The sequence below is a fragment of the Euphorbia lathyris genome, chromosome 2 (genome assembly GCF_963576675.1).
Source record: "Euphorbia lathyris chromosome 2, ddEupLath1.1, whole genome shotgun sequence".
NCBI lineage: Eukaryota > Viridiplantae > Streptophyta > Magnoliopsida > Malpighiales > Euphorbiaceae > Euphorbia > Euphorbia lathyris.
Window position 1 is genome coordinate 119,962,382 of NC_088911.1, and position 72,089 is coordinate 120,034,470.

General features: G+C 39.7%; 1 protein-coding gene across 1 annotated transcript; it reads left to right on the forward strand.

The window, feature by feature from the left end:
• The first annotated feature begins 49,292 nt into the window (after nucleotides 1-49,292).
• LOC136219708 (proteasome subunit beta type-2-A) lies at nucleotides 49,293-52,233 on the forward strand. The gene is made up of 3 exons (XM_066007201.1): nucleotides 49,293-49,562; nucleotides 49,664-49,787; nucleotides 51,777-52,233. Exons 1-3 carry the CDS (start codon nucleotides 49,405-49,407, stop codon nucleotides 52,101-52,103), a joined length of 609 nt encoding a protein of 202 aa, XP_065863273.1. The 5' UTR covers nucleotides 49,293-49,404; the 3' UTR covers nucleotides 52,104-52,233.
• The last annotated feature ends 19,856 nt before the right edge of the window (nucleotides 52,234-72,089 follow it).

The window sequence follows — 72,089 nt, forward strand, 5'->3', positions numbered from 1 at the left end:
TTTTTTTTATATATTCTTTTATTTTTTTTATTTTTTGTAATAAAATTTGCACACAATACGCTTACATTAAAGAAAAAAAAATCTCCAACCCATTATAGATATGATTTCAACCACTAGATTAAAAGCTTCATCATAAAATATATTCTTTTATTTACTTAATTCAACTGTTTGAAATTGCTACGCGGTAGTCAAAAAGATGTATTTTTTATTATTCTTTCTAGACCCAACCAGTGGCGAATATAGGATTACTCAGTTGGAGGGGCCGATTTTACATGTGCATTCGGAAAAAAAAATTACTAAATCGAACTTGCTTTTTTTTGGTATATATGCATGTTATAATTTGAATGGTCAAGAACCAATTTTAAATATTAATGTACAATTTCTCAAAATTAGATTTAGGGAGAGCTGAACATGTAAAAAAATTAAAAAATTTGATTTCAGATGGCCTACTAGGCCAAAAAAAATTTAATAATTTAGATTTAAGAAGGTCTAAGAGGCAAAAAAAAAAATTAGAAATTTGGATTTATGGAGGCTTAACATACCAAAAAAAATTAGAAATTTGGATTTAGAGAGTACCTAATAGGTCCAAAATATTAAAATTTTGAATTTTGGACAAACCTAACACACAATGAGATATATTTAATTTTTTTATTAATTCAATGCTAGTTTCTAAAAAAATTATAATATTTTTTTATTTTTAGTTTTAAAATTTTAAAATTTAATTTAGAAATTAAGTTGTTTGAGTCTCAAAAATAAGAAATCATTAAAAGGAAAAAATATAATAAAAATGAGTTCAAAAGTGTTATGAAAATAAATTAATTTTTTTTTTGGTAAGAAGGGAAGAAAAAAAACAAACAAACAAAAACCTAACCCGGGATCAGTCTAGGAAGACTGACCTCAATCATATCCTCAAGAAGAGAAGGTAACAGAAAAGAAGGAGGAACGGAAAGGGTAGAAACACCTAACATCCCCCCATGCCCAGCAGCTGCCAAGCGATCCGCCACGCGGTTTTGCTCCCTATAAATATGGGAGAAGGTAAGAGAATCGAAGGCAGGACGAAGCCTCAAGATGGCTTTAATGAGATATAAATTAATTAATAATGGTAACATAGTTTTATAATTATTGAAATATAAAATTTACATAAATAAACACTTTCTAAAATAAATTAAGGTTGGGAGGAATTGAACCTATGACCTAAAAAAATAAGTATTTTAACCATCCCATCTACCTTTAGACAATGAAATATTACTACATAGACTCTATATAGACTATTACTAATATTAGGAGGGCCAAAACTGTACTTGTGGCCATCGAAGTTTCAGCGGCCGGAGGGGCCCGAGCCCCCCCGTATCCGCCTCTGGACTCAACCCTTGAGTTAAATTGCCCAGAACCCATGATCTTATGGGACCAAAAAAAAAAAAAATTTACCTATTATATATATAAATAAAAGGTCTAACATATATCTCTGTTTGCTCTCCCTCTCATGCGATTTTACAATTTTTCCCTTTTAATCTAATCTCTACAAATTGCCATCCATGTCAAGTCCGTGTCTAAATTTCTAAAATTTATATTTTGATATTAGTATATAATCTGGGAATGCGGAATAGTGATCCGGGGCTTCGTCGGGGAGATATTGCCTTCTCGTGGGCCGGCTCTGCGTGGGGATCGGTCCCTGCGGATACTCTGAAGATTAAGATAGTTAGTTATTCTTAGAGAGCTTTCTAGGCTAGTGTGAATGAAGTAGAGAAAATAAGAAAGAGTTACCCGCCCCTTCCTCCTTGAATGGGTTATTTATACCGGACAGTCCTGGGCCTGGGGGGCCATCTGCCACTTGGTCGCATGATGGGCCACCCTTGGGCCTTAGTGTGGTAATCCGAATCAAGTATTCCCCCCCCCCCGGCCAAATCAGCCGAGTATTGTATGCGAGGAGGTAGTAGTTCGAAAAGGACTTTGGCCCTCTTTGAACAAGTGGTGGACAGCTGGGTGTGAAGGTACCCGTTTATCTTCCTGAGACCGTTCAGAAAACCGCGCATGCGTTGTGGGTATTAGTGCATCATTAATTGCCTCCTCATTAAATGCCTCTGCATGCGCCGTAAAAGCTACCTTGGACATCGTGCCCTGCCGGCGCCTCCGTCTTTTGGCTGTCTAAAAAATGCAGGGGTGACCCCTCTTTTGTGGTTTACTTTGCCAGAAATTGTTTTGCTCTTTGCCTCTGTACCGTCCCTGTGCTACGGTTGAAGTCGGTGTTTCTCGTTCTAGTTGCTCGTCCTGGGTAGCGGATATATTAGTTGACGGAGCTTTGCTGACTTTTCCTTACGACGCTATTCGTACCCGCTTGCGAGGTCAGTTGTACCCCTAAACTCTCATTTCTTTCGCTCTTTTTCTTTGTTTTATTGTGGGGAGGGGAGTATGTCAGAGTGTTCTTCACGGGGAGCCCTAAAAAGACTGCCGCCCGTCACACCGGGTGACTTTACGCTGCGGGACGCTTCGCGAACTCGGGTCGTAAAATGGAAAAGGCGACCGAACGCAGGAGAGGAGAGTGCCTCTGCGGCGATAAAGAGGAAGAAAATCCTAACGCGCGTGCCGCCTAACGTTGAGCGGCCGTTAGGGGGAGTTGCCGCCGGAGTTCTTGAGGTAGTGGTGGTGGTACCAGAGGGCTTGATTACCGAAGAGCGCCCCCTGGCCTCGATCTACGAGGAAATGCATCAGAGGATATGGACTCGTGCCGCTGGGGTTACTAATATTGATGGTCGTCGATTCGAAGGAGTCGAGCGGCCAAAAAGGTCGGAATCTTTGTCGGTTGAAGATGCGCATAGTATTATTGTTGCCGAGGATTTGGCCGCTATTTCTGCGGTGTATCGATTGGGAAAGCCCTACGAACTGGTCGCGCTCGGGGAAGATATTTGTTAAGCCCAAAATATACCTAAAATATCATCATTAATTACATCAATATTGCTACGAATTTATGCTATTTATAACTGTTAGGAAGCTTTTACTCTCGAATATATTTCTTTCTTGTAAGGTACATAAATATTTGGTAAAATCCAAATAGGAACAAAAAGAGCTCAAAAACAGAAGAAAAACCTTACAAAAGGAGTCAAAAACAACAAAGATCAATTACACCAAATCGAGGACAAAGACGAAGTCAGAAACAGAGAAAAATGCAAATTCTCAGCAGAGAATCCAAAATTCTCGGTAGAGAATTTGGGGCCGCGATAGGGAATCTCAAATTCTCGGTCGCGACACGCCCTTTCGTCCGAAGGCTGAAAAATCACTTCCTCATTCTCGGCAGAGAATTTCCATTCTCGGTAAGAGCAGAAATTCTGCCAAGTACAATGAACACATGTTTAATTCCAAGAAACACGTTCGTTCAAGCGGACACGACTCTTCACAACAGACACAATCCTTCGCAACGGACATGATCCTTCACAATGGACACGACACTTCAATCATGACTCTTCAACATCTATAAATAAAGAGTTGATGGAGAGTTGAAAATATGATGAGAGAGTTAGATTTTAAGATTAGTGCAGAGTTATGCAGAAACTCTGACTCAGAAATGAGTCAGAGATTAGAAGTTCATTTCTGTTCAAAGCAATATGATGTACACACATTGTTTATTCAATAATAACAAGTTTAGTAGCGTTTAGACATTGTTCCAGTTTAGTTTTCATTTTGGTAGTAGACCGACCCAGTCTCTATTACGAAGATTCAACGAGAAGATTGAGTAGAGGATCCGCCCCTGAGCCTGACAAACTCTAACGAACCCCAAGGAAAGGATTGATCAACCCGTTCACTTGCAAGCCGTCGAATGTTTCCATGCTCCATGTTCTCTGTAAACTTGTATCAATTTATATTTCATCTAATAAAATCCGTTCTATTCGATAGATTTTTATGCAGCACTTATGGTAACCAATCCACTAAAGTGACTGCTGGTGTTTTCATTAAAACGTAGTTTAATTCAAAATCTTTACAAGGAAACTTTGTTGAACACTTAGGCAAATTATTATCTCGGTAGAGTTTTAATTTGGTTAAGGGCAATTATCCCGGATAAGGGTTTTGTCGCGTTCAAAGCCAATTAATTAGAGGTTCCGTCATTTATTTCATCTTTATAATTCGTACAAAGTTTAAAGTTGTTTTCTTTGCTTAATGCAAACGAATATACTTGTTTACTTTTCTAAAGTACTAAAACGTTCCTGATTTGCAAATTCATTCTTAAATCAGATATTTTCTAACATCTTCATACTCTAATCTAATTCTTATTCTAGCAATTTCAAAACCAAAACCGATTAAACGATTTTTCCATATTATAAACCTAAAAGTAAATTTAACCGATTCAGAATAAGTTTTTGTTGAAAAACGTTCCCTGTGGGATCGATATCTTTTATTACTACAAGCGTATACCGTGCACTTGCGGAAATCGCTCAACAACTTTTTGGCGCCGTTGCCGGGGAACGCCAAATTTTTAACAAAAATTTATGTTTTTCGTGTTTTATTTCGCACCTTGGTTTATAATATATGTATTTATTTATTTTTATAGTTTTTTTTATTTTGAGGATGGTCACTAGGACTAAATCCTCGTTGTTATTTAACGTTTGCAATTAAATGTTTGCAGATAAAAAATTCAAGTTTTTTTCAAAGATAACTTGGAGATTTGATTATTAATGAAATTCACAGAAGGAGTCTACAGAAAAGAAATTAAGCATGCAGTTACATCAGAAGGAAAAGAAAATTTTATGAAACAGGATGTCAGACGTGACAGATGATTTTTCCAGAAAATTTACCTCTTCCCAAACACATTTACCTCTTTTCTATAAACTTAGTCCTTCACCAAAACATCATATCTCTTTGTTAAGAAGATATCAATTCCTACACTTAACCAAAATAATTTCCTTTTATCATTTCCTTAAAACACCTACATTTATCTCTCTAAGAAATAGCCGATCAACTCTTCTCAGTCAGATATATCAAAAGTAGGATGAAATTATCTTATTCACCATGAAGGAATTGTATACTTTTAATATAGTTTTGAAAGTTTCGGTTCATGTGCGTAGTTTTTGTTCGAGGCCTGAACTAGAAGTTCGGACATTCAATCGAAATCACTAGATCCTTAAATTGAGAAAACGCTAAAAAAAAAGGTGCTAAAAAAAATGCTAGTAAAAAAAAAAGAATTATTGTTCCACGTAAGTTACATGGACAGGACCATTATTTAAAACCGGTCTAAGTAATTGATTCTGTCCATGATTTAGATTCTCCTTGGGAATTCTTAAGGATTATCACATTTTTAGTTTTTAGTTTTTCATATTTTAATTTCCTACATTTCGTTTTTGTTTAGTTTATATTTTAAAAGTTACACAAAATTTAAGTTTCTATTTATATAGAGTTCATTGAAATTTCTACTGTGACTTTTGTTTGATGTTTGAAAATTTCTGAACTTACTGAGAATGTGAATTCTCAGTAGAGAATTCAGGATTTTCAAAATTTCAAGGGAAAGGAAGAAATTTTTTTTTCTGAACTTACCGAGAATCGAAATTCTCTGCCGAGAATTTAAAATTCTCAGTAACTTCAGCGAGATTTAAAGAAAAAAAAACTTTGTCGCGACCGCGAATCGCCATTCACGGTCGCGACACGGGCGTCTATCAGACCTTTATCTTTTCTTTCTCCTTCAGTTCATGCACCATTTCGAAAAATTAAGCTTCTTCATGTTCAAATGGTGTGAATTTGTACCTTTTCATCACCAACAGACACATTAATTCATCCTAACATTATTATAAATAATTAGAGAAGATCAGATTTCCATACTCTTCATCTCTTTCGGACAAAATCTGATATTCTTCTCCAATTATTCAAACCTTTCAAAAAGTTCCAAAGACTTTTTCCTTTTCTCAAAACCATGATTTCCAAGCACAAATCTTCCATGAAGATTACTGCTGCCCGCAACAAGCGCCCTGATTTATCAGAATGCTATAATGCACCATTTCCCATTTACACACATAATGAAGAACGAAGATATTATAAAACCATTTGTTGTATATAATTTGTATATAGGTTTATTTTTGTGTTTGTTCTTTCTGTTCTTTGTATATATGTTCTACTTTTTATAAAACTGTCAAGTTTGATTCTTTAATTCTTTTTGCTTCAACCAGTTGCACCTTGTCCAAGAATCTGCAATTATTTTTCATAAATCTGAATTCATTTCAGAAATGTTTCTGCACATCTGACCTTTTCATTATATTACAAACTAATACGGAACAGTATATGTTAATTCATTTTATATGATAATTCTAACTATTGAACAAGTTCATGAACATTCATTCTATATGATAATTCTGAGTTTTGTTTTGTACATATGTTTTTCAATTTTGATAAACATATCCACTTTTGATTCTTTGGCTATTTTTTTTATTATTAGTATATATGCCAATTATTTGAATGCCTATATCTATATGTTAACATGAATCAGTATAACATTCAAACATGAATGAGTATGTATATAATGTTAAAATGACTCTGTATATCATTTCATTCATCTGCATAAGTTTCAAATGCTTCAGATTTAATATGCATAAGTGATTAATAATTTGTTTTGATTACTTTTAATCTCTTTGTTTGTTTCTGTATATAGGTTTGTTTTCTATCTTTCTTGTATATATGTTCTTGTTTGATTTATGTACATATGAGTTTCTGCAATACGAATTCATTTCATTTCATACTTTAATCTTCTATTCTGGTTTATGTCTGTTACAATTTATAGACTATTAGCAAATAAATCTATCCATATATCTTAAAAGCTAATAAGTTATAATCATTATTAACTATTGAACATAATAGTGAATTTTCATTTTAAATTAAATCATCACGTTTACTTTTTATTTGTTGATTCATTTATGTTAATCATGATAATTATTTAACATATATCCGTATGCACTTATCAAAATGAAACAGTATATCTTTTCAATGAATCTGTTTATCATGTTTAACTACTTCTGTGTTAATTTGATTATTTCACATACATTGCCAATACCTAAACTTTACTATGATTAAATGATTACTCGTATTTAAGAGTTGATATACATTCACTATTTATTTATTTACCTTTTAAAAGATTAATTTCCATTCAAATGCTTGTTCATTCAACTTATGTGAATTAATGAACATTGGTTCTACAAGAACTCTAATTAGGAATTTAATGTCTCATTACTAAAAATTTAATAAGGATAAACCCTTGGTTTTCCTTGCATTTAATGCTATTTATTTTAGTTTTTAAGTGCAGGTACAGTTTATATTAAGTTCAGGAGACAATTAATCAATTCAATCACACAAACCTAGTCAAAATGCACCTAAACAGACGTCTATGACCAATTCTCTACCGAGAATTTATTATTCTCGGTAAGTCCAGCGACAACAGGCCGAAATCAGAGTGAAAAATTCTCTGAATTTCGCGTGCCGCGACCTCGGCTAGGCAATTCTCGGTCGCGACACGCGACCTGTAGGCGGGGTTTGGCTCGAATTTGAACAAATTTTTACCTTTTTCTATTCTTAACCCCTAAATTCATACCTCTATTAGCCTATCCCTTATACACACATTCCATAGACTCTATTTCAAATACATTTTCTTTTTCACAACTCAATTCCACACCATATCACCTTTACTTTTTACCAATTTTTACTTCTCCAAAATACATCTTTCCCAAACACCACATCCATAACCTAACCCTTTTTACACACAATGCCTAAACATCAGCAGGTTACTAACCAGGTTTCCTCTACATCTAATAATTGTTTGCATGTTGAATATAGATCCATTCAGCATTATTTCAGATGGGGTTGGGCACATGGTACAAGCACTATTATGACATCGTGCATAGTGAAACAGACATTATTGTATTGGTTACTCTTTCCTATTCTAAAAAGGAATGAGAGGATTACATTTATGGTTTCGGTTAATTTTATGAAGATTGGGGATGACGAGATGAGTATTTGGTTTGGATATCTTACAACACAATTTATTGTTAAGCCCATCAATTTTCACAACAATCTGGTAAAGGATTTCAAGTCAGGATTTATTTGTTCATTTTGGATTACATCTTCAAGGATTTCGTGGTAGATTACATTGGATTACCTTTGACAGTTACGTTCATGTTTCCTGTGCGTACTTTGATTACGGATATTGTTTTGGATGCTACGAGTATTTTAGACTGGTTTTCCATCACCTACTCTTCATTATTTTCTGATGTTGGATTATGACACAACTTTTACACATTCACTTAGTGGTTAGCCAATGTTGGCTAGTTTTGCAAGTTCGATGTTGGTGCTTCAAGTTCACATGGTAATGGTATTAAAGAGGATGATAATGAGCACACACATTTTGGTGGGCATGAAGATGAAAAGGATGAAGAAGGTGTGGGGTGGAGCATGTTGATGCCTACACACAAGCACAAGGGCATGTTAGTAACGAGCACAATGATCAAGTTAATTTGCCAAGCATTTTGAACCGAATGACTGCACACAACCATCAAATGATTTTGCGGTTGGCTACTATTGATGAATGCAAATCAACATATTCGTAATTACCGCGGTGGTTGCAAATATGCATACTTTGAGGAACGAGCACGCGTCCAAATGACGCCAGTTATTATCAATGTTTCCGTCGTCACAACGTTATGCCACACCGTCTCCACCGGGTTCCCTTTCACAAGAATAGGTTTTATCTTATCTTTTCTCCACTCATTTATCTTAAATTGTTGTTTTTAATTAACGTTTGGTATAATTTCAGTTTCTATTTTGATAAAATCCATTTCATATTTATCTATTTTCTTTTCGTATGATTTATTTCGTACCATTTTTCGTGTTTTATTCATTTTTGCACCAATAAGGACATGGTCCAATTTAAGCGTGGGAGGAGATATTGCATATATCATTTTATTTTTAGTACGAATAAATGCAACGAATAATTTTTAAGCAACATTTATAAATGCAACACTTGTTTTATGCAAATGCAACATATATTGCGACACAATGTATTTAACACTATTTTTATTAACTTAACATTTTCATATGTTTATAAATTAATCATAAGTTAATATGATTATTTTTAGGTTATCATTATCGTTAGAAATAATATTTCTATACGGGCAATATTATTTTTCAAATTTTTCACAAATCTCCGATACGATTTTAAGTAAAATTGTCTCGAGTGAATGTATTTTAGTTAAAAAAATTCTTTATTTTCAATCTCTATTTTATATCATGCAATTCATGATACAATAAATCTTATTTTAAATTTTCAATTAGGTTTATAGGCATTAAATTGAACTAACAATTTTAGCTCGGTTTGATTTCGTCTTACATTAACACCAATTGAAATTTTTAAGGAAACTTTAGCCATAATACATGTTGAATTTTAAGTCAATATAGGATGAATGTGCTATCTTTCTTTTTCCCAATTTTAAATTTTAAATTCATATTAATTAATCAATTAGTTGAATTCTTAACTTTTGGCCACGATTGAGACCAACCTTATCACAATCGAGGTATGAAAGGGAAGGATAATTAAGTACCATTTACTTTTGGCCACGGTTGCGACCACCCTTATCACAATCGAGGTATGGAAGGAACGTTTAAAAATAAAAATAATAAGCGTGTTTAAGTTTAAAGTAACGATTGCGTCCACCCATGGCATGGTCGGTACCTCTTAAGCAAACACAAAGCAATAAAATAAAAATACGTATAAAGTTACGATCAAGACCACCCTTATCTCGGGCGTAACTAAACAAATAAATTAATCCTAAGTACTTATTTAAAATAATATATCTCATATATTAGTTTAGGTTTGGGAAAAGAAATTTTGTGCTTTGAAATGCCTTGAGACGAAAGACTCGATAACATGCGTGCTTATATCGTCCTGAATGCTTCAATTCAAAATTGGAAATACAAGACGAATGATATATCGTATATTATACTCAGTTAGTTTAATATTTTGCGTATAAATTTGCCATGCGAAGTAAGTCTTTTCGGCTTAACTAATTCAAAAGGTAATACAGAGATATATGTTTTATTTTTATAAAGAGATTAGTTAGAGAATAAATTCAGAGAAATTTTGCTCGGGACTAGCAAAAGATTAAGTGTGGAGATTTGTTAAGCCCAAAATATACCTAAAATATCATCATTAATTACATCAATATTGTTACGAATTTATGCTATTTATAACTGTTAGGAAGCTTTTACTCTCGAATATATTTCTTTCTTGTAAGGTACATAAATATTTGGTAAAATCCAAATAGGAACAAAAAGAGCTCAAAAACAGAAGAAAAACCTTACAAAAGGAGTCAAAAACAACAAAGATCAATTACACCAAATCGAGGACAAAGACGAAGTCAGAAACAGAGAAAAATGCAAATTCTCAGCAGAGAATCCAAAATTCTCGGTAGAGAATTTGGGGCCGCGACAGGGAATCTCAAATTCTCGGTCGCGACACGCCCTTTCGTCCGAAGGCTGAAAAATCACTTCCTCATTCTCGGCAGAGAATTTCCATTCTCGGTAAGAGCAGAAATTCTGCCAAGTACAATGAACACATGTTTAATTCCAAGAAACACGTTCGTTCAAGCGGACACGACTCTTCACAACAGACACAATCCTTCGCAACGGACATGATCCTTCACAATGGACACGACACTTCAATCATGACTCTTCAACATCTATAAATAAAGAGTTGATGGAGAGTTGAAAATATGATGAGAGAGTTAGATTTTAAGATTAGTGCAGAGTTATGCAGAAACTCTGACTCAGAAATGAGTCAGAGATTAGAAGTTCATTTCTGTTCAAAGCAATATGATGTACACACATTGTTTATTCAATAATAACAAGTTTAGTAGCGTTTAGACATTGTTCCAGTTTAGTTTTCATTTTGGTAGTAGACCGACCCAGTCTCTATTACGAAGATTCAACGAGAAGATTGAGTAGAGGATCCGCCCCTGAGCCTGACAAACTCTAACGAACCCCAAGGAAAGGATTGATCAACCCGTTCACTTGCAAGCCGTCGAATGTTTCCATGCTCCATGTTCTCTGTAAACTTGTATCAATTTATATTTCATCTAATAAAGTCTGTTCTATTCGATAGATTTTTATGCAGCACTTATGGTAACCAATCCACTAAAGTGACTGCTGGTGTTTTCATTAAAACGTAGTTTAATTCAAAATCTTTACAAGGAAACTTTGTTGAACACTTAGGCAAATTATTATCTCGGTAGAGTTTTAATTTGGTTAAGGGCAATTATTCCGGATAAGGGTTTTGTCGCGTTCAAAGCCAATTAATTAGAGGTTCCGTCATTTATTTCATCTTTATAATTCGTACAAAGTTTAAAGTTGTTTTCTTTGCTTAATGCAAACGAATATACTTGTTTACTTTTCTAAAGTACTAAAACGTTCCTGATTTGCAAATTCATTCTTAAATCAGATATTTTCTAACATCTCCATACTCTAATCTAATTCTTATTCTAGCAATTTCAAAACCAAAACCGATTAAACGAGTTTTCCATATTATAAACCTAAAAGTAAATTTAACCGATTCAGAATAAGTTTTTGTTGAAAAACGTTCCCTGTGGGATCGATATCTTTTATTACTACAAGCGTATACCGTGCACTTGCGGAAATCGCTCAACAATATTCGTGCTCATCATGCGGGGATGCGGTTGCCCCTACTTCCCTTCTTCGTGGAGGTTCTGAAGGAATATGACTTGTGTCCTGGTCAAATCCATCCGAACGGGTGGAGGATGATGGTGGCCTTCTATTCGTTATACCGGTCGGCTGGATATCGGGCGACTGGGTTGGTATTCCGCGAGTTCTTTCGGCCGAATAAGGGCCCCCGTTCGCAACACGTTACCTTTTCGCACCAAAAGTTCAAAGTGATTAGTGGTTTGAAGGATAAACTTCATGAGTACAGGCATCGCTACTTTCTGGTGTGAAAGTTGGACGACGATTTCCCTTTCCGAGTAGTGTGGAACGAGGAACCTATGGATCCCAGTCGTTGGCTAAAGCCTCGAGAAAAGTTGCCTTTTGAGGTGCAGCTTGTGTCTTACTTAAAAGGGCTTCCGGCAGATAAAGATCGTAAGCAAGATGTCGATGAACTCGTTCATCATTTCTTAGCCGCGGGGTACTACATCTGGAACCAATGGCGAATGGCTCAGATATCCGGATGGACAGCGGCGGATTTTGAGAGGTGGAAACACGGATACAACTTCAAAGCCAAAGAATTGGCGGAACTAGAAGCAATTTCTGTGAATGTTGCTGTTGTAGGTGAGGGGTCAGGGTTGTAGGTTTTGCTCCTTTTTTTCGATGTGCTATTGTTGTTATGTAATCTAAATTTGTCGTCCCTCTTTGTCATGCAGGTCCTGGAGATCCCCGCGTCAGCATGGACTTTGATCCAAATGAGTTTGGGGTTGGCCTTGATACCGCGGAGGAAGCTTTTGCTGTTGCTTCCGGATCCCTGGCGTCGTTTTCCTCGCTCGAAGATGCGAACCAGGTGGTTCAGAGCATGGGCGGCATGCTCTCGGTGCACGAAGAGCTTGAAGTTGCTGTAGACATTCCGGAAGGGATGCCCGTGGAGGGGCAGAAGGCCGAGCAAGCTGCCGGGGTGACGGTTGTTGAGGAGGAGCAGATTGAGAACCAGCTCCAGGGGCCCCTTACCCGGAAACGTAAGAAAGATAAGGGCAAAGCCGTGGCTGGGATGATGAGCGACTAAGTTCGTGTTGTAGATGATGTGTCTGGAGACACTGACAGCTCTAAGCGAGCGTGTACTGAGGGTGGGTCCGACGCAGGAGCCGGGATGATGGATCGCGTAGGCGATCATCCTGAAATGATGAAGAGAATGGATGTGAAGATTGCCAAGTTTCGCGAGTATGTTATGGGCTTGTCGGTCCATTCGAACATGGCGACATCTGAACTAGCTCGGGCGATGGCTCGTGTAGCTAAGGTGCCTAGGGAAGTTGTCAGGATGGACGACGTGTCGAAGATGAATCTCGGTGTGGAGACCTTATCGGCGCTTGGTGTGGTAAGCTCTCTTATCTTGCTCACGTAAATTTGTTTCCATCCACTGTGTATTGAGTTATGTTGTTTTGACACAGGCCATTCAAAATGCGAACACGATCTTTGACATATGTGTTAATGACGAGAACCTATTTCGGGACATGGAGCAAGGCCTGCGGAACGCGGTGAAAGATCTGGAAACTGCGAATGGGAAGGTCGCCGCCGCCGGGGAACTACTGGAGCGCCGAGAGGGCGAGATAGCTGTGCTGGCCGAGAAGCTAAAGGTGGAGACAGCAGGCAGGGTGGAGCTGGCGAAAAAATTGAAACTTGATGTCGAGAAAATTCGTTCTTACAGAGTTATGCTCAAGTTCGCCACCCTATGGACCCGCCGACTGAAGGAAAAAATTGACGAGAGAGCCAGGCAAACTGACGCATTGTCCAAAGAGAACGAGAAACTGAAGCGGGATCTTGAAGCTGCTCGGAAGGAGGCCAGCAAGCTGCGCGCTCTTGCGGGTCAGTGCGAGGAGAAGCTGATCAAAATGGATAGGATGATGCTGATCGCAGCTGTCCATTCTGCCGGGTATGACGTGCCTCCGGAGGTTATATTTTCTCCAAATGTGTATGATAAGACGGCCCAAAAGAAAGCTGTAGAGTTCTGTGCTCGTTTCAAGAAGTGATTTAGACTGTTTATCTGTTGCTTTCTTGTTTTTTCAAAGTTGTAATGATTTCTGTACAATTGGTATCTTTGTGGATTTTGTGGCAGTAATGTGATCATCACTTTGCATCTTGATTTGATTTGAGCTTTCCTGATCTGTTTTTCAAGTCTTGTCGTTCTTTGCTATAAATAGGAGTCGATTTTTGCTTGCAGTTTTCGTTTATATGGTCAACTATTTTCAAACATTCATACTTCGTAGTTGCCTTTGTTATTCTGAGCTCCGTTGAGATGTCACTTCGAGATGTCGTGGATTCTGCTAAGGTCCTCGAGGTCCAGAAAGCTATATCGGCGATGCCTCATCCCTATGTGTATTATCCCCCGAGGGATGACCACGAGCTAGATAAAAAGGTGCGATATGCGTCTCCAGTATGGATGAATCGGAGTTTGTCATGGAGAAGTCGAAACGGGGAGAGTGAGAGTTCCGCACCCTATACTAGATCTGCTACTGACTCATGCGAAGTTGTTGTCAGCGCCTTTTCTTCTACTGAGAAGAAAGTCTGGTCACAAGATGGGATAGGGTTCCTGAACCCGGACGAGTCGGTGGTGCCCATGACAAATCCTCATCCTGCCTGGGTTAGGCGGCTGCTAGCTGACGAACTAGATCGGGTTATGAACCTTCCTCTTGTGCTGGAAAACCGTCGTATAGGGCGCCATGCCTCGCCAAGCCATCCACATGGGGCGACGTTTGTCGATCCGGTGAAACCTCGCAGCGTAGTCTTTCTCGAATTCTCAAGGCAGGGATTTCTGGGGCCTATACCGGCCGACCCGGCACACCGAGTTACTCATGTGGGGAAAGCGTGCTTGTATCATAGGCAGAACGGGCATAATACGGACGAATGCATCGACTGGCAAGCAGTGCATCAAGCCCTTATGGATGTGGGTGCCATTCCGAACCCTGACAGTGTCCGTGCTAACCTTGCGTGATGGTGACGTGTTTGATCTGTAGTTTCCTGTGTTTTGGCCGTTGTTGGGGCCTTTCTTCTGTTATGGATTTATGTAATGTTTGCTTTGGTATAAGCTTATGTGATTTTGCTTCTTCGTGTATAGGCTCAAATCTTCTTCCTTAGTGAGCGTTAATGTATTTGTCTAGTGTTATCTAATAGGGCCCGATGATGTAGTCGATAGCATTTTAGATGCTTTTGCGGCGGAACGCGCAGCATTGTGCCCGCGTTAGAGCAATTGATAACAATAAGGGATTGCTGGTCGATTATATAGCCGCTCGAGATGTGTGATAAAGCCTTTGGAAGGCATGTAGCTGCTCTGGTTGCGGAATGCGCATAGTTGTGCCCGCTTTAGAGCAATCGATAACAATATGGGATTGTTGGTCGGTTATGTGAGCGATTGAGATGCTCGACAAGGCCTTTAGGTGGCATGTAGATTCTCTAGTAGCGGGAAGCACATAGTTGTGCCTGCTTTAGAGCAATCGATAATAATATGGGATTGTTGGTCGATTATATGAGCGATTGAAATGCTCGACAAGGCCTTTGGATGGCATGTAGATGCTCCGGTAGCGGAAAGCGCATAGTTATGCCCGCTTTAGAGCAATCGATAACAATATGGGATTGTTGGTCGATTATGTGAGCGATTGAGATACTCTATAAGGCCTTTGGATGGCATGTAGATGCTCTGGTAGCGGAAAGCGCATACTTGTGCCCGCTTTAGAGCAATCGATAACAATATGGGATTGTTGGTCGATTATGTGAGCGATTGAGATGCTCGACAAGGCCTTTGGATGGCATGTAGATGCTCTTCAACCAGGGAGTTCGCTTGCGATCTTCGTCAAGGTAAAGTTTTTTGAACAACACGCAAAGTAAAGAAACGAGAGACTTTTATTGATAATTTTCCTTACAAGCTATTGATAATACTTCTTCAATGTTTGGATATTCCAGCTATTGTCGTAGACCAACCCGTCTAAAAAGGCGATCTTGTAAGCGCCATTGTGGAGAACGGTGTCGATCTTGTATGGTCCTTCCCATGATTGGCCGAGCTTGCCTTGAGCCAAAGGGGACTGCGCGGCTGCGGCGTCTCTGAGCACAAGGTCCCCGACTTGAAAAGTGCGAGGGCGAACCCTTCTGTCATGATATCGCGCTATGTTCTGCTTATGGGCTGTGATGTGTAATAGAGCATTAAGGTGTTCTTCCTCCAGTCGGTCACTAGCTTCTGCGAGCTCCGCGTTATTGTCGACCTCTTCGAAACTGGTCAGTCGGGGGGAGCGAAGGATGATTTTAGATGGTGCCATAGCTTCGGATTCGTATGCGAGGAAAAAAGGAGTGCGTCCTATCCCCGAGTGAGGGGTAGTGCGGTATGACCACAATATTGCCGCGATGTGGTCGGGCCACGCCCTGCCTTGGTCGGAGAGGCGCGTTTTGATTCCTCGCAGGAGCGTCCGGTTGCTTACCTCTGTGAGGCCATTGCTCTGAGGGTGCACGACCGAGGTGTATCGTCCTTTGATACCCCATTCTGCACAGAAATCGCGGAACTGACCACAGTCGAACTGCCTCCCATTATCCGTGATAAAAGAGTGAGGGATCCCGAATCGGTATATGATTGTTCGTTTGAGAAAACCGATTACATTATCTGCCATTATCTTGGCGATCGCTTCGGCCTCGATCCATTTGGTAAAATGATCGACCGCCACTACGACGAAACGCTTCTGTGCAAGAGCCATCGGGAAAGGGCCGAGCAGGTCAATGCCCCATACTGCGAATGGCCAAGGTGTGATAATGCCCTTGAATGGAGCTGTCGGGGCATGATGAGTGTTGGCGTGTAGCTGACACGCCTGACAACTGCGAACTAAACGTGTTGCGTCGGAATCCATGGTTTGCCAGTAGAGCCCCTGAAGCCGAGCCTTCCTTGCAATCGTTCGGGCGCCCTGATGCGAGCTACAGATGCCCTGGTGAATTTCTTTCAGACAGTGGTCGCCCTCCTCCTCAGATATACAGCGCAACCAGGGATGCGTGGCAGATTTCCGATAAAGCAGGTGATCATGCAGCGCATAACGCCACAAACATCGGACCACGAGGGACGCCTGCGTCCGGTCCTCGGGGAGTGTTCTGTCCTGAAGATATCTGATGATTGGGCTTCTCCATCCCTCTACCGCGGCATCAGCCGGGTTGATCTGTAGCGAGCTTTCTACTCGAATAGCCGGGGCCCCGGCGACCTCGATGAGGGTGGTCGGATCATTAGTCTGTTCGCCCGCTGCAAGAGCGGCGATAGCGTCCGCTTCCTCGTTCTCCTCACTTGGTACTAGTATGAGGTCAAGGGTTATCCTTTTTGTTTTGAGTTCGTTGATCAAGGATGTGGCGAGGGCCAAGTATTGGCACATTGTCGGATCTTTTGCCTTGTAGGTGCCACTGACGTGGCTAACGACGAGCTTTGAGTCCGAGTATATTGTCATCTGTCCGCTCACTATGGTTGTTGATAATCTAAGAGCTGTGATCAAGGCCTCATACTCTGCCTGATTATTTGTGGTTGGGAAATTGAGCCGGACGGTGTACCGCATGCGGAGATTGTTTGGTCCTTGAATGGCTATGCCAGCGCCTGCCCGTCCTGGAGCGCAGGACCCATCTATGCTCATAGTCCAGACGTCGCTGGTGTGAGCCATTGCTGTCTTGGGATTGGTGGCCGATGAGCCGGTGAACTCGATGATGAAGTCGGATAGTACCTGAGCTTTGATCGTCGTGCGAGGCTCAAAACGTACGTCGAATTGGGATAGCCGAACGGACCAGTTGGTGATTCGTCCGGAGACCTCTGGTTTCTGGACGGCCTTTTTCAGTGGGTAATTGGTTCTGACCACAACCGTATGCGCCTGGAAGTACGGTCTCAAACGCTCTGACGCTTGAGTTATAGCAAACAGAGCCTTTTCGACCTAAGAGTATCGGACCTCGGCCCCCTTCAATACTTTGCTTAGAAAATAGATTGGGTAAAGCTCCGTCCCCTCTTCCTGGGTTAAAACGACTCCTATCATTTCATCGGCGATGGTGAAGTTTAGGTGAATATCCCGCTTTGGTACTGGCACCGACAGTAGTGGAGGTGTGGTGAGGAAACTTTTGATAGCGCTGAACGCAGCCTGGCAGTCCGCCGACCACTTAAAGGGATGCTCCTTTTTTATTGCTTTGTAAAAGGGCAAACACCGCTGTGCCGAGCAAGAGACAAAACGCCCCAAGGCGATGATCCTTCCATTTAGTCTTTGAACCCCTGCAGGTCACGCGGTGGTTCCATTGCCAAAACCGCTTCGATCTTCGCGGGGTTAGGCTCGATACCCTTTTCCGAAACCACGCAGCCCAGGAACTTACCACTGCGAATTCCGAAGAAACATTTTTTCGGGTTCAACTTAAGGTTATAGGCTCTGAAAATCTTAAACACCTCCGCCAAATCTTGCGGATGGTCGCCTTCCTCGGTGCTAAGAACCACCATGTCATCGATATACACTTGTACAGTCTTGCCAATGAGATGTGCGAACATCTTGTCTACCAAATGCTGGTACGTGGCTCCCGCATTCTTTAACCCAAATGGCATGACATTGTAGCAATACGTGCCTTCATGCGTAATGAAGGAGGTTTTTTCGGCGTCGACAGGGTCCAGAGGGATCTGCTGGAAACCAGCGATAGCATCGAACTGAGACAAAATCTTGCGACCAGCAGTCTGATCAAGGAGCTGATCTATATTAGGCAGCGGGTAAGAATCCTTGGGGCAAGCTTCATTAACATTCGTAAAATCTACTCACATGCAGTACTTCCCGCTGGCTTTCTTTACAAGTACAACGTTAGAAAGCCAGTCCGGGTAGTTAACTTCGCGAATAAATTTTACAGCTAGGAGTTTGTCAATCTCTGCCTTTACTGTGACCTGCTTGTCCCTTGCCTGCACTCGCATCCTCTGCTTTAAGGGTTCGACGGAGGGGTCGATGCTTAGCTTGTGCACTGCTTGATCAGGTGAGACCCCCGTGATGTCCTCGGTGCACCAAGCGAACACATCTGAGTGTTCCGATAGGACAGTTCTGATTTCGTTGGCCAAAGGGGACGCGAGCCTAGTCCCAATCTTTACAGTCCGATTTTCCCCGAGGACACAGTCGTCGACCGACTCGATAGGCACGGGATTGTACCCTCTCATGTCCATCAGATCGTCCTCCAGGTAGAGCGCTGTCCGGGGCTGAGTTGCCTCCCACTGCAATCTTTTAGCGAACATGCGATCTCCCTGGATGGCGATCCTTCCGTGTTGACTCGGCAAGGTCAAGCATAAACTAGAGATGTCAATCGTGGCTCTCAGGGCAGCCAGCAGGGGCCTCCCGATGATGGCGTTGTAGGCTAGTGGAATATCGACCACCACCCATTCTGCGGTCTCCTCTGCTTCCTCGACTCCTTCGGCGAAAATAGTAGGCAATGTGATAACTCCCTTGACCAGGACTTCGATCTCCGACAGGCCGACCAGAGGGAAAGATCCGGCTCTTAGGGCAGTGTGAGTACTCTTCATTGCGTGGAGTGCCGTCCATGTGAGCAAGTTCACCGAACTTCCCATGTCAACCAGCACCCGGTGCGTTTTGAAACCAGCGATGTTGATGGTTACGACCAGAGCTTCTGAATGGCTGGTCCGGAGGGGTGGCTATACCGTTAAGGTATGCCCGACCGCCTTCCTCTTACGGGAGCTCTCTGGTGGTGCGGAGAGCGCTGGTGCCCCTTCCCTTATGACGTGTATCTCCCCATGGTACCTTGGTCGCTTGGGCTCCTCTGCTCGGCCCGCTTCTCACTGCTTCGGGCTCTACTCCCTCTGCCTGATCATTTTTGGTGGTGCGCCCTGCTTTGTGATCCGCTCAATCTCCTTTTGCAGCTGATAGCAGTTTTCCGTGGAATGTCCGGAGGATTTGTGATATTTGCAGTACTCTTTTTCCGTTCGAGACTTGACCTTGTCGCTGGAAAGGATTTGCTGTGTGAATCGGCGAAGCTGGTTCTGAGCTGCGTAATGCACCTCCTTGCCGCGGGATCGATCTCTCCTTCGCTCTAAGTTTGCCCGCTCGGCGCGGGCCGGAAAGGGCATTGGGGCTTCCTTGCGAGCTCTGGCGTCCTCTCGTACCTCTGGAATTGGTCTGCCCTTATCCTGCTTGGGTGCGTCTCCCCTGGCCTTGTCTCTGTCCGACTCCTCGTACCCGGCGGGACGGTCGCAGTCATCATACCTAACAAAAGTCTGTGCCATGGTCATGAGCTCCTCGAAATATCTTGACATCTTCCGGAAACATTTTGCTTCAGAGGCTCGCATGAGGTCCCCTTTGCCAAAGCATCGTGAGCCACCTCCAGGTTGAGGCCCTTAACCTGCGAGGCCATATGGTGAAACCTCGAGAGGAAGTTGCGTAGAGGCTCAGTCGCTCGCTGCTTGAGCCCGTTGAGGTCTGAACTGATCTTCCTAACTTTTGCCGCCGCAGCAAAACGGGAGAGGAAAAGATCTTTTAAGAGATCAAAAGAGTCAATTGATTCTGGAGCAAGTCCTCGATACCACTCTTGCGCACTGGACGAAAGCGTGGTCGGAAAGACCTTGCACATGATGTCCTCGTCCTTCGAGTATAAGTTGATGGTGCTCATGAATGAGGCCACGTGATCGTTTGGATCCTCGGTCCCCGTGTATTGGGACAGTCGGGGAGCCTTCCAGTCACGTGGGAACCTCGTCTCGATGATCCTCTGCACCAGCGGCGTTTTGCTGGACGTGATGCTCCCTCCCATTACGCCCCCGAGGGCCCTTTTATCAAGGAAGCGCTGGATTTTCAGCTCCAACAAATCTTCGCTACTCACGGCTGAGGTTTCCTCGCGCCGCGCTTTACCTTCTCCGGCCATAACGGCCCCGGCTCCGCTTCCCGCGATGATCAACGGCACCACGGCCTCCACTGGCGGAGCTCCTTCTTTTTGTAATTCCGCCGCCTCCTTGAGGTATTGCCAGATTTTGGCGTTCTCCTCCTGCAAACTCCTTTGTTGATCTATGATCTTCATCTGGGCCGCCGTATGTATCGCCTGGGTTGTCTGAAAACCTTGGATTGCACTGAGGAGTTGAGTGGTGTTGTAGGTCTCCTCTTCTTCAGGGCTCACCTCCTCCATCAGCGGTCCTAGGTTTCTGGGGGAAATTGGAATATTCGGGGTCGTAAGCTTGGCATGCGTCATGGAGCTAGTTGCTCCCGTTTTGGGTACTGTCGCCGGGGCCGATTCAGTGGGTGTCTGCATTCTGTTTGAAGCTCCAAAGTCACTTTTATTCCACGTTCACCGCACCAAATAATCTGGGAATGCGGAATAGTGATCCGGGGCTCCGTCGGGGAGATATTGCCTTCTCGTGGGCCGGCTCTGCGCGGGGATTGGTCCCTGCGGATACTCCGAAGATTAAGACAGTTAGTTATTCTTAGAGAGCTTTCTAGGCTAGTGTGAATGAAGTAGAGAAAATAAGAAAGAGTTACCCGCCCCTTCCTCCTTGAAAGGGTTATTTATACCGGACAGTCCTGGGCCTGGGGGGCCATCTGCCACTTGGTCGCATGATGGGCCGCCCTTGGGCCTTAGTGTGGTAATCCGAATCAGTATATATTATAATTATTAGATGTGTGATTTTTATTTGGTGCTATATGAAAAGTTTGGAGTTAATTTGATGATTTTAAATGTAAATTAAAAGTTTAGGATAAGTTTTAAAAGATTATAAAAAGATAGAGGATCAAACTGGATATTTTTTAGATTTGAGATATATATCTCAACTCTCTCCGGCGGTGATCTTCATCATCTTTCTTCTCTTTTTTTCTTTTTCTTTTTCCTTCTTCTGTATCTTCAGTTTTCTTTCGACCGTTTCTCCACCGTTTCTTTGATTTACGGAGATAGGATCGTCCGAATCACTCAAAATTAGAACCATAGCATCTTTATGCATAGATCTAAGTCCTAATCGAAGAGTTTTTGAGTTTTGGCAGTGTTTGGAGGGAAATGTCTTAGACAGGATTTAAATGAGAATTGAATGGGTGTGTTTTCTTCAATTAGTAGCCAATGTAAGTAACTATCAACTATATTTTGAGTTTTATGTATATATATATATATATATATAATCAAAGAATTTTCAGAAACTGATATTTTAAGGTTATGTAGGAATTTTGTAAAATTGAGATTTTTCACGATTTTGCTTTTTATTGTGAAATTATGGTTCAAATGAAGCTATTGACTATGCTTCTATGTGAATTTCAGATTTTATTTGATTATGTTGATTTAAGGCTTAATTTGGTTGATTTACATATATACATATATGTTTTTGGTTTCTATATATATATATATATATATATATATTGAATAAAATGAATTTGATGATTTCTTACGAATTGTTTTTGGATTGAGAAATCTGTTGCGGTTATCGTTGTTATTATTTTGGATTGAAGTCCAAATACGATTTTTATGAGTTGTGATATTTTGAAAGATATAATGGTTTTGTCCATCTAGGATTGCCCGGGGTAGGAGTTGTAAGTTGTAAGACCATATCTAATGGCGGTATGACCAGAGTGCACGGCTGGTAGTCCTAACGTTAGGTAAGGAACGATATATAAATGAGATATCTCGATTATTGATATGATTGATATTATGATAAGCTACACGGGTGGAATTCGAGGATGGATACACATACACAAATTTTATTTTATGAACTTAAGTTTTAAGTATATTTTATAAGGTTTTGAACTCAAGAATGAATACAAGATTATATATTTTTGATTTTTGGTTTAGTACTTTGACTATATTATGAACTTAAGTTTTGAGTATATTTTATAAGGTTTTGATTAAATCCCTTTATAAATGTATATATGTAGCTATGTTAAGTAAAGTTGGTTTTTTATAGCTGATAGTTTCTTACTGAGATTTTTGTCTCACGTTTTTAAATGTTTTAATGTTTTTAGGTGATAAAGTACAGGATATAGAGAAGGTTACCGACCGTTTAGGCGAGGTTTGGAAGTTGGCTGCTTATTGTTAGAATTATGGTTAGAACTTTGCTATTTCAATTGTAATATAATGGAGTTGGTAAATATATGTTGAGGTCATCGAATGACTAATGTAGTAGGAATATGAATTATTTTAGAATATATATTAAAGAGGAAGGCCAAAATAAATAAATAAATATGATATTATGATATTTGGATAAATTGGAAACTCCTAAGTATTGATTATGATCTTTCTATTTCATGTCCGATGCCGATTGAGATCGTCTAGGGTCGAGTGTGACAATCCCATTCAAGACTTCAATCTTCTTCAAGTGATTTTATCAATTTGCCTTGTCTTCTTCGATGTACCTATGATCGCGATGATTATTTTATCAATGTATCTATGACCATAGCATCAGCGGAAAGAATATTTTCAAAGTTTGAGTTTGTTTACTCAATTTTCTTTTCTCATTTATCTTTTCATATTAAAAATGAGAGTTTTAAGTATTCGGTTAAAAAAACTGCTATTGCTTTTTTATACCTGACTTTTTTTTCCAAAAATAAGGAATCTCTGTTTTTTTAGTTCATGTTCATGTTCATTTTTTTCTTTCTCTGCAAAATAACCAATGTAACATCTCATCTGCAAGAAATTCAGGGGTGTTCGGTTGCTGCTTTTCGACCTCTTATTTGTCTTTTCACTTTGAAAGTAAGAGTTTTAGTTGTTTGGTTAGACACTTCCTGTTTGCCTTTTGTAGCTGAAAAGTAGCGTTTTATAAAAGCAGTGAATCTTTACTTTTTGAAAAAGCAGCATTTTTAAACAGCAAATAGCAAACCGTAACAGCAAACAAGAAACAACAATAGTAAATAATAGGTAAAACAAACAGGCCTACAAATGTTCATTCAACGAGTTACTTGGCTGTTTGGCTGTATGAGTGAAAAAGAACCTATGGTGCAAATTCAAGTTTTCAAATGAAAAGACAAGGGCTAACCAAAATCAGAAAGAAAGCCCACATTACAAATATATATAGTCCAAAATTTTAATTTTAAATATACTTAGGCAAGATGAATTTTGAGCCCTTTAACTTTACTTTTTATTTTTATATATCCCTCAAATGCAAATATATTGTGTTCAACAACCCTCAATTCATCACATTACAAATTAATGTTTGGAGACAGATTGATTCCGTCCTAACATAAAAATTAGTCTTCAAAATAAATAAATACTATAGACTTTTTTTATAGAAATTTAAATTTTAATATATAGTTTTATGGTAGAGGCTATATTTATTTTGTTTTTGACAAAGTAAGTATTACTTTGTGTGTTTTCACCAAACGATACATTTTACATTTTATCATTCAATGGTGAAAAAGACAAAGTAAGTATAGATTATTTTTTATTTTTTTGTAATTTACAAGTAGTTATTTAGATTATTTTTAGATTAATTTTATATATTTATTTAAAACATATTTATATTTATATCAATATTGGTCATTCGGTGTCTTCTATGGTTACTTTGTTTTTGACAAAGTACCATTATTTGGTGTGTTTTCACCATTGGATGATGGATTAGAAAATTAATTCAATGGTGAAAACACACAAAGTAAGGCTTACTTTGTTAAAAACAAAGTAAGCATAGCCTTTACCTGGTCATTATACATACTAATAACAACTGGAAATGATAGTTTTGTCAAACACTAATAATCAATAACAAACAGCAAACAGCAAACTGTAACAACAAATAACAGATAAACCAAACGGATCCTAAAATTTACATAAAATGTCTCAAAAAAGTTTGCATGGTTTGAGAATTTTATCCATATTAAGAAAGAAATTTTGAAAAATATTGATGTTGATATTATCATTAGTGATTTAAGTTAAAATTAATAAAAACTTACTTGAAGTTATCAATATCTCAAGAAATATTATGTAGTTTGGCAATTTTATCTATTGAGAAAGAAATTTTAGAAAATATTGATACTCATATTATCATTAATGATTTTGTCTCTCATAATATTGGAAGAAGTGAAATTTTATTATTATTTACATACTTTGTTTTTATAGACAATGAGAGATGATCTTGTTGTTGAATATACAATAGAAATATATTGTTTAATGAATAATTTTTCTCAATCAGGATTGATCATAAAGTCTTGTATATATATAGTAGATTACATGAGTTAGAGTTTAACTGGGGTTGACAATACGTAATATAGATCAACATAAACACTAGTTATTGGATAACTCTAAACAAGCCTAATAATTATCCGTTAGTATCTGATGATAGGTAAAGAGATAATTAACAATGATTATATTCAACACCCCCCTTCAAGCCGATGGCGAGTGCAACCCAAAAGGCGAGAACGAAGCATAGCGAACCGAGCACTTGCAAGTGGCTTGCTTAAAATATCCGCAACTTGATCATCAGTCAGAATGAAACAGGCGCTTGAGAAAACTACATTGTACTTGTTCACGAATAAACTGATACGTATCACACCAAAGCTGGACATATGGGGTAGGAAAAGAAACAAAACGATGCAGTAGCATTTTAGATAGAGGAGAATGAGGGATGTTATGGGTAATCTTATCCATAGAAGGATGATAAGACGTGGAATGTGTAGAATTAAGAGGAGCCTAATAATTATCCGTTAGTATCTGATGATAGGTAAAAAGATAATTAACAATAATTATCTCCAACACTTGTTAGGTTAAGAACGATCATAGTTCTTTCTAATGTGATTACCACGTTACTATATAACAGTTTTTTTCTATCGCGAGTAATGCGCAATAATTTTATCAAAATAAAATAAAATTCAATCTATCTCCATAATAAAATGCAAGAAAATAAAATCTAACACGAAACTAGTTTGAATTGGGACTACCCTTGGATACCCTACTCGTTGTCATCCTTAGAAAAGAGCCTTAAAACTGGGCCAATCTGATGTTTGGTCATTTAATCGGCCTGGACCTTAGTTTGTTAGACTCGAAATCCTTAATTACCATATCAGTATGTTTTCTTGTACTTTTGGAAGTCTTTCGAGTTGACGGCTATTTCTCCTTGTTTGTAACTAGTTAATAACATATAGGGTCTGTTTGGTTCGGCTGTTAGCTAATAGCTGTTGTGGTTGCTGTTAGTTATTTGTTATTAGCTGTTTAATTACTAATGTTTGGTAAAATTATATTGAATTGTTGTTGTTCGGATTTAAAATGTCTGATATGGACATGTTTTAAACTAATCAACAAAGAAATTATAAAAGAGGTGAAAAAATGTCTCTAACATTTACAACTAGGAGCAATTTTACTCTTAACATCTGAAATAATACAATTTTATCCATAACATTGCCCGCTAAAAGCAATTTTACCCATAACATCTCACAATTCCCTCTTATATGTTTGTGATCTATTACTAATGATGATAAAACGATGCACATGTGAAGTGTAGATGACAATATTCATGACCAAGAAGATAGTTTGATGTATTATTTCTCAAATTTACTAAACTTATCAATATTATGGGTAAAATTGAACTTGGCTGCCAATATTAGAGGTATAATTGCAATATTTTAGACGTTAAAGGTAAAATTGCTCCTAGCTATAAATGTTAGGAGTATTTTTGCATCTTATCCTATTATAAAAAAAAAGTATTACACAAATTAATAAAAATAGTTTGTATAAAAAAATAAACAATTTATTGAACGTAATAAAACCTTGTCCTGCCAGTAATTATGTTGTAGAAATATAAATAAGGTTAAAGAATAAAGATATTTTGTGAAAATAAGAAGGATAATTCTGTCAATAACAACTAACTACAAACAGCTGTGTATAAAAAGCTCCAAAACGCTGCAGTTTCTAAAAAAAATGTTAAACACTGCGGTTATATAAATATAACCAAACGCTATATTTCCTGCAGTTTGGAGTTGAAGAAATTGAAGATATGTAGATTTTTATAATAAAACGATAAATAATACAAATTAAATATAAATATTCATCATTTAAAATTTCTCTGATTTAAATGGAGGGTGCCAATATTGATGATCCAGTCGATTTATGTGTGGGCCTCATGCTATTGGTGTAGTACCCGTGGTTTCTGCGTACCAAATTCATACACAAAATTTATTAGAAATACAATACATAATTATTAGAAAAACCAACCATTATCATTTTTATTTTTATTTTTATTGTAATGATATGATAAATAATATATACCATGATTCTGTAAATTAAATGAAATACTTACGGTTAGCCATATGAACTTGCTTGTGACACTCAGCATCGCAGAACATCTCGCAAAAAACCTGACCTTTTTCAAGAGAGAGACATTCTTCCAAACAAGGACCATAACAATTCGCATATTCTTTAGTTTTCTGAACGTCAGCTTCGCAACCTTCCATGACCACTGATATTATCATTATTACCAAAACTAACACTACTTCTATCTTCTTTTCCATTTCCCCTTAATAATTAAATCTTGTTCACCCTAATTTTTTGTTTTTTAAGATGATATAGGCACTAAATTAAATTGGTGATTCTCCTTTAAACAAGATGAATTGTTAATTATTTCTATTTTAAACCACAAACAACTATATTCATCCTAATTTATAGGCAATATTATCTCTATTTTTTAATATATATTTCACAATTGTTAATAAGTATTACTCAATTTAATTGGGGTAAAAACACTGATTATGGTATTAATTCAATTTGTTTATAACTTCATATTAGTAGATTTATTTGTGGGGCTGAACCTAAAAGAGCTAATCTCTAAAAATGAGAAATTAATAATTAAATTACTTCTTCCAAAAAATAATTAAATTATCTTTTTTTTTATATATTTTCAAAAGTGAACCAAAATTTTGTTTATTTGTTTTTTTTTTTTTTTTGAACAGAGGGAGGGGAATTAAACCCCGAAAAACCCCGAACAAAGAGCGAAAAACCTAGACAAGAGCTCGGGCTCTCCTAAGTATGCCGGTCCCGATCTTGTCTGAATCAAGAAGGTCCATAAGGCCTGCAGGGGGTTAATCACACTCGTGATACCCAGAACTCTCAGATCCTTCGAAATTTGCCAAAAAATCCGTTGCTCTATTACCTTCTCGTAAAGTATAAACAACTTTAACCTCCCAATCCAGATTCCTTCGCTTCCGACACTCTTCAATCAGCCAAGAATACTGATGCCAATTTTGTTTTTCTTCATTCATCAACTCAACCACCTTCATTGAATCAACTTCCAGAATAACTCTCCTCCAACCCATCCTCCACGCCAGATCCAGGCCGTAAAACAATCCCCATATTTTCGCGAGAAGAGCAGTGCAATTTCCCAACCTGCAGCTAAAGCCCTTAAGCCACTCACCTGCGTTATTTCGAGCTAGGCCCCCGCACGCCGCCCATCCCAGGTCACCCCTGCATGCACCGTCGCTGTTGATTTTAACCCAACCGGATTCCGGTGGCAGCCACTTCACCACTCGGTCCGTCGAGTTCTGCAGCAACTGTACTGTCGACGGCACAATATCCACTCTACTTCTCCTCGCACTAGCCCTCTCCTTCACCTGTCTTACCGCAAACTCGATCTTGTCTACCATTGCCGAAACTGAGCCGTTGAAAACAACCTCATTCCTCCATTTCCATAAGTTCCAACAAACCATTGAGAAGACAATGTGCCACCTGACGCCACTCCATTGCTCATTCATCCTTAGATTTCCTATTACCCAGTTCATCAGGTCCCTTGTAAAAAAACAGGCTTGCCAATTCAAGGGAATAAAAAATTTCCAGATTCGTTTCGCCTCGGGGCAATCCCGCAGCAGATGGAGTAAGTCTTCCTTCCCATTGCAGCTCACGCAGCAGTCATCGGTACTAATCTTGCGACGGGTCCTGTTTACGTTGGTCATCACTGCATCATTCCCAACCGTCCACATGAAGTAGCGAACCCTTTCAGTTACATCCACTCTCCACAGCTTCTTCCAATCTGACTCCGACCAGGTATTCCTCATATCCTGCGTCTGTTTTCTTTGTGCATCATACGCTGTTTTCACTGTAAATCTTCCGGAATCCGTCAGGTCCCACGTCCACCCATCACTATTCTCATCAGTACAAAATAGGTAAACCACTGCTAATTTTTGCAGAATAATAGGAGGGAGCCACTTCGTCAAAGAAATCCAATCCCAAACTTGCTCCACATTCCAATAAGCTTGCACAGTTTTACCTATTTCCTCCGGAGGTAACGATCCTATACTATTATCTTCCAGCGTCATCTCCCCCAACTAGCGTTCACTCCAGAACTTAGTCTCCTTTCCATCTCTCACAAGTCGTCGGACGCCCAATTTAAGGATCGTTGCTCCCTTAACTATGTTTTTCCACATCCCGCTCTGTTGGGACTTCTTCCTGAACATCTCAAGGCTGTGTCTGTTGCCCCCATAAATCCCTCTCATCACTTTGACCCAAAAAAAATTCGGTTCAGTGACCATTCTCCAGCTCAGCTTCGCAATACTAGCTAAATTCGTCTTACGGACCTGCCGAACTCCTAGCCCCCCTTTTCCGCGAGGTTCACACACTTTATTCCAGTTCACAAGATGGACCTTCCGTCCTTCCTCCGAACTTCCCCAAATAAAATCTCTATTAAGTTTATCAAAAACCTTGCACACACTTACAGGAAACACGGCCGTTTGCATGATATAGGAAGGAAGAGCTGATAGCACTACTTTAACTAGAGTTGTTCTGCCAGCAAATGAAAGGGTCTTCGATTTCCAGCTTGTCAGCCTGTTTCTAACCTGTTCCACCACACTGTCAAAGGAACGCCTCCCTACTCTTTCGTGCTCAAGTCTGACCCCCAAATATTTCCCTATATTCTTTGTGCTTTGGATCCCCAGCACCTGGGTAATTTGCTCTTGCAGCTCAGGCTCCGTATTCACAGAAAAGAAACAACACGATTTTGCAAGGCTAACCTGCTGACCCGAGCCATCACAGAAATAGCTAAGGATACGTTTTACTGTCTGCGCCTGTAAAATTGAAGCTTCCGCCATTAGCACAATATCATCGGCGAAGAAGTAGTGAGAGATTTTAGGTCCATTCCTCGAAAGGGTCACAGGATTCCAATCCCCTGTCTCCACTGCGTCTAAGATGAGGTGGCTTAGACGCTCCAAACAAAGCACAAAAAGATACGGGGATAATGGATCACCTTGTCTGAGCCCGCGGGCTGGAATGAACCATTCCCCCTTCTCTCCATTCCATAGGACTTGCATCACTGGAGTCGTGACACATTCCATAATTACCGATATCATATTGCCAGGAAGGTTAAGAAGCCCGAGAGTATCTCTTAGGAAATTCCAATTTATCCTATCGTATGCTTTTTCAAGATCTAACTTCAACAGCATCTGCCTCTTCTTATTGCTAGTTCATTGAAAAGCGAAGACAGACTCCTGTAGGCAGGGCCGGCTCCATGGGGAGGCCGCCTAGGCGGCGGCCTAGGGCCTCCGACTTACGGGGGCCTCCGATCGGAAATTTTTTAAAATTTGATAATTATTAAAAAAACGTTCTGGTTAAAAGGTACATAGAATTAAATGTACAACAAGAAATAGTACTAGCTTGAATGGTAAAGACATGGTGGAGATGTTTACATGGTTGAGAGTTCAATTCCTTGGATTAGCATTTTTTTGTTCACATTTTCTCTTATTTTTTCTTTTTTTCTTTGACATCACAAATGTATAAATTATTAGTTTGTTATTATAACTATTTTTTATTTTTTTTTTTTATAAATTACAAGATGAAATTCACTTATGAATTACAATTTCTAATTTGGTATAAAATATTATTTAGACTCTGATTTATTTAAAATTTTAATATTTGACCACTAATTTATTATTTGGTCACATTTGGATCATAAACTATTCAAATTGATGAAATTCTACTTAATTATGATGAAGTCTTGATAAAATTGTTTCCTTATAATATATGGTGATATTTTGACATATGAGCTTGACATGTCGGTACGTTTTAAAGTTGATTTACCCAAATAATTAATGAGATTAAAACAAGAAAAAAAATCTCTAAACTAAAATTTATCAAGTTAATTATCAAAATATCATCATATGTCAATAATTCTATTAAGTTTCCATCCAAATTGGATTGAAATTTCACCAATTGGGATAGTTCAGTGGCCAAATGATAAAATTTTGGATAGATCAAGCGCCAAATGACACGATTCCTTGGATCAATCGATGTCCAAATAGTGATTTAAGCATGTAATTCATAATAAATACGCGACTCAACCAATTTTTAATCTCGAAGATAAATTCTTCTCTTTCTTTTCATAGAATCTTGCAATTAGGTTCGAGTTCAACCGTCCAAGATTAATTTCCAGAAATTAATATTTTATCATCTACTTGCTTCTCGCATGACTGGTGAGAAGAAACTTGATTTTAAATATATAAGAGAAAACTCGATTTTACATATACAAAAGCAAGAAGAATAATAATTTCTTAGCTTTATGTTATTATTATATGACTTGAATTGTAGTTAATAACATATTGGTTTTACTATTCAATATTTATTATTTATAAAAGTTCACAATGCGCCTAGGGCCTCCAAAATGCTGGAGACGGCCCTGCCTGTAGGAGCACAACATTGTCTGAAATCTGCCTTCCTGGGACAAAGCTGCTCTGCATAGGGCCCACTACATGGGGAAGGATTCGTTTCAGCCGGTTAGCAATACACTTCGTGATAAGTTTATACCTGACATTACAAAGGATGATCGGTCTGAACTGTGCAAAATTTTCAGGATCATTCACTTTCGGAATTAGTGAAATCAACGTGTCGTTCATTCCTTCCTCCAGGTGTCCTATATTTAGGGCATGAAGGACCTTCTCACTCGTGCATCCCCCTACTGTGTCCCAGAATTTTTGAAAGAAGCCTGCTTGGAAACCATCGAGGCCCGGCGCTTTCCACGGCGCCATCCCCATAAGAGCCTCCTTAACCTCCTCCAAAAGAAAAGGCCTGCCCAAATCCGTGTGGTCCGAACTGCTAATCCCCGGGAATTGATGATTCGAAACCACTAATATTCTAATCGGTAAATCTTCATAATAGAGCTGTTTAAAGAAACTTCCCGCCATTGTCCGAAGTTGTTCCTCATCCCAGACCCAGGAACCATTGACATCCTTAATACCCATCCTCCAATTCCGCCTGTTCCTGATCACTGTTGACATGTGAAAAAACTTCGTGTTCCTATCCCCTTCCGTTAACCACTGCACCCTTGATCTCTGAGCCCAATACATTTCCTCCTGTTTCAGAACACTATCCAACTCTCTCATAATTTTCTGTTCAAGCCTAATCAGGCCTCTCGTAAATCTGGACGCCAGCTGAGCCTGAATACCAGCCAGTCTCGCATAGGCCCGATTCTTCCTTCTCGTAATACTCCCAAACACCTCCCTGCTCCAGGTCTTGAGACGGTCGGCCATCCCGCGAAGGGCCTCGCCAAGTTCCGAAGTCCCCTCCCAGTTCCTCGCCACCACCTCTCTCAGAGACTTATCTTCCATCCACGCCCCGAGGAACCGAAACTGCCCCTCCCTTTTCCTCGTCGTATTACAGAGATCCACAAGAATCGGAGAGTGGTCCAATTGAGTCCGTTGAAGGTGTCTGACAACTGCATTCGGGAACCGGAGCCTCCAATCCGCACTGTAAAGACCCCTATCGAGTCTACAGGCCGTTCTGGTCCTTGGTGTGGACCCTCTATACCACGTAAATTTTGGGCCTATAAAACCCAAATCCACCAGCTCCATCTCGTTAATCCACGTAGCAAAAGGTCCACACCTGTTTAGGGTCCTTACCAATCCCCCTTGCTTCTCACTGTTCTCCTTGATGTAATTGAAGTCAACACAGATCAACCAAGGTTCGGTTACACTGTTCATCAAAGCTTTCATATCCCTAAAAAAGGTATTTTTATGCGCCATTTGTGGTCTGACATAAACGGCCGTGAAATCAAAATGCTGGTCCTTCCATTCGCTCCCTTTAAAGGAGACTGAACAATGGAGGAACTGGTAATTCTCCTTCTTCACATCAATCTGAACTTGCTTCTCATCCCAAAAGACCCAAACCCCTCCACTAAAGCCCTCTGCTTCAATAATCTCACACTTATGTAAGCCAATCTTCTTCCCAATTTCCATCGCCCTTGACCCGGGGATGCGAGTTTGTAAAAGACAGACAATGCTAGGTTTATGTACTTTAACCATGTGTCTGAGCACTCGATGAAACGTCGTTCCCCCAGCACCAAAGCAATTCCAAGTGATAAACTTCATTAAAAGAGATGGAAGAATAGATGGCTGCCCACGGCACATCATGCTGACATAAAACCCGAAGGCTGGTCCTCCTGGTTAGCCGCTCTCACTTGGCTTTGCGGAAGAGACCTATCCCTCAACTTCTGAAGTAGCTTGTCATTGCCCTTCATCACTCTATTTATCGGTAATATATTACTATTCTATTCTTTCAGCACTGTACCTGCTTCTGGTTCAAACCTGGTTCGCTTCCCTCTTTCGGGCTTAATTCCCTCTGAACTCTCGCCATGTGGTTCTTCCTCTTCTGCACTTTTCCCATATTCAACCTCCATGGTATCTAGGTTCAGATTAGCAAATCTGTTTGAGTTTTGCACCAAGCCCTGGTCCCTATTCTCCTTATATTTGAATCCCTGTTTGGCTACTCCTTTCCCTTTCTGTTTCTGAGCCCCTAGTGAAGACTCCTCCTGAACACCCTTGCTAGCTTTGTTCATCGCCTTAAAGCCCTTAAAGCTACCTTCACCCAGCTTTGAAAGATCAGTGCCAGAATTGACTGCAAAAGGGTTGCCTTGCGCCGGTTTCCAACCATCCTACAACCCTGGACCATTGCTTCGCTGGTTACTGCTCCTAGGCTAGTATTTTCTTCTAGGAACAAGCATCCACGGCCCATACTCCTCCTTGCAAACCTCCTTATCCATTGCGTTCTGCTCAGCCATCTCCTTCAGATGCAGGTCCCTGTCGTTCCCAATATTATTCTCTGTTTCTTCCCTACCACCATCTCACTAACTTCCGAGACGCTTTTTGCTGCAACAGCACTTGGCCAGCAGCATTCAGTTCTAAGGTGGCCATAGCGCCCGCAATTCTTACAAGCCATATGTAGCCCTTCGTATTCCACGCGTTGAACTTCCCCGTCCAGCTCAAATTGAGCTATCAGGGAATGAGGAGATCGATCTCCACACAGACTCTCGCAAATCTTCCTCTCGTTCTTTTTGTAGTATTCTCATCCACCCTAATTGGTTTTCCAACCGTAGCTGCAATTCCTAGAAGCACATCTTCATCATAGAAAACCAAGGGAAGGTTAGGGAGACGTATCCAGACGAGTGATTTTTCCACGCTCGCCTCTGAGGGACCAAAATCCGCTGACCATGTCCGGACAGTAAGGCAATGTCCCTGTACCAACCAGGGTCCATCATTGATCACATGGCTTCTATCCAACTCGTTATCAAACTGCACTAAATGAAAACCCTCCCCCAAATCCATCATACTTACCCCAGCAATCGGTTTCCACAACTCCATGGTTCAGCGCTGTAGCACCACATACCCCACACTCCTGCCTAGTAACTTGATTAACAGGGCCTTCTCCCATGGTTTTGCTAACTTCTTTTTCAGTTCTGGGTCTACTATTACCTTCGGAAATAGGCGATTAACATCATCAAAACGGATAGAAATCAAACCTGCAGCGCAGAGGTCTGTTCGAGTTTTCCTTTCATCGGTTCCTGTTTTCGCGGAGGCAATATCCTTCCAAGAGAGCTTCGGCGGGTTTGAGGATGAGGGCGGCATCTGGAAAGGGGAGGCAGGAGGCGGCAGTGTGGAATTCTGGCGATCCGGTGGGATGAGCCCTAGGGCGGCCGCCGATAGAGGCAGCGACATCGATTTCTTTCAATAGAATGTTTATTTGTTTTTTTAGGTGCTTCTCATTTCTCCTCTTCTTGTTTTACTTCGGTAATTATTTGATATCAAAACTAATTAGTGTATTTTTATAATTTTAAAATAGAAAAATTTACATTCACATTCAATTTTTAAAAAATATCTACAACTATGTCAGAAAATAATTTGAATTTTATAAAATTAAAAAATTATCTTTTTTTTAAACAAATCACAATCCTAAAAGGTAAGGAATTCGTAACTACATAATTGCGTGACATTTTTCAAATATGTTTAATATTTTTGATATATTATTAATTAAATTGTCTATATTGATTAACCTATAAATATTATTCCTATTAATGTGTTTTATGTAAAAGACTTCTAAAATATTAAAACTTAACTCCATATTTATATTTGGGAAAATTACACAGAAATTCATCTTTCATAAACTATTTACAACTATGTCAAGTCATAATTTTGGATTATGTCAAACTAGTAAAATCAGTACATTTAATATATTTTAAGGATTAGAATTTATAAATTAGAAATCTACAATATATTTTCTAGAGTTTATGATTTATGAATTGGGGTCTAGAACTTTTAAATTATGGTGTAAAATCATAATATTTAGAGAATAATGATATATTAAGAATTAAACTTAATGATATGACTTAATTGTAATTTTGTAGTTAATTATGATATTCATGTAATTGACTTTTTAGACTGGTGTAAAAAGCCCGAAAAAGTAATAGCCTAGGCCATTTCAGTCAGCTAAAATGTATTTGGGCCCAAAATTTGAGATTAGTTTTCCAGCCCAACCTAACTCGATCCACTTAATTATATGCTAATTTGATATTATGCAGAATTTTAGTAGATGTAACCATTATTAAATTAGTGTTTGTATCGTGTCAATTTTGGATTAATATTCAAATAAGTCCATTCAAACTAAATCTGAAATATTTTGTGTCATAATTATATTAATTTAATCGGATTAATTTCGCTTCTAATCATATTTACTAATTAAATATAATTTTATTATGTATATATATATATTAATAGTAATTTTTAAAAATATAGAAAAATATAATACTAATTTAAATATTCATCCTACTAGCTAAAATTAAGTTTGAATAAATTGGTTTACAAAAAAACCTTGTAAAATTTGATCACACTAGCACATTCAATGTATAATTAATTCACGATTTTATTCACTTCTGAGTTGGATATTAGAGGTATGCAAAAATCGAACCAGATCCAAATAACCGATCGAATCGAAGCATTTCCGTTTTTTATTCCATTTTTTTTATCTATTAAGTTTGGTTTCGGTTTTATTTTTTATAATAATTCAGTAAATTCAGTCAGTTCGCTTTTTAAATCACAATTATAGAATTAACCGAACCGACCGAACTAAATTAAATTTACTTAAAAATTAGATTTATTAATTATTAGTTAGTATTACTTAATTGTCCCTGATTATAAGTTAACTTTAGATTTAACAATTAATAAATAATAAATTATTGAAATTGTTATATAGTATAAATTATAATTTATATCCAATTCAGTAGACTATATGTGCAACATAATACATAGTTTTCTGGATTCATTTAATTTAGTGGGTTACTAAACCCAGCCACTAATTTATACTTCTAGCCCCATGAATAGACCGAACTACCCTTTGCACTAAATTTGAAAAAACCCAAAACCTCTCAAGAACCCTATACGATTTTTGCTCAAATCCGGACAAATGAGTGAACCGAATCATGGATGGTGACAGAAACCGTAAAGGAAAAGCTAAAGTGGTAAGATTTACCGTTTTATTTCGTTGATTTTTACATCGAACTGAAATATGTGGAGGTTTTTTTTGTTTTCGCCGGAATCGCAGTCGAGCGTATGAGAATCACGCCCGATCTGCGGTTCGAGCGTATGAGTATCACGCCCGACCAGTGGTGCGGGCGTGATAGCCACATACCCGCACCAATAGTAGGGCGTGATACGCATACACCCGAACCGCAGGTCGGACGTGATTCTCATACGCCCGCACCACTGATCGGGCGTGATGTTCATACGCCCGACCAGTGGTTCGGGCGTGATTCCCTTACGCCCACGAGTTTTTTTTTATAAAAATTTACATTATTTAAAATTTTAGTAATTTAGTGTAATTTTATAATTTTAGTATAAATTAAGTATAGTATTAGCATAATTTTTACAATTTTATTAATTTAGGGTAATTTTATAAATTTAGTATAAATTTAGTATAATTTAGTATAATTTTAGTATAATTTATTATAATTTTATAATTATAGTATAATTACAATTATTTACAATTATATTAATTTAGTAGTATTTTAGCATAATTTTATAAATTTAGTATAATTTACATTATTTACAATTTTATTAATTTAGTGTATTTTTTTTTTTGTAGACGGAGCGGCCTACTAGGGGTGGGAAATCCATCCCTTCATCTGCTCGTCGTCTAGATATGGACGGCGAGAATGATACACCACGCCATACGAGATTGCGTGGTATTGATATATCCGATCGTAGGCGTAGAGGGGCTGCGACGGACCAGTTGAGGAGGGGACCGATTGTGGAGCAGCCCGATATTGATAGATCGGAGGGGGCGACAGATTTTGATGACAGAGAGCCTGATAGCGATACTTTTGAGGACTACCTGGATGTGGCAGCCCGGGCAGTGCGACAGTCTGCAGTTGCACATGATCGCGAGGTTGAGGATAGCGATGAGCAGCCGACCCCGGGGAGACAGTGGACCCAGCGCGTAGGAGGTCGTTTTGCGAGTACATGTATTTTTTTATAATTTTAGTATATTTTAGTATATTTTATAATTGGGTAAATTCTAAAAAAAAACATCTGTGGTTTGATGTTGTTCCAAAAAAACCCTTGTGGTTTGTTATTACAAAAAAAAAAGACTGTGGTTTGCGCCGTTACCCGAAAAACGGAAAATGGCTTAACACCGTTAAAGTGCTGACATGGCACAGGGGTAAAACGGGAAAATTGATTTTTTATTTTTTATTTTTTTCCCTCTTCTCTCTCCTCCTTCCTTGTCCCTCTTCTTCCTCCTCCTCCTCCTCCTTCTCCTTCTCCTCCTCCTCCTCTCCTCCTTCTTCTTCTTCAAAATTACATAAAATCAGAACTTAGAAAGCTTAGAAAAAAATAATGTAAACAAAATTTTATGTAATTTTATCTCCTGAATGGTATTAAAAAAACTCTGTGGGATAAAATAATGTGGGATAAAAAAATTCCATGTAATTTTGTCTCCTGAATGGTAATTCCATGTATCTCTCCTCTTCCTCCTTCTTCTTCTTCTTCTTCTTCTTCCCTCCTCCATTCTTCTTCTTCTTCTTCTTCTTCTTCTTCCTCCCTCTTCTTCTTCTTCCTTCTTTTTTTTTCTTTCTTCTTTTAAGTTTCGGAAATTTCCAGATTTCTTCGAGTAAGGGAAATTTAAACTAACTATTCCATTAAAAGGTTCTTTATGTGTACAGTTATTATACAGCAATCTATCAAAGATATGATCTGAAGAAGCTTTAGAGGGGCCATTTCTTATTAGTGAAGCTCTACTTGTGTAAGCAGGATTTGTACATCATTTCATGGAATAATAAAAATTATTTGTTCTTACACAATCTAGTGTAATTATCCATCTACTCATTTCATTTTCAAGAATTCCTTTTGTTTGATTTTTCAGAAATTCATTTATTTGGAAAAACGTTTGCTTTCATGGTGTAAAAGCTCTTGTTTTTCCAATTTCATTTTTCTGTTTGAGCAAGTTTATCTACCAAAAATTAAACAAAAAACCCAGATCCATCACAGAGGAGGAAACAAGAAGAGAACCGTTCTGGAAGAACCCACCATTGCTGAAGGAGAACACAGGCCGCCATGGGAGATGGGTTTTAAATCCCGTTTGAGAGAAAAGAGAAGAGGAAGATGGTGGTTCCGCAATTGAAGAGGAGGGTTTGGCTTTGTAAAAGAGAAGGCAGGGAGGAAGAAAAGAGATCATGGAGGCTGTACACAAATGAGGTAAAAAAACCCTAAATCTCCTAATCGCATAGCAGAAATTAGCATATCAATGAACTTCTAATCAAGAATTCAGCCTGAAGGAGGAGGAGGAGGAGGAAGAAGAAGAAGAAGAGGGAGAAGGAATAAGGAGGAGAGAGAAGAGGGAAAAAAAGAAAAAAAAAATTCAATTTTCCCGTTTTACCCATGTGCCACGTCAGCACTCTAACGGTGTTAAATCATTTTCCGTTTTTCGGGTAACGGCGCAAACCACAGTCCTTTTTTTTGTAATAACAAACCACAAGGGTTTTTTTGGAACAACATCAAACCACAGAGGTTTTTTTTTTGAATTTACCCTTTATAATTTTAGTATATTTTAGTATAATTTTAGTATATTTTAATATAATTTTAGTATATTTTATAATTTTAGTATATTTTAGTATAATTTTAGTATAATTTAGTATTTTAGTATAACTTAGTATAATTTTAGTATAATTTTAGTATTTTAGTATAACTTAGTATAATTTTAGTATATTTTAGTATATTTTTATATTTTAGTATAATTTTATAACTTTCAGGGACAAGCAAACGTCCCAAAGCTAGTGAGCACGAGAGCTGGCTAGTTACTGCACCGGTGGATGGTGGCCCCGTTGATGGTTCCCGTGATTCCTAGTTTTCTAGGACATGTTGCCTCACGGATGTTGGGAGGAGAGATTCGGTCGTTTCTGACATGCTACAACAGATCATCAGCATGCCGAGATTTGTGTCAGTGGTTTTCTGGTGCGTCACCCGAGGTAAGAATAATATAGTGTGTCAACATTTATTGTAATTTGTATTTTTAACTATAAACATAAAAAACATTCAGTAATTGTATAAATTGTATATGTGTCATTTTACAGCTGAGGGAGATGATCGAGAAGACTGGTTTGTCTCACCTTCCACATGCCATGTTTAAGAACCTCGACACTCCGCTGTTGACTGCGTTCCTGGAGCGGTGGCAGCCCGATACGAACTCCTTCCACATGTCGTTCGGGGAGATGACTATCCAGCTGCATGATGTGTGGCAGATTCTTCGAATCTCGATCGACGGTCCGATGGTGTCCGAGTCTCCCCCTACTGACGGGCTTCATGCCATGTGCATGATGATGTTTGGGGTGAGTCAGGCTGAGCTTCTGTTGCCGGGCCGACATTTATGGGGTGGTGGAGGTGTATTTGTTGGGGCTGTACACGGGCTTGTCACCGAGGGTAGGGATGATGCTACTCGGGCCACAGCGTGGATGTGGCTTATGTTTGGATCCACTCTGTTTGTTGACAAGAGTGGAGAGAGGATTAGGCCGACCCATCTTGCTGAGGTTTACAGCGGTGTCAGCGGGGCAGCTGGACTATCATGGGGGTCTGCTACACTTGCCATGTTGTACCGACAGCTGGGGATAGCGAGCAGAGGAGACTATTTAGGTATATGCGGATGTTTGACCCTACTGCAGGCATGGATATACGAGTATTTTCCGGTGTTCCGGGCGCATAGAGGAGCTCACTTGATCCCAGCTGACCATGCCCGTGCACTGAGATGGGAGGTCGGGATACCAGGCAAGACGACCACCCGATTAGATACCATACGTGGGCAGCTGGACCGTATGACGGCGGCAGAGGTATTTTATAAAATTTTAGAATTAATTTAAGTATTATTTATAGTATATTTTTTATTTTTTATTGAGTATTTTTTTTTTCAGGTGACGTGGTTGCCTTATGGTCCTGTCCCCGATGATGATCGGCTTCGAGTGTCCTACGCCGGTTGGATACGGTGTAGAGACATCGTCGAGCCGTATATGCCCGATCGAGCGTTGCGACAGGTCGGATATACTCAGCCTATCCCAGCTGAGCGTATAAGACCTGATAAAGCAGTACGACCATAGAAATCTATAGCGTATAAGCTCACGCATTCCTTAGTCACAGTTGAGGATACCTGGCGGAGATTTCCATCGGCTCGGGGCATTGATCGGAGGAGATGCCGACCAGTTGGATACGATCCCACTGCCTGTGATCCTGCTTATATGGACTGGTATAGGCGATATTCACATCCTCATCTCTTTCATGCACCACAGGCTGGACCGGTACAGCATGCTCGCGCCAACAGCGAATTTGTAAGTTTATTATTATTTAATATTATTATTTAGTATTAGTTTATATGTGTTTAATTTTTAATATTTATTTACTATTTTTTTTTGCAGTGGGTTAGCTGGTTGTGGCGTGTCACCCAACTATCGGCTACCCACCGATCTGATGAGGATGTTCCACGCATTAAGAGGGAGATGGATGAGTTTATGGATGCGTAGCGTCGGGCGAGCTGAATTTTTGTTGTAGAAATTTATACATTTTAACACTTTTGATATTATATTTACTCTTTTACGTTTATAAATGTTTATGTTTATTAATATTTATTTTAATTTTTATGTTTTTAAATTTTATTTGTTAAAGGGTAATACGAGTTAAAATGCCATAATGTTTATTAATTAACTTATATTATTTTTTACTGATTTTAGGACTAAATTGTATGGTATTTTTAGGTTTTAAGCACAATTATGTAGTTACGGGTTTAACAGACTATTTACGGGTTTAACGGCCTATTTACGGGTTTAACGAACTATTTACGGGGTTAAAAAGCTTTTTTTTTGCCAATCCGACACGCGGGCGTGTGGCTATCACGTCTCATCGCGTGGTCGGACGTGATAGACACACGCCTCACCGCGTGGTCGGACGTGACAGCCAACTGCCCGACCTTGCGGTGAGGCGTGGGGCTATCACGCCCGACCACACGGTGAGGCGTGATATCTATACGCCCGACCACGCGGTGAGGCGTGATATCCACACGCCCGCGTGTCGGATTGGCAAAAAAAATAGAAATTTCTCTCCCCAAAACCCATGAAAGGGCATTTTCGTCCTTGCACGGGGCTAGGGGTGGGAATTTGGGGCTGGGTTTTTTTTTTGGTAGAAAAGGAAAAGGAAAAGAAAAACGAACAACAACAAACTACCCAGGAATTAGGAGTAAATTACACCAATGGTACCTGAACTTTACCCTAATTCACACTTTGGTACCTAGATTACATTTTGTCTCAAAAATATACCCGAAGTAATGATGACCGGACAATTAAGTATATTTTACCGGTTAATGGCCGGTCAATGCGATTTTGACAAGTAAATTACACTGATGGTACCTGAACTTTATTCGAATTCACATTTTGGTACCTAGATTTTATTTTGTCCAAAAAATACACTTCAAGTAAAGATGACTCAATATTTTAGTATATTTGACCGATCAGTGATTGATCAACCCGAGTTTGACCATTTTAAATAAAAAAGTTGAGACCAATAATACACTCAATTAACATAAAATTAAAAAAAAAACATAAAATTATAATACTGTCATTTAGCTCATAAATGATACTATTATAATTTTATGTTAATTGAGTGTATGGTGAGTCTCAATGTTTAGTTCATGTTACCCGGTCACTAATCGATCAAATGAACTAAACCTTTCAGTCACCTTTACTTGTGTTATGTTTCTAGGATAAAATAAAATCCAGGTACCGAAGTGTGAATTATGGTAAAGTTCGGGTACCATTAATGTAATTAACTCATAAAACTCGCGTTGACCGGTCATAACCGGTAAAAATATATTAAATTGTCCGGTCATCATTACTTCAGGTATATTTTTGGGACAAAATGTAATCTAGTTACCAAAGTATAAACTATGTAAAGTTCAGATACCATTGGTGTAGTTTACCCCAGGAATTAGCCTAGGGAAGCTAACCCCAATCCTATCTTCTAAGAGAAGAGGAGAGATGAATCTAGGGGAAACAGGAAGGGTAGTAACGCCTAACGTCCCTTCATGGCCCGCCGCCGCCAAGCGATCAGCAACACGATTCTGCTCTCTAAAAATGTGTCTGAAGTCTACGAACTCAAAGGAGGAGCAAAGCCTTTTAATAGCTTTGATGAGGTTGCGACTGTTAAGACCCATAGAATGATTCTCAGAAATCATTTTGATTGCTTCCAAATTATCAGACTCCACAGAGAGCCTCTTAACACCCAGCCTTTTAGCAAGATTGATTCCAGTAAGAATAGCCCAGAGCTCCGCAGAAAACGAAGAACCCAACCCTAAATTCTGGGAGAACCCAGAAAGCCAGGCGCCCCCTGCATCTCTAAGCACACCTCCAGCTGCAATCTTACCGTTACTGAGGCAGGAACCATCAGTATTCAGCTTCACAACCCCCTCTCTTGGCCTGTTCCATCCCACGAGATGGACATCACAACACTGAGAGGCTCTGGCAAGGGACTCTCCTTTGAAACTATCGATAATAGAGAAAAGTTTTTTCGAGAAGAAATCAGCTAAGTTTGTCATAAAAACAGTTTTATCTCCAAAAATCTCCTCGTTTCTCCATTTCCAAACTTGGTGACAGATAATAGCAAAGAAAATGTCACCATGCTCCATGTATGGAAGCAACTTTCCTCTAACACCATCAGAGAACCAGTCGACCTCAAAATGTGCCATGAAGGAAGAGAAAATATAGTGTGGGAGAATTTTCCTCCAAACCTCTTTACTATTAGAGCAATCTCTAAGAGCATGGCACAAAGTCTCAACATGGCCTCTGCATCTACTGCAAGCTCCAGAATCAGCTAAGTGCCTTCTGTGCCTATCCGAATTAGTAAGAAGCCTGTCCTTAACGCCCAGCCACAGGAAACTCCTAATACGGAAAGGAACTTTAAGGGTCCAAATCGACTTCCACACATCCGAGGGAGGATCAGATCTAAAGAGAGAGAAAGCTTCAAAGGCCGATTTGCAAGAATAAACTCCATTGTTAGTCAGCGCCCAGCAGTGCCTATCCAAGTCTTCCTCTTGATTACTCACCTTCACTCCCCGCATTCTAAGGAGAGTCTCAAGGCTAAAGAAAGTATCAAACTTTGACCAGATCCAGTCCCCTTCCGAGTCAACCACATCGGCAATCCTCCAGTTGCGTATATCACTAGGGGGGGGGGGGGGGGAAGAACACACCTCAATTAACGGTTTATCCCCAATCCAGTTATCAAACCAGAAACTAATGGACTTACCATTCCCCACCTCCAGGCCAACTCCCGAGCAGAACTCATCAAACACAGCACTAAGTCCTTTCCAGAGGAAGGAACAATTAGCAACTCTCTCTTTCGGGCCCCCGAAGATTTTATCTTTCCGATACTTACCACAAAGGAGGCAAACCCAAAGAGATGAGGGGTTTTGCCACATACGCCAAAGGAGTTTCATTAATAAAACTTTATTATTGTCCTTTGCTTTCCTAATACCCAGACCCCCAGAATCTTTAGACTGGCAAACCTCACTCCAAGGCACAAGATGGATCTTCCTCCCCTCCGCAGCTTCCCCCCACAGGAACCTACGGTTAATCTTGTCAAGATCATTAAGCACATGATCCGGAAGCTTACAAGCCTGCATGATGTGATTGGGAGCAACACAATTAACATATTGAATTAACGTGAGACGGCCAGCGAGAGACAGAGTCTTGGCTTTCCAAGTGGCACACTTCGAATTAGCTTTATCCAAAGTCTCTTTGAAGGAGCCTTTAGACACACGCTCACTGTGGAGGGGAACACCCAGATACTTCCCAAGAGAATCAGTAAGAGGAATACCTGAGAGATCACTTAATCTCTTACAGACTCTCTGATTCATATTCTTAAAGCACATCATCCTAGATTTCTGGATATTAAGCTTCTGCCTAGAGGCCGAACAAAAACAATCCAGAATATCCATAATGACTCTCAACTGCTCCTCATTACCCTCAAGAAAGATAAGGACATCATCTGCAAAGAATAAGTGAGTCACCTGGGGACAGAAGCTGTTGATCGCCACAGGGTGGAAACTCCCATTATCAATCGCATCCTGAATCAGGTGAGAGAGCCTCTCCATAGCAATAACAAAAAGGAAAGGGCTCATAGGATCCCCCTGATGGATTCCTCTGCCCGGGGAAAATTCCTCCGACATATCCCCATTGACCATAACTTGAAACACAGGAGAAGAAATACATACCTTAATTAAACTTCTCCAGCTGTCCGGGATTCTAGCTCTCTCAAGGCTCTCCATCAAGAAATCCCAATTAATTCGATCATAGGCCTTCTCTAAATCCAGCTTCAGAGCCACAATGCCTTTCCTCCCCTTCCTAATCTTCATCGTGTGGACCATCTCTTGGGCGATCACCACATTATCCATCATTTGTCTACCAGGCACAAAGCTACCCTGATTCTGACAAATGATCGCAGGAAGAATGCCGCGGATTCTATTAGCCACAATCTTTGTAACAGTTTTGTAAAGAACATTACAAAGACTGATAGGTCTCATATGCAAAAAGGAAGAAGGCTTATCAATCTTAGGAATCAGAATCAGGAGGGTTCTATTAACCAGCTCAATATCCTTCGAACCACTGAACACCCCCAAGACAAAATTATAGATGCCTTCCTTCACGACATCCCAATGCTTATGGTAAAAGCCCGCCGGAAGACCATCAATCCCAGGAGCTTTAGAAGCCCCAATGCTGAAGATAGTTTGGTCAATCTCTTTTCGGGAAATAGGTTGAAAGGCCTCCTGACTACAATCCTCACTGATTAAAGGAAATGTAGCAATAGCGTGAGCCCTCTCCAAAAGAACAGGTTCCTCTTTGAACAGCTCTCTGTAGAAATCCAGGGCTAAGTTCAACCTCATCTTCATAAACCCAATCACCATTAGAATCCTTAATGGCCTCAATTCTATTTCTCTGCCTTCTGATCAGGGTAGAGAGATGGAAGTATTTGGTATTACGATCCCCATCTCTAATCCAGGACTTCCAAGACTTTTGGAACCAAAGGAACTCCTCCTGCCTAAGCACAGCCTCCAGCTCCTTCTGAAGGGTTCTGAGGAGGACCTCAAGGCTATGATCAAACCTCCCCTCCAACCTGCGTTGAATGCCCTCCATCCTCTTTAATAACTTGTTCTTCCTTCTGAAAATATGCCCAAACACATTCCTATTCCACCCCTGCACCTTATTCCTGAACCCTTCAGCAGCTTGCAGTACATACGAATGAGGTCTCCAACTCTCATGAACGAACTCTTTAAACTTAGGATGGGACTCCCAAGCCAACTGATACCGAAACGGTCTCTTACCCCTAGGATGCTTACCTCTCAAAAGTCTAAACAAAATAGGACAATGATCTGAATGACGGAACGGGAGGTTCAACACAGAGCACTCGGGGAAGGAAGCTAGAGCTAAAACATTAGCGTAGACTTTGTCCAATCGAACAAAAGTATTACTACGCTTCCAATTGAATTTATGACCAGAAGCCCCCAGATCGGAAAGCCCACATAAATCCATACTATTCTTGTGATGCAGACAACGATTAACATAATGATTGGATCCCCCTCTCTGATCACTCATAAAGGCGATATCATTAAAGTCACCCGCCACAAACCAGGGCTCCGAAATGCTGACACTCATAGAATAGAGAACCTCCCAGAGCCGTTTTCGATTAGACAAGATAGGGTCAGCATACACAAGGGTAATCAAAAAGGGAGTATTGCCGGAAATACTCACTTTACAATGAATGAACTGCTTATCCATGCTAAGAATATCAAAATGAATCCGATATGGCCTCCAAAAAAGCCAAATCCCCCCAGCCTGGCCAGTTGCCTCCGATCTAACACAGTGCCAGTTCTTAAACTTCTTAACCACCTCATCTGCTTTCTCACCACTAATCTTAGTTTCCAAAAGAGCAAAACAAGATGGACTAAACTGCTTAATAAGATCATTAATATGGATACGGGTAGCCTTGCTAGTCGCACCCCTAACATTCCAAAATAACAAATCCATAGAAAGGAGGACAACTGACCACACCCCTACCCTAAGCCAGGTATTTACTAGGGGCTCCTGAGAGCCTTACCGAGGTACCCCCAGGCCCCCTCTTATCTGGAAACGCCAAAGTGTTAAGGCCACTTTTTTGTTTTCCTTTAAGCTTTTTCATATTAGTTTTGTTAACTCCCATAGATTTCCCAATCCCAGGATCAATACCAGGAACAGGAATACTAACCTCATTTGATTTCTTCATCCTTCTAGCTGCAAGGGTCAGGGTCCCCCCCTGGGCTTCATCCTTAGAGACAAAAAGCGGGTTCACAGATTCAACCACCTTCTCGACTGGATCTACAGACTCCAATCCTGGAATACTCTGATCCATATGATTCTCATCTTGGTCCGACTCTTGAACTTCCTCAATCATCAGGGCCCCAAATCTGGACCCATGCAAGGCTACTGAAGAAACCCCAGCCTCCTTTCTAGCTTTGAGGACAGGCTTCTCCTTGACATTTGGAATAACAGTAGCTTTAGGAGAAAGGGACTTAGAATTTGTGTTGATATCAGGAGGACGATTGTGAACCACTGCAGGTTGATTCCTACGTCTAGCGGGCCTCTTTGCCACCATCCAGGGACCAAAGTTCCCTTCATACCCCTGGTTCCCTCCAGTAATCCGCACACTACTCTCAACCCTCTCTATAACAACCCTCTCCCTTTTAGGGCAACCCTCCTGAGAATGACCATACATGCCACAATCATAACAGATGTTATGTAAACCTTCATACTCAATAAAGAACACTTTATCCTGAACACAGAACTTTGAAAGTAAAGGTTTAGCCAGATCAACATCTATACATACCCTAGCAAACTTACCCCTAATGGCCCTAATTGTAGTCTTGTCCACATGGTGGACCTTACCAACCAAACCTCCTATTTTACTCAGAAAGTTTTCACTGTAGTACTCAATGGGAAGGCCCGGGAATCTTACCCAAGTCAAGATCCTGTTAACCGAACAGTTGTGAGGGTTAAAATTAGGAACCCAAGGCCTTAAGGCCAAAACATGATTGGAAATGATATATGGGCCTCCCTTGATAACCGAATTATAATCCTCAACCCTGGTAAATTTAATGACATAGTAGTCATTTTCCAGGTCAGTAATACTGACTTTACCTTTCCTTGCCCACTGCGCTTGTATTCTTTGGGCAAAATAGTTAAAACTAATTCGCTTACCCAGGACAGTAACAATCAAAGACACCTTCCACTTCTCTCTAAGCTCACGCTTCTCTGCAGCGGAAAGTCTAATGACCGGACAAAGAGGATCCTCATGGCCATTATCTTCCTCATCAGAATCCGAGAACATATCATCAGAATCTCCCACCATTAAAACTTCCTCTAAAACCGGCTCTTCCTCAGCCACCCCCATGACCGTGTCCTTCCAAGAGTTTTTACCAATCTCGTTCATCTGAACCCTAGGTCTTGGGGAGACCGTCTTCCCATGAGCTACTCCTACAACACCCACCCTTCCCGAATTATTAGAAACATCCAGACCCGAGGCAGCCTGCCTCCCCGTCGTAGCCCCTGCCTGCCCCTCACTACCTAGAGGAGAGGATCCCGCGCAAGGCACTGCGCCGACAGCCCCAGCCCACTGCCCGGTCGAGGAGCCGGCAGCGCCTGGGCAGTGCCTGGCACTATCGGCGCATAGCCTTGGGCCAGGCACCCCCCGCCCCACTTCTCCCCCCGAGATTGGGGGAGCCTTACCCCCGGCATCAGAAAACCCAGCCGCCCGTATCTCCCATTGATCTGCACCCAGCCGCGACAACCTTGCCGAATCTGCCGCCTGTGGATCGCAAAGATCCGTCCCCAGCCGCACGGGCGGCGCCCGCGAGAACCCTGCCGACGCACCATCCATGCCCACGAGATCCCTACCGACGCCCCTGGATTCCCCTGCCTCCACCCCGCCAAGCGCCCCGCCCCGATCTACACCAGGCGCACGCTCGTCGCCAACAAAACCTGCCTCACCCTTCTCGCCCCAAACCACCAGGCCGTCGCCCCCTTCCTTGCCGCAAATCCCCTCCAGATCCGACCCCCCCTTGCCGGCCACAGCCCCCCTCTCCCTAGATCTATCCTTAACACGCTTTACCATGAACCCTAGCCGAGAGTGAGAGATAGAGAGAGAGAGAGAGAGAGGAGATAGATCTAAAAGAGAGAAAAAGATCTAAAAGAGAGAAATAGATCTGAGAGAGAAGATAGATCTAAAAGAGAGAAAAAAGATATAAAAGAGAGAAATAGATCTGAGAGAGAGAAGATAGATCTCAAAATTCTCCATCTTCATAAAAATTCTTCACTATGACAACATTTGGGGCTGGGTTTAACAACACCCTTAATTTATTATAATTTATATTTTAATTATATTTTTTTTGGTAGGAAAGGAAAAGAAAAACAAACAAAAGGCCTTTATATATATTTATATTTTAATTATATAATATAATATAACAATTTTTTTTTGATACAACATGAGGATCCAAAAAGAAAAATAAAAAAAACGGTTGTATATATAAATAAATACCAAACAATATCATTAATAGTGCAATATTAACCTTATATAAAAATAATTGTTTTTTTTGAGGGATTATATAGAAATAATTGTTAATGAAATTTTTTAATATAAGATTACCGAATAACTGAACTGAATCAACCAAAATAATTCGATCGGTTCGGTTATTTATTATTATTTGATTAGATTTAAAAACTATTCGGTTTTTTTATTTCGATTCGGGTTTCGGACCGAATCCACAGATGAACACCCCTAGATACCCAAACACTGCCGAATGAAGATTAAATGACCAAACCGCCCTTCACCAAATCTAAAAATTCCCAGACTTGTTGCACAAGAAGGAAGTCAGGAGTCAGAACACTGCCCTCTTCCCTAACCAAAACCAAATACCCAGCAAATCGATTAAAATCATAGAAACAGAGGATTTGAGAGATCAACAACAATGGAGTGCGTATTTGGATTAGTAGGCAACGGTTTCGCTATAGTAGTGGCAGATACATCGGCCGTGCACAGTATCCTCGTTCACAAATCCAATGAGGACAAGATCATGGTCCTTGATTCCCACAAGCTCGTCGCCGCTAGCGGCGAGCCCGGCGACAGGTATTTTTCACCTTCCTTACATTTCTGCACTCACATCACATTAATATAGAAAACACCGATGGACATGGACAGTGATTTGAGATTTTTCGATTTTGGTGCAGAGTTCAATTTACTGAGTACATACAGAAGAACGTGGCGCTGTATCAGTTTCGCAATGGAATTGCTTTAACCACTGCAGCAGCTGCAAACTTTACTCGGGGGGAGCTCGCCACTGCTTTGAGAAAGGTAATTTTGGATGCATTTTTACCAAGATTTGAGGATTTAGGGTTTCGTTTTTTGCATCCTTTGATTGGGGGGAAATTTCTTCTCATGTTTTTGTTTTTGCTAATTAAAAGGAGGGTCTGCAGTAGCTTCATTCACTTCTTGATGCAAAATGCCAATTAGTGTTATTGGCGTCAATAACTGATACTTGGATAGCTGATACTTCGTGTTTGATTTCTTTTAAATGTTTTTCTCAAGATATGAAGTAATTTTGGTTAGCATCTCCATTGAAGGTCGGATTACAATATGCTCTATGTGGTCAATATGCTTGTCCATCCCTTTTTATACCCTTTTTGCTCATTTGTGGGAGGAGATATATTCCTTTGGTTCATTTGCTTCCATGTTCTGTCATTCCCATTAAGTTTGTAATAAGTTGTAAGTTCTTGTCAAGTGCATAAATGCTTAAAGAGTGACTTGAAGAAGTAAGGCGAGCCATAATAATCTGGTCAAGCGTGAGTGGTACAATGTGGCCTTCAGTATGCTTTGAGAATACATTAAGAAGCCCAAATATGTCAGTCTGCAACTTTAGAAAGTCTATTTTCATATATCCTTCCATATAGATTGCCATTGTGCAACTTTAAAGCAATCCAGCAACAACTTTGGTTTTCAGTCAAGTTACACCAAGGTAAATATGATATGATCCTGCAATTGGGTTTCTGTAATATCGCATTTAGTACAGTGTCTGTACTTTCTTGAATCTCTTCAAATGCCTCGAGTTTACCATTGATGTTGTGCATTACCAGCAAGCATTATTGCATCATACATATGCCATTAAAATTAAAAAACAAACAGTTGTGGACAAGGTTGGAATACTAACTGGTTAATGTTGGCCATTTGGTACTTTTTGTATCGTGAATATTGAATGTCCCTCAAATTGTGAGATAAAGAGCACTTGGTCTTGGGAAGTGGTGGAGTAGGTGTATAATGGGTAATCTGGAGAAGGATATTGATTGTTCAATGTTAGCGGTTGTGCTTGTTTGAAGAGAAAATTCTAAAAATTACCCAAGGTGTTTTACAGTTGAATCCGGAAAATGTTTATTTTAGACAATTTTGTCATAATTTTTGCTTATATTGTATTATTGTGGCAATTAACTTTGAATTACCAGTATAGGATCTAAGGTAAATGGGGATCCTCTTTGTTCCTAAGGATTGTCTTATCTAGAAGGATTAATCTTTTGTAGACCCAGGGGATGTGTCCTCGCCAGATAAGCTAGTTTACTTTGGCCTCCTTACAATGATAGGCAACAGAATCCTCATTGTTTGTATTATTTTGCTACTTGTGATTGATAAGAAAATTTTGATTTGTTTGGGGGGCTTTACTTTGGCCTCCACTTGCCTTTTCCATTTTCTTCTTACAAAGATATTTACAGTTGTATGAGATTACTATGGCTTGAGAAGCCATGAGAGACATAAAGAGTTGTGTCTATTATACGAATAATGAGATTATTGCTGTATCAAGCTTCTTTAGAACCATTAATCGTGTGGACTAAATTTGAGGTATGTCTCAGGTTAGATTTGGACTTGGCATGTCAAATGGCTGCTGGTTTCTTAAAAATTTATGTGCATAGGTACCAATAAGAGAGTGAAAGAACATGTTACATATCTTCAGTTTGTTGTTTAAGCATCTGTGTTCTTACTGAATATTGGATTCGTGTTTCATTTTATGACTTCTGCTGAAGCTTCAGCGCTATAGTTTGCTGACATTAATATGCACCTATCTGAATGCGCATGCTGGTTTCTTAAAAATTTATGTGCATAGGTGCCAATAAGAGAGTGAAAGAACATGCTACATTATTACATTTGCATTATCTTCAGTTTCTGTTGTTTAAAGCATCTGTGTTCTTACTGAATATTGGATTTGGTGTTTCATTTTATTACTTCTGCTGAAGCTTCAGCGCTATAGTTTTCTGACATTAATATGCACCTATCTGAATGCAACATGTGGTTTTTCAGAACCCATACTCTGTGAATATCCTTATGGCTGGTTACGACAAAGAGACAGGCCCCTCTCTGTACTACATCGACTATATTGCTACCCTTCACAAGGTTGATAAGGGAGCATTCGGCTACGGGTCCTATTTCTCTCTCGCCATGATGGACAAACACTACCATAGTGGCATGTCAGTAGAAGAAGCAATTGATTTGGTTGATAAGTGCATACTGGAGATCAGAACTAGGTTGGTTGTGGCGCCTCCGAACTTTGTGATCAAAATCGTGGACAAAGATGGAGCTAGGGAGTATGCGTGGCGTGAATCAGTCAAGGATGTTGCAACAGTCTGATTTTTTTATGCATTGGACAATGTCTCTCTATGTGTTGTGTTTATTTTGAGTGAGTGAATGATAGCAGATGCTATATTTAACTGCTCGAAACTAGTTTCTAATTATGGTATCGATTCAGCTTTAGCAGTGATTTATCTGGACAAGGTATAGTTTGGAATATTGTGAAGTCCAAGATAACCCAAAGCATGCAAAACACGCTACTATTATGGAGTCTTCATTCCTTGATTTGATGATGATGATAGCTAGGTATAGTTTTTGTGACCTGGAATTCTCTCAAAATCTGCTAATTTGGTGATTTAGTTAATAAGGTAACAAAATGCTTAATTTTTTTTTTATAAAATTGAAGGAATTGTGGAATTTTGAATCCTAGGCAAGGCCGAATATTATGCTCACAAAGAAAGTAAACAATGATAGAAGCAGGTCCTAGGGTGCTGTTTTTGGGGCAACATGTAAAGGGCTGTGCGTGGTGATGGGGGCTAATTTATTGCTTCCTGGGTTCCCTATTCTTGTAAAGAAAGCGTTACAGTTGTAATTCGTTCAACGGATGGATCATGTGGTTCAAGCCTCTGATTCTGTGAACTTTTACTCAATCACGAGTTACATAACTCTATACATATGATACGAGAGAATTCTACTAATTTATTGGATTTTTATGAGTTTGTTACGCCACGTATCGTGACCGGCACGAGGGAATTGGTAAGTTTAGGCTACTAGCAAGTCTTAACATAATACACAATCAATCTTATCAATAGTTTTATCATCATTTAATATTATTAAATCTTTCAAGAAACACATAATATAATCCTCAAATTGGTATTGCGGTCTAGAATATTTTGACAAAACACACTGTTTAGTTCCTGTATTTTCAAAAACATACGGTAAAGTCCCTAACGCTTTTCTCGGTGAACTGTTTAGTCTATGACGTTAGACTCTCATGAAGATTCTGTTAGTCAATTTGGATTTGTGTTCTTCTTTTCCTTTATTTTCCTTTCCTTTAAACTCTAATGCATCTGAAATCAACTTTGAGTGTTCTTCTTCTTGATTTTCTTCTTAATCGTTCAAATTCGTAAGCATTGAGTCTGTCTTTTTCTTGTTCTTCATACAAATAGCTTCTTCTTTTAAATTGGATTTCCTCTTCTGACGGTAAATAGTAAAGGGTAATTTAGTCATTTCCGAAGTCATAAATGGTAAAAAATCTAACAAACAGATGGAAGGATTAAACAGTTCACTGAGAAAAAGGTTAGAGACCTTACCATGTGTTTTTGAAAATACAGGGACTAAACTGTGTTTTGTCAAAATATAAGGACTAATAAATTAATTACCCTAAAGTTAAACATAATTCTTAAAGAGCCGTACATAATTTATGTGTTGCCCGGGAAAAGGTCGTGGATTGCAACAGACTTCTAGTGACCTGAAAAATTAAAGGAGTCAAACCTTCCGCAGTGAATTAATTATATGCAATGCACGAGTAATCTAGCATTCATACACAAAAATATATGTCTGAAATACAAATTGATTAAACGCATCATATATGTAAAATTAGAATTGAATACACAAACATATATATGATTTAATACGTGTTGATCGGTCATGAGGTGTGTCTGGTCAATCAACTCGTCTTTAAGACTTTCACAGGTTATTTGTAATTAATATATATAAATAAAACAATCAAGATAACCTGAATCATTAAAAACATGTTCATACACTTGAAAAACACATCTTTTGGTATATGTGGGGTGGTGGCCGATCGGCCACATGTCGGTTTCAAAAGGAAGGGGAAGGTATGTGTCTTCTATTGTAAATGGCAAGAGTTGGTGTTCTTCGTAATAGTAAGAAGTATTTTTACTAGGGCAATAGTGAGCATGTGTCCTTCTCGCCAACAATATTGGTACATGACAACCAGTTGGGACAAGGCGATAGGTCTTATCTGGCCCGATGCTACATCCAAATTTCAAAGAACTTCTCAGAAAAAGGCAACAAATGAATTCGAAATCCGTATGTGTAGAATGAAGTCTAAAAGCTTTAAACAGAGATGATTGGTTAAGTGAACTTAAATCAAATATGATGAAAACAAGTAAAATATCAAAAGAAACAAAATCTATGAAGCGAATGTAACTTGGTGAGGAAAATGTTATTTCATCTTAGGACTCAAACACCAATAAAATGTAAGCTTGGTGCCTTATAGTCAAGAAATGCTGAATTCGAAAAGGTATACCTTTTATCACTATAAATGGCTGCTAGTTTTACATCGAACGATTATAGAGACCTCAATCAACAACAATTAAATTTTTAGATTAGTGTAAAAGACATAACTCATACTGCCTTCTCATATTAATGTTCGAAATAAGAGTCATGGGGGACATCTAATTCAGACCAAGTCTGAGCAGAGATCCAATTCAGTTTTTAAGGTCCATCCAACTCTAGGAGATCCAATGACAAAGAGAAACACACATGATTCAACATGGTATGAACCACCCCACCGTCCAACCCATAGGTAGTAACATGTCTATCATCGTACAATTAAGTAATATATTCTTTATATTTCTTCATTAGTATGATATTCCACTTTTTTCATTGTTATTAGTCACTCATTTTAGCATCAGAAGATACCCATAGGGCTCACTCTAACGCAGGTCAACAAGCTTTCGTGGAAGTTAGTTTGAAGGTTGGACTAAACCTAGCAAATTAAAGAGTTGCGAGCTCATGGATACATTAGCAGCACAAGAAAGAAAAAGCAAAATGTTAGAAGATGTATTAATAGGAGCCTCAAATGCTCCCCCAATTTCACCCCATATAGCTTGGGTAAAGACTTGCAAATGAGAAGCCATCTCTATATTTTGGCATAAAACGCAGTGAGAAACCACCTTTTTGAGTTTTTTCTAGAATAATATTAATTTAGTTTTAATTAATCAATTTTATCTCGAGTATGGTAAATTTATTGTTTTCTTTAATGATAATAATAAAAGGACATGAAGTATAATTAAATTCATTAATTGATATTTAAAATTTATCAAATTATTACATCATTTAGTTTAATAGTATAATAATTTATAACAAAGGTAAATTGCACCAATAGTCACATATGTTTAAGGTATGTTACAAATATATCAATGAACTTCATTTTATTTCAATAGATTTATTCAACTTTATTTTTTTTTTCTCAGTAAAGTCATTCCAACCAATTTAAATAAAAAAAACTCAATGGAATAGTGACATGACAACTAGGGATGGACGCAAGATAAAGTTATAGAAGAGGCCAACATTTTAAAGGGGTTATTGGCTAAGCTAGGGATCTAGAGGGAGCCAAAATATTTCACCCACCATAGTAAAATATATTTTTAGAATGGCGAGGGGGAGAGAGGGGCAAGACCCCTCTAGCCATAGCGTCAGTCCATCCCTAGTGACAACCACATTGAAAACAACTTTGTCATATATAACATGATTGTCACATGACAATCACGTGTATACCACATGACAACTAAAATAAATAAATAAATATATTTTTTCATCTACTATGTGACAGTTTCAAGCAGCTGAATCAAGTAAATAAGAAATATTTTTTTGTCACGTGGTTTCTATGTCATACGTAAACATTAATCATTTTCATCATGTTTGTAATGTTATTATTCATATGATTTTTTCTATCTAAAATGGGCAGTATGACTTTATTAAAATAAAATAAAAAATTCAGTGAATTTATTAAAACAAATTGAGTTTAGTAATCTTTTTGAAATTAATCTAAATAGTTACCATCGATATGGAATTAAACATTTATAATATGGATAAAGTCCAAATTTGTCCCCATCATTTAGAAAGTGTAAATTTATCTTAACATATAAAATTATAAAACAATACTCCTAATATTTTCAAGCAAGATCAATTTTATCTCTAACTAACATAAAATTTGAATAGTCTTATTTACTTGTTATATGACTGTCATATCAAATCTTTCAAATAAATTTATCAATAAATTGAAACATTTTCACGCATTTTATCAGATTGTTTATAGCTATGAATAGTAGATATTTTTTTTATGATTAACCTGTATATATATATGGTAGATTCAATTATTATTAGTTTAACATGTTTTTTTTATAATTATAATAATAAAACAGTAAATATTTGAAATATAATTGATGTTTGGAAAGATCAATATAATAATTAAACAACCAATCAAATAATAATAAATTATTATATTTAAAAAATTGATTAAGTAAATTTTTTACCTTTCTTATCTAATCAGTTTTGAAGTTCCACGTGGTATCCATTCGAACTTACTTTTCTGTAACCTTGAACGGTCTCGTTGAAAATAAATTTGTATTTTTCAAAAAGAACGACATGCTTTTATAATAACACTCACTCTCATATATTTAAATTTTTTATTCAGTAAAATTTTACCTTCCTTATTTAATCAATTTTGAAATGTCACATGGTATGCATTTAGGCTCAACCTCTCTGTAACCTTGAACAATCTTCCTAAAAATAAATTTGTATTTTTCGAAAAGAACAATACAAATATATTTAAATTGTTTATTAAGTAACATTTTACCTTTCTTATTTAATCAATTTTAGAGTGCCGCGTGTTATGCATTCAGACTCAAACCTTGAACGACCTCGTGAAAAATAAATTTGAAACTTGATGAGGAAAATGTGTTTCGTTTTAAGATTCAAACACTAATGAAATGTAACCTTGGCGACTTATAGTTGAGAAATGTTGAATGCGAAAAGGTTTAATATGATTCAACATAAGCTTATATAATTTTTGTCACTGTAGACAGCTGCTAGTTTTACATCAAATAAGTAATATATTCTTTATATTTCTTCATTATTGTGATATTTCACTTTCTTTATTATTATTGGTCACTCACTTTAGCATCGAACTATACCTATGAGACTCACTCCAACATAGGTCAATAAGCTTTCGTGGAAGTTAGTTCAAAGGTTGGACTAGACCTAACAAATTAAATGGATAGATTATAAGTGCAAGAAAGAAAAAGCAAGAAAGAAAAAGCAAAAGGTTAGAAGATGTATTAATGGGAGCACCAAATGCTCCCTCAATTTCACCCTATATAATTTGGGCAAAGACTAGCAAATGAGAAGTCGTCTCTAAATTTTGGCATAAAATGCAGCGAGTAACCATTTGAATTCTGCACAACTACAACAAATCATTCGTTAATAATTTTCCGGTCACCACCTTCCAATAGAAAACACTTCTTGAGTAATTTAAAACATACTTAATTTAGACATTCTATTATCTTAACAACAACAATTGATCACTATTTAGCAAACATTTATTATTAATGAGTTAATATCAAACAATTAAAAACAACAGATAACTAACAACAATACTTATTTTATTTTAGTAAATCAAAATACTTAACTTAAAATTTTAGGTTGAATTTACCAATAATAAAAACTCAATACTCCTTACATTCTTGTTTTTTCATCAAAATTTATTTTCTATTTTTTCAAGTTTACCATTATTTTGAGAATTATAAAGTGTTTTAGAATTTGAAAAATGTATTAAGTTGATTATTTTGATTTAATTAAATTTAATTTTGTAATATTTTTTTGAATGAAGGTGGGGACGCGAAGGCAGGCCGGACATCCCAACTAGGTTGGCACCCCCGCCATAGCCAACAACCCGAAATTTATTTTAAAAAAATAAAAATAGTACATAGGAGGGAGAAAAATAAAAGAAATTAAAGAAAACGAATATGAGCTACATTACACAGATCATCAAACAGAAACGCTTGACAAAAATGAGGTGCCAAGTGCCACCAGTGATTAGAGACTGCCAATTGCCCAAAACCTGCTAGCCGATCAGCTGCCTGGTTTCCTTCTCTAAAGATGTGTGTAACTCGCCAATTCATCTCAGATAGTCTTGCTAAATAGGTGCACCATTCACGTTTGATTTTCCAAGGAACTTCATTCAGTTTGTTGCTAAGTAGATGAACCGCATAGCTAGAATCAGATTATATTCATATATTTCTCCAGTTTCTCTCCCACGCAGCATTAACTGCAAATATTATCGCTTTAAGCTCAGCTATGTGTGCAGGCGAGTCTTGAATCGGTATCACAAAGCTCCCTACAGCGAAGCATCTGCTATTCCGTGAAATTCCTCCCGCCCCAGTGTTACCAGAAGGGCTCGCTGCACCATCTGTGTTTACCTTGAGCCAGCCCATCAGAGGCACAAGTCATATGACAATCGCGTAATCCGGCTCAGGCGGTGGTCGGACACGAACAACAGCAATACCAGTACGTTCCCTGATAAAATACAGCAGTCGGTATCTCAAAGTTTGGATTGAAGGGAGGTCGTTGTCAAAAATAGCTCGATTGCGAATGAACCATATGAACCAAATGCAAGTAACCACAGAGAAAATCCACTCTTTCCTCATGCTCTTTCTCACTCGAACCTCACGGATTCCATTGAAGAACTCGTCGAACTCGTTATTAAAGCAGCAGCGAACCTCGTGAAGGTCGAAGATAATATTCCACATGTCTTGGGCCACCCGACAGTTTACGAACATATGTCTAATTGATTCGCCTTCAGCTTTGCACAATTCACATCGCTGAGCCAAATAGAGCCCATGGGTTTTGAAGCTGAGCTTGCACCGCCAATTTGCCGTGCAGTATCATCCAATAGGTGACAACTCTTCTAGGAGGCACAAAGGTGTTGCATATGAGTTTGCTCCAGTCCACCGCAGCCCCCTGATGAAGCTCAAGATAATAATCCTTCATCGTTAGATTCCCAGAGTGGGATGGTTGCCATATGCAAGTGTCAGGTCCGTCAAAAACCACTATACGACGAATGCTATCCTGCACATGATCAGGTAAATTTTACAAATTAATCCAATCTCCATGCATTCTGAGTTCATGTATAGGCTTGTAAAGTTTAGCCTGAGATTATCTGGGAATACCAATCTGATCTGTAACCGCAGGCACAATCCATCTGCTAGTCTAGAAGTTCAGCTCAGATCCCTCCCCAAACCACCAAACTGACTCAAGCCTGATATGATCATAAATAGCTCTCAAGGAGGACCAAATTGAAGAATTTGCAATGAGCCGTCTCGCCAATCCAAAGGATTCAAGGAAACGAAGCCGAATCAGAGATGCTACGTAGCTCTTACCCTGCAGAAGCTCCCAACAGAATTTTGCAAGTAGAGCCAAATTGAAAAGCTTAAAATCCTTAATTCCCAAGCCTCCATTTCTGGTTTGCTGACAAAAAATTTTCCAAGGGACTGTGATGAGCTTCCTTTTATCCCTATCCCCGGTTTAGAGGAAGTTTCGAACAGCTTTGTTAACCCGAGAGATAGCAGCGGGCCATTTATACAGGAGGAACGAGTGCACAAGAGCACCTGTCAGTGAGGATTTAATTAGTGTAAGCCGTCCAGCAAATGATAATGATTGACCACGCCAGAGACTGAACTTGCTTAGAAACCTTTCAATAAGAGGTTGTAAGAATCGAGAGCTAGGGCCCCATTGAAACAAAGGAACACCGAGGTAATTAAATGGGAGAGAAGCAGTCTTAATGCCCAGTATGTCAGAAAGCCAAATTTTGCGTGTGGAGGGTATGCAGTTTCCATAGATAGCCTGAGATTTATCCCAATTAATAGCTTGACCAGAATTAGCTTCATAGAGGTTAAATAAGTCTCTAATACAGTTCATATTTTTCAACGAGGCTCGGTAAAAAATCAACATATCATCTGCATATAGGATATGGGAGGGAAAAGCAGCACTTCTAGTATATAGCATAAGCTCAAATTTTTCTTCAACCAGTTTAGAAATCCATCTGCCTAGGAAATCTTCAACAATTCCAAATAGCGTGGAGGATAGTGGATCTCCCTATCGGACACCGTAAGAGCAGCTAAAGAAACCTTTAATTCCACCACTTAATGCAATTGATATTCTAGCGGATCTTAGTATTTCCAGAATCCAGTTTCTGAACCTCAGAGAAAAGCCAAAGGCTTCAAGGACAGCCAGTAAGAAGTTCCAATCCAAGGTGTCGAAGGCCTTTCTGATATCAATTTTCAGAGCCATGTTGCCCCCAAAGCATATTGGCACCCTCAGAAGCCGCAACGATGCAGTGATGAATACTTCTGCCAGCTATGAAACCGAACTGATTATCAGAGATTATTCTAAAGGCAATAGGAGCCAGCCTGTCAGATATAAGCCTGGATATGATCTTGTAATTAAAGTTTCCCATGGCTACAGATCGGAATTTCTAAATTTCATTTGCTCCCTCAACTTTGGGAATGAGCGAAATGATGCTATAGTTCAATCCGGGAAGCATATAACTAGAATCAAAGAAGCAGTGAACCATCTGACACACATCTGGTCCGACAATATCCTAAAAATGCTGATAAAACACCCCTCCGAATCCATCAGGTCCAGGTAAACTGTCCCTATTCATGTTGAAAACTGCATTTCTAATCTCAGTAACCGAGGGTCGCCCAGTAAGAATGTCATTGTCCGCTCCCGTCACACTATGCGGGATGACAAAGTTAACGGTCTCATAGTTAACATGTCTTAAACTGCCAGTGAAAAGCGACTCATAATAGCTAACAATATGTTGGGATATTACACTCTCATCATGCACAATAGAATCATTGATCAAGAGGCTACTCAAAGAGGATTGTACCTTTCTGATTTTAGCCGACCGGTGAAAGAAGCTTGAGTTTCTGTCCCCTGCATTTAACCATTTTCCCCTGCTTTTGTCCCTGAGGAGCAGCTCCTGCCTATAGAGCTGAAGATCAAGGTCCTACTGAGCTTCCACTTCCTAAGCAAAAAAAGTATCATTTAAACCATCCCTGGAGATATTAGCTTGAGCCTCTTCCAGTTTGGCCAAGGCAATAGCAATATTGCTATCTACCCGGCCAAATACTTCGTTATTCCAAACCTTGAGCTTAGGCCGGAGAGTCTTTAACTTGTGACATAAAAGTTGAGTAGGCGGTAGAGAGAGAGTGCAGGAGTTCCAGTGATCATGAATCAGCTTGTGCAGAGAGCTATGCGTGGTCCATATAGTCAGGAAACGAAATCTTCCTTTCCGAGCAATACCAAAAGCACAAGATAAAAGGACCGGGCAGTGATCAGACTTGTTATGGGGGAGAGCGGAGCAATTTATTCTATCCCAGCTATCAAGAAAATTCTCATTGACCAAGACCCTATCCATCCTGCATTCAACATGATCAGCACCCATTCTACCATTCGACCAAGTAAATTGCATACATGTGCTTTCCACCTCGTTCGGTTCACCATTCCGGATAAAATCCCTAAAATCACGACAGGTGCTTGTAGAAGGGCTTCTACCGGTTTTCTTATGCGCACCCGTTACAACATGGAAATCTCCCATAACAAGCCGCTTATTGCAATCTCTAATTGATAAAACAGAATCCCAAAGTATTCTTCTCCTGCCAGAGTTGTTATTACCATAAACAAAAGTAATTTGAAAGGTTTCAGCAATCAAACTGTACCTAATAGTGATATGCTGCTCATGACTGAGAATGGTGTAACAGCGATTGCTGATGCCAATCTTAGAAAATAGCCAAATAGAGTTGCTGGCGTTTTGTGAGATTAATTTCAGCCCAAGAGAGTTCCAGAAGAAAGCAGGAACTTTATCAAATTCAACCATAGGTTCAGAAATACACACTAAGTCAGGGTGATTCGTTCTGCAAAGCAGCCGTAGAGCTCGTTGGGTATCCGAGTTATGGATTCCCCTACAATTCAAGTACAATATGATCATATGTATTTAATAGGAGTACTAACTCGCCCTTTTAGCTTTTTGGCCTTAGGCTTCTTACGGGCTATAATCCAGTCACTTCCTTCAGCAGCATAATCATTCACAATACTCATATCCCTGTTATTTGATCTAATCCCTGTTATTTTGTAATATTAAATAAGTTTGATTTTGTCTAATTTTTTTTTTAAAAAGTTGTGCGCAATGCACTTACATTAAACAAAGGAAAATTACATCAAAGATAAAGAAAAACCCTTAACCCACCCCACCCGAATGTGATTCGAACTCATGACCTCTAGAGTCATAGGTAAGCTCTCAACCAACAGGCTAAGAGCTTCACCACTGATTTTGTCTAAAATAACAATAATTTAGTTTTAAATTAATCAATTTTATATCAAGTAAGGAAAAATCTAAAATTAAATTTATTATTTCATTTTTAGATTTTTTATGAAATTTATTTTTTATTTTTTCAAGTTTATCATTATCTTGAGAATTATAAAGTGTTTTTTTTTTGTGATTGAGGAAGGGCTAAGCCCCGAACAAAACAAAGGAGCTAGAGAAGACTCCTAAACTGCAAACCAAGCAAAACAAACAAAAAAAACCGAAAGAGAAAACAAAGTTCAGTCAAGGCTTGTGTTTCTCAAATCAGCATGGAGGATATCCAAAAGGCCTGCAGGCGGCCTCTCACACTCGTGATGACCTAAAGGGTAAGTTCCTGCGAAGTTCGCCAACCAATCCGCTGCTCTGTTTCCCTCCCTGTGAGAGTGAGCAACCCGGGCATCCCATCTCTGATTTAGTAAATTCTGACAAGCCTCAATGAGCCAGTAGTGCCGATGATTACCTGAACTAGAAGAATTCACACAGTTAACTACTACGAGCGCATCCACCTCACATATCACTTTTCTGAACCCCAATTTCCAAGCCAGACTGATCCCGTAGTATAAGCCCTAGAGTTCCGCTAGTATGGCTGTGCTAATCCCCAAATTACAGACAAAGCCTCCTAGCCAATTACCGTCTGTATCCCGAATCAGGCCTCCACACGAAGCCGCCCCGGGGTCCCCTTTGCTCGCCCCATCGCTATTAACCTTTACCCAATTCTCCCTCGGAGCTTTCCACAACAAATTCCGATTCTGGCAACCTTGGTTCTGCAGGCCACCGCTGTTTCTAGTTCCGTTCAGCCTCCGTCTGCCCCGAATCATTTCCCTTGCCTGAAAACTGATAAAAGACGGTTTGTCCACTATTTCTGGTTTGGCTTCGTCGAAGATCTTCTCGTTTCTCCATCGCCAAATCCACCAGCAGCCAATAGCAAATATCGATCTCCAATCCACTTCCTTCCATTTTTCCCTGCTCTGGATGTTCAATTGAATCCATTCTCTCAAATCTCCAGCGAAAAATTGCTGCTTCAAACGGCTTGGGACGAACTGCTTCCAAATTTGGCTCGCCTCCGGACAGTCCCGTAGAATATGCAGATTTGATTCCGATTTTTTACAAACTTTGCATTCATCTGTATCGCTCAGGTGCCTCCTGACCCGTCTTTCATTCGACAGAGTCGCATCATGGTTTATAGTCCAAATAAAATAACGGATTCTCTCGGTGACCTCCAAATCCCAGACTAGTTTCCAGTCCTGACCCTCGCCCTCTACATCCATACTCTCCATTTCCTCCATTTGCAGCCCATACGCTGTTCTTACCGAGAAATCACCCGTCTGCGTTAGCCCCCAAGACCAGCCATCCTTCCTCTCATTATTCGGAAATAACACATAAGCTGCGAGTTGATACAAGGCTTTAACCGGGAGGAAATGTTGCAACGAGATCCAGTCCCAGCCATCGGTTAACCAGTACTCTGCCACTTTCTTCATACTGTCTTCGTCTGAAGGGGGAGAGGTGGCCACTTTCACAAGGCGAGTGCCCTCTATCCAAATATCGTTCCAGAAAGAAGTGTCTTCTCCATTTTTTACTACACGGTTGAGGCCTTTTCTCAGTAAATCCACTCCATATAGGATACTTTTCCAAATGTGGCTCTTCGTTCTACTTCTTCTGAACATATCCATCCCCTCTCTCTTGCCCGCGTAGATCCCTCGGAGAACCCGGACCCATAGGGATTCAAGTTCGGTTAACATCTGCCACCCTAGCTTGGCAACATTTGCCTTATTGACCGCTCTAGACTGCCTGATACCCAAACCGCCCTTCCTGCGTGATCTGCACACGGTGCTCCAGCGGACCAGATGAATCTTCTGCCCTCTCTCTGAACTTCCCCATAGGAACCTCCGGCTAATAGCGTCCAATTTCCGACAAATACTCACCGGAAGGGCCGCTGTCTGCATGTTATAGATCGGTAAAGCTGAGAGGACTGATTTGATTAGCGTCGTTCTTCCTGCAAAGGAGAGGGTTTTTTCCTTCCAACCCGAGAGGCGCTGTTTCACCCGATCAACTACATGATTATAAGTGTCCTTGTCAACTTTGTCGTGAATGATGTTCACTCCTAGGTACCGTCCCAGGTTATTCGTGCACCTGATCCCCAATTCTGAAGCCACCTCAGCCTTGACATCTGGTCTAGCGTTTGAGGAGAAAAAAACACAAGATTTCTCAAGGCTTACTCTCTGACCCGAGCAGTCACAGAAGTAGCTAAGAATGTTCTTGACAAGCTTAGCTTGAGTCCACGAGGCTTCTGATAATAAGATGATGTCATCTGCAAAGAAACAATGTGTTAGCGGGGGGCCCTTTGCTGAGAGAATAGCTGGTTTCCAGTCTCCTTTTTCTGCTGCATCCAGAATCAAATGACTGAGCCTCTCAAGGCATAGGACAAAGAGGTAGGGAGACAGCGGGTCACCTTGCCGGAGCCCCCTAGAGGATTTGAAGCTTTCCCCTTGTTCGCCATTCCAAAGACTTGTAAGGAAGGAGAGGAAACGCAGGCCATAATAGTGTCCACCATGCCCGCAGGAAGGCCAACCTGCTGCAAAGTTTCCCGGAGGAAATTCCAGCTAATCCTGTCATAAGCTTTCTCTAGATCAAGCTTCAATAGCATAAACGCTTTCTTCCCTTTCTTCTTCTCAAATGAGTGCACAACCTCCTAAATCAGAATAATGTTATCCGTTATTTGTCTTCCAGGCACAAAGCTGCATTGCATAGGTCCAACAATCCCAGGAAGGAGCGGCTTCAGCCTCCCAACAATGCATTTCGTTATAACCTTGTAGCTGACATTACATAAGCTTATCGGTCTAAACTGGGCTAAGGAAACTGGGCTCTCAATCTTTGGAATAAGGGTTATCAAAGTGTTGTTAATACCATCCTCCAACTTCCCATCATTTAGCGCTTGTAGAACGCAAGCACTCAATTTAGTTCCCACTATCTCCCAAAACTTTTGATAGAAACTGGCCTGCAGACCATCAGGCCCCGGGGCCTTCCAGGCACTCATCGTTCCTAGCGCCGCTCGGACCTCCTCCAGCTCATACGGCTTAGCTAAATCCTCCCTATCTGTTAGCTCAATCCTTGGGAAAGACGTCTTGGTCAGCAGATTAGGCCTCACAGGCATCTCTTCCTTGTACAACTCTCGGAAGAACCAGGTCGCCATTTCCTTGAGCTTTTCTCCCCTCCATTCTCACAACCCTTCCTCATTCTGAAGCCCAGCCACCTTATTCCTTCGAGTTCGGATCACAGTAGAGATGTGGAAGTAGGAAGTGTTTTGATCACCCTCGTACAGCCATTGAGTCCTTGACTTTTGGTGCCAGTACAGTTCCTCCTGTTCCAGAGTAGTATTCAACTCCGCACATAGCCTTGCCTCCAATCTTAACAAACCCCGAGTGCATCTGCTAGCCAAAGCGCGCTGCACCCTGATGCGTCCCCATCTAAGGTTAGAGATGGGAACTCACTAAGGGATAAGTGTACCCCGTCGTTATCAAGTAATAAATTTCTGGGTTTAAGTCCAGGTTATCATCCACAGGATTTATTTCTGCAAGTACCGAATTACTAAGTCTCGGATGTTATCTAGGCTTAAGGGGTTTGAGTTGGTTTTGTTTAATTAATCTACTCCTAGGTTGGTTTGCACTAATCCTAACTAGATTATCTAATTCTGACTAAGTTATTCTAACCCTAACTAAATTACTCTACCCCTAATTGATCTTTTACCAAAGCAATTAACTGAATGAACATGAAGGAATACGATGATAACAATGATAGAGTGTTTAAGCAATTGAATTGAAACTAAGTCGCTTATGTCCAAGGCGATTAACCCGACCTATCCTCCTAAAGTCCCTAGTTCGTGATTCCCTTGTAAGGCCGAAACTAGCTCTAAGGCTCAGTAATTTGGGCTTAATCTTCTATAGGGTCGTCAATCCTATAGGCACTGACTAGGTCAGATTCAGCTCGCAATATGTGCCAACCTAATTTTGGGATTATCGAATGAGTTAAACCAATCAGACAAAGCGTAAGACAAAGATTAAAACATCAAAACAGTTGAATAAGCAAAATCTATATTATATATCAAAGATGAAGGAATTGTCACGAAGTTACAATAAACCTAGAATTCATAGCATGTATCAGAGGCTAGACAGAATATAAAAGAAGAAAAATCCCTTTCAGGGAACCTGTCTACCAATGCAGGCGTCTTTCTAGGATTTAAGGATGGAGCTTGAGTAATCCTCGGTGAATGGAGCTTCGGAGGTGTCTTCAATGGAGGTTTGAAGGTTATGGAGGAGGTGGAGAGGATTTCTCAAGGTGGAAGCTAAGCTAATTACAAAAGTAAAAGATATCTAATTTATAATTGGAAATTCCTATTTATAGCCGCGTCTCGGGTCTCGTTTTGACCTAATTTCGTGTCCTTGTTGGTGTAGGAAGACGTGGGGCCGAACGTGGCTTCGTGGGGGCGGAATTGGTCTTTTTGACCAATTCCCGCAGGTCTGCTCGCTGAGCAGGAAAGGCTGCTCGCCGAGCAGAATTGCGACGAGCAGCCCCTGCTCGCCGAGCAGGCGCCTGGTGGCCTGCTCGGCGAGCAGGCACTGCCTGCTCGGCGAGCAGGCACACTGCCTGGGCAGTGCCTGGGCAGTGACTGGGCGCTGCCTGGGCAGTGCCTGGGCAGTGCCTGGGCGCTGCCTGGGCTGCTGCCCGGGCTGCGTGCCGATGCTCAATTCGTCGAGCGGCTGCCGGGGGGTCCTGCTCGCCGAGCGTTTTCGCCCGAAACGCGCTCGATCCGTGCCGGAGGACTTCTATACCCTTTTTCATCCAAACTTACACCTGCACACGCATAAAAACTCCAGGAAACATTAGTCTAAAAGCCAAATTGATCCGTCAATCGCTTATTTTGAGCAAACGCTTCGTTTGGTGCGACTTTTGACGGACCAATTAGCTTCAAAAGATAACGGAATTCTAATATGCATGTTATTTCGGCCGTATTTGCCTAAATTGATCACAAAACGAGCCTAAACAACGAAAAGTAAATAGAACGTTTCCAATTTCTAACTAACTCACACAAAAGCATTTAAATGCGAGAATTGCTCGCTTATTAACCAAATTACTCTAAAAACCGTCCTAAAACCGTACCCAAAGATAGGGGTTTTTGACCCCTATCAAACCTCCTCGCACTTAAAACTTTACTTGTCCCCAAGTAAACTAAAAAACTAAACCCGCCACCACAAGCAAGCTAGAAAACCTCCCGGTTTGACTGGGTGCTTGACACAACTTCGAACATCTGTAATTACATGGATTCGGAAAAACAAAGTAGAGACACGATATCCAAAAGCCGCATTTCAATTATCATGGGTCATAGTTTTAAGCAAATGGACACATGTTCAATTAAACGAGTTTAAGGGGATTGCTAAGTAAAACACCTCACCATAGGTAGTTCACTCATTCACACAATTTTTGGTGGCTAACGTGTTTACTCTCGGCTTATGTTCTTGCTTAGGATTACGCTGATTTTGCACATTCATCCGAGTTCCTCTACTATGCTACATGACTCCGATGATATCAAAAAACAGCCTCTAATTGGGGTTGTAATGTGGTTAGAGGGTTAAAGGTACAACAAATGTTAAAAGCTCTAGCGCTACAAAAACAAGGTTAAAATGGCTTTAGCAAATACGGAGTGACTGAGCTTTTTATTCATCCCTTATTTTGGATTTCTTTTTGAGACGTTTTTATTTTTAGGAACTGGGGAATGAAGTTCTTCCCTTTTGTTCGTCTCTTTTCTTTTCTCTTTTTTGTGATTTTTTTTTTCTTTTGGGATAGTGATGCTCATTCACCTCTTAGCCTTTTGGCTTGCTACTATAATGCCATAAACAACGATAAAGCACTAGAGAAAAATAAAGGCTCAATTCGAGCTTTGCAAAAACAAAGGTTAAGTAGCGAACCAAGTTGTGGTTCGCAAAAACGGGTTAGAACGAAAAAAAAATCTACAAACTACAAAAATGTCGGCTCAAAGGGGCTTCCTAGAGTAAATGAAAAAGAGAAAATAAGGTAAAGAAAATGTTAATTCTAATGAGGCTGATTCATCGTTTATCATCTCAAATCATTGCATGTAGGTTCAACACAGTATTAGGTGCAAAATCTGTAATCTTCCACAAGTCAAAGCATTCACACAAAAATGTCAAGAAAAAGAGCTTTTCGATGTTCGCTCTTAGGCTCAAATTCAGCTCACAATTCTTTGGGTTTCAATTTTGTGTTTACTAGTTTTCCCCAAACTCAAGTTTAACATCACATGCCTTCAATTCTTAAATTATCTACCTAAGTAATGATTTTAGCATTTCTTCAAAAGTAGGGTCTAAATGCAAACCTTAGCTCATGCTTTTACAGATACAAGAGTTGTGTCCTACACCTAAACTAGTTGTCATGCAATTTTAGATTCGGTTCTCAGCCCTCAAAGACAAATAACGAAGTTCAGATTCGAAGGAGGTTCACGGTTTTAGGTCCTAAACATGCAAAAACATAAACAAAACACCAAAACGCAAACCTAAACTAGACACGACGCAACAAAAATTAAAAATTTATGCAATTTTTTTTTGTAAGTTTGTCTACCTCTCCTCCTCACACTAAAATTATGCAATAAGTTCCAACATTGCATCATAAATCATGAAGTACGAGTGTAAAAAGTTATGGTGGAGAATAAAACTTACGGATTTTATCGCAATCGCAAAAGCTTGACGATTTGCGGTGGCAAAATTTTATTTATTTATTTATTTCAGCTTCGTTCGGGATTTAAAAAAAAAAAAAATCTTGAAAAAATTCCTTATCGCGGCCGAGCACCGCCGCTGGGCAGCAGTGCCCAGCGGCAGGCTGGGCACAGTGCCCAGCGGCGTGCTGGGCGCCAGCGCCCAGCGCGCGGCGAGCTGGGCGGCAGTGCCCTGCTCGCCGAGCTGGGCCTCCTGGGGCCAATTTTTTTTTTTTTTTTTTTTTACCTGAAAACTTAATAAAAATAAAAATAAAAATAAAAGAAAACTAAACAACTAAAAAAAATATTTATTTATTATTATTATTATTTTTTAAACGAACACTTAAAAAAACGTAAAAGAAAACTAAAAAGACTAAACTAAGAGATCAATGTATAATCTAAATAAAACAAACCTGAAAAGTTTTATTAAAACTTGGGTTGCCTCCCAAGAAGCGCTACGTTATAGTCGGTGAGCTCGACATAGAATTCCCGCCTAGGTGTATGCTTCTACTCGTGTTAGGAATTCAAATTCCTGAATAAATAATCCGTACCTACAAAACGGATTAAGAGCCTCTAATAAGTTTAATGAAAGCAGGAGGCCGAATTTAAACATATTATGAAAAAGTTTGGTTTGCTCCCTTTTGGATTCTCTTGGTAGGTCGAAGAGAATGAAAACTTCTGAGCATGAAACAAACCTAAACTTTTCTAATGTTTGAGGAAAAGGTACTTGAGATACACAAGTTTTGATTTGATCTTTTATCTCTACCACATGATTTAGAATTTCAGATTTTGAACCGGGGTTGCTTACCGCTTCCGGTTCTTCACTTACCTCGAGTGATGCATGTGATAGTGGACTTGGTTCTACCTTTTTGTCATTCCTCAAGGAGATGGCTTGAACTGATTCCCTTTGTGGGATTTCTATGTTTTCCTTTATGCATGGGAGAGCATCTCGGGGTTGCTTTTGCATCTCTTGGTTTATTTGAGCCAATTGGTTGCTCAAGTCCTTGCAAACCTCCTCGTTGATTGTAAGTCGGGCTGATATTCCTTTTAAAAGGGACAGCACTTCATCTCGTGAGCTAGAGGGTTGTGGAGGAACTTGGCTTGCTTGTTCGTAAGGGAACATTCCTAATTCGTTTTCCCTGTGCTCATTAACAAACCTACTTGGAGGCCTCAACATGTTAGGGTTCCCGTAGGACAGATTTGAGTGTTGAGGTCTCCTCCAATTATTATCATAAAAGCTATAAGAATTGGGGTTAGAATTGTACCTTTGGTGATTACCCACAAAACTTACACTTTCATTGGTGTTGAGGCTCAGTTTCGCCATCAAGATATCCATTTTCTTATTTAACTCGGTCATGGAGGGATTGGGAGCCTCATTCTCCAGGGCATGAATGTATCGTCTTGATGGGATAGTAAACTTTTGAGCTTGCCACTCGACTCTTTCTTGCCAATTCATTGATCAAAGAACGCTGAGAAAAAGTGAAGTTCTAGCACAAAAGTTGATAAGTAACAGTATACAGATATGAACAAGTATAGAAACGTATAAAGAAATCATATATCAACAAGCATAAACGATATAAACAAAGATATTCACAATGAATGCCTAAACTAACAAATCAACCTTTGGTTCGATATTGCAGAAGAAATAAATCCCCGGCAACGGCGCCAAAAACTTGATGCGTCCCCACCTAAGGTTAGAGATGGGAACTCACTAAGGGATAAGTGTACCCCGTCGTTATCAAGTAATAAATTTCTGGGTTTAAGTCCAGGTTATCGTCCACAGGATTTATTTCTGCAAGTACCGAATTACTAAGTCTCGGATGTTATCTAGGCTTAAGGGGTTTGAGTTGGTTTTGTTTAATTAATCTACTCCTAGGTTGGTTTGCACTAATCCTAACTAGATTATCTAATTCTGACTAAGTTATTCTAACCCTAACTAAATTACTCTACCCCTAATTGATCTTTTACCAAAGCAATTAACTGAATGAACATGAAGGAATACGATGATAACAATGATAAAGTGTTTAAGCAATTGAATTGAAACTAAGTCGCTTATGTCCAAGGCGATTAACCCGACCTATCCTCCTAAAGTCCCTAGTTCGTGATTCCCTTGTAAGGCCGAAACTAGCTCTAAGGCTCAGTAATTTGGGCTTAATCTTCTATAGGGTCGTCAATCCTATAGGCACTGACTAGGTCAGATTCAGCTCGCAATATGTGCCAACCTAATTTTGGAATTATCGAATGAGTTAAACCAATCAGACAAAGCGTAAGACAAAGATTAAAACATCAAAACAGTTGAATAAGCAAAATCTATATTATATATCAAAGATGAAGGAATTGTCACGAAGTTACAATAAACCTAGAATTCATAGCATGTATCAGAGGCTAGACAGAATATAAAAGAAGAAAAATCCCTTTCAGGGAACCTGTCTACCAATGCAGGCGTCTTTCTAGGATTTAAGGATGGAGCTTGAGTAATCCTCGGTGAATGGAGCTTCGGAGGTGTCTTCAATGGAGGTTTGAAGGTTATGGAGGAGGTGGGGAGGATTTCTCAAGGTGGAAGCTAAGCTAATTACAAAAGTAAAAGATATCTAATTTACAATTGGAAATTCCTATTTATAGCCGCGTCTCGGGTCTCGTTTTGACCTAATTTCGTGTCCTTGTTGGTGTAGGAAGACGTGGGGCCAAACGTGGCTTCGTGGGGGCGGAATTGGTCTTTTTGACCAATTCCCGCAGGTCTGCTCGCCGAGCAGGAAAGGCTGCTCGCCGAGCAGAATTGCGACGAGCAGCCCCTGCTCGCCGAGCAGGCCCCTGGGTGCCTGCTCGGCGAGCAGGCACACTGCCTGGGCAGTGCCTGGGCGCTGCCTGGGCTGCTGCCCGGGCTGCGTGCCGATGCTCAATTCGCCGAGCGGCTGCCGGGGGGTCCTGCTCGCCGAGCGTTTTCGCCCGAAATGCGCTCGATCCGTGCCGGATGACTTCTATACCCTTTTTCGTCCAAACTTACACCTGCACACGCATAAAAACTCCAGGAAACATTAGTCTAAAAGCCAAATTGATCCGTCAATCGCTTATTTTGAGCAAACGCTTCGTTTGGTGCGACTTTTGACGGACC

Coding starts and splice junctions, on each gene's coding strand:
- LOC136219708 (XM_066007201.1), top strand. CDS start 49,405: ATGGAGTGCGTATTTGGATTAGTAGGCAACGGTTTCGCTATAGTAGTG. Junction 49,563..49,663: donor AGCGGCGAGCCCGGCGACAG/GTATTTTTCACC, acceptor ATTTTGGTGCAG/AGTTCAATTTACTGAGTACA. Junction 49,788..51,776: donor TCGCCACTGCTTTGAGAAAG/GTAATTTTGGAT, acceptor GTGGTTTTTCAG/AACCCATACTCTGTGAATAT.